Source organism: Condylura cristata, unplaced genomic scaffold (genome assembly GCF_000260355.1).
Source record: "Condylura cristata isolate star-nosed mole 26May11 unplaced genomic scaffold, ConCri1.0 scaffold00013, whole genome shotgun sequence".
Lineage (NCBI taxonomy): Eukaryota > Metazoa > Chordata > Mammalia > Eulipotyphla > Talpidae > Condylura > Condylura cristata.
Genome location: NW_004567114.1, coordinates 45,850,137 through 45,915,031, shown reverse-complemented (window position 1 = coordinate 45,915,031; position 64,895 = coordinate 45,850,137). Strand labels below are relative to the sequence as shown.

The 64,895-nt window shown below is 36.5% G+C and overlaps 1 protein-coding gene across 1 annotated transcript; it reads left to right on the top strand.

The window, feature by feature from the left end:
- Positions 1-11,992: 11,992 nt before the first annotated feature.
- Positions 11,993-40,161, top strand: LOC101620464 (tetratricopeptide repeat protein 6-like). The gene is made up of 13 exons (XM_012724406.1): positions 11,993-12,002; positions 12,377-12,537; positions 13,756-13,890; positions 14,958-15,107; positions 16,415-16,555; positions 18,070-18,183; positions 21,070-21,189; positions 22,153-22,226; positions 27,663-27,873; positions 31,095-31,247; positions 32,040-32,210; positions 39,359-39,584; positions 40,022-40,161. Exons 1-13 carry the CDS (start codon positions 11,993-11,995, stop codon positions 40,159-40,161), a joined length of 1,806 nt encoding a protein of 601 aa, XP_012579860.1.
- The last annotated feature ends 24,734 nt before the right edge of the window (positions 40,162-64,895 follow it).

The window sequence follows — 64,895 nt, the reverse complement described above, 5'->3', positions numbered from 1 at the left end:
TGATAATATTAAAACAAATACTAAGTTTTTGTCAGACATTTTGTTAGATTTTTTTTTTAAGATTTATTTATCTGTGCATACAGAATTGGGGTACAGGCCAGAGGCTCAGGGGTGGTGAGAGGCTTCTCCAGAGACAAAGTGGGGAGCAGAACAGGCAGATTGAAGAAGTACACTGCTGAGGGGAGCAGCGGGCGGGTCAGGAGAGGTCCTCCGGGGCAGGCGGGAATTGAACTCATGCTGAAGTGGCTTTAGCTTCTTAGTGCTGTGCTTTAACCCACTGTGCCACCAGGGAGGGCCTGGCTTAAGCCTTCTTTAAAAGGATTTTTCTTTAGCAATTGTCAGTATTTTGTTGCTGAAGTGTGGGCTTGTACTGTGTGGATTATCGACAGCAACAATACGTTCTTCAAGGTTGCCCTCATGTAAAATGGGTGTATTATTTGTGTCCTGGTACACTTATACTACTGGTGATGGACCTGAAACATTTTCTTTTATTGTTCATTTTAAAACTTTGTTTTAGCCACTTAAAGAAAATCTGCTTATGGCACAATGTGGTTCAAATCCATTACAAGTTGTATTTTTCTTTTCCAATAAAAAAATTACAATTTATCCTCTAAAAGTATTGTCCTCTATATGTTAATTTCTCTTTTATGCTCTTTGTATTCATTGAGTACAAAGATTGTTCATGTATATTTTTGTAAATCTTATTGTAACTTGGATATTAAACTTTGTTCTTCCAACATTCTTGTGCCTAATGCAGTTCTCATTTTATTGCTTTTCTTTTAGTCTAAGTTTTGTTTTTAAGAGGTTTGAAAAATGTATGCCATTATGCTTGCTTATCTTTGACTCCCAATTTTTAGTATTAAAAATTTTATAGTATAATAAAGCATGCATCCAGAAAAGTGCTTGAAATTCAAAATTAAAAGCTTATTATTTAAATTTTATTGATGTAGCTTTAGTTTATATCATTACATAGCTTTCAGTTTTATAATAATGTAAATCAACAGTATACATTCTAGTTCCCATCATTTGCCATACAATTGACCCATTTTACCTAATTTACCCACCATCCCTTCCTTCCTTGGTCTCCAGGTCATTCCTATTTTGACCTTGTAATCTCAGAGTTGGTTTTGTTTCATTCCTTCATTTCTTTCACCTGTCGCACATGAATGAAATGATATGGTGTTTGTCTTTTTCTGCCTGATTTGTTTCATTAAGCATTACATCCTTTAGTTCTATCCATGTTTTGCAAATTGGCAGGATTAATTTTTTTTTTTTGTGTGACCAGCTGAGTGTAGCTGAGTGTAGAACTTCACTCTGTATATGTACTACGTCTTTATCCACGTATCTGTTGAAGGGCACCTTGGGTTTCTAAAGTTTGCCTTCTGTGAATAGTAGCACAATGAACATGGAGATGCATCTATGTGTTTAAATTCATGTTTTTGTTTTTGTATTCTTTTGATAAGTGCCTGCCAGCGAGTTAGCTGGATGATATTTCTATTCTTAATTTTTGAAGAATCTCCATACTGTTTTTCATATTTCCAACTTACACCACCACCATTGTATATGAAGTTTCCCTTTTCTCTGCATCCTCATCAACCCTTGTTTCTTGTCTTTTGGATGACAGCTATTCTCATAAGTGATCTTGATTGTCATTTCCCTAATAGAGACAATATGTTTTCACTTGCCTACTGGTTATCTGAATACTTTCTTTGTGAATGTGTCCATTTGGATCCTCTGCCTGTTTTTTAAAATCATTTTGTTGTTGAATTTTATGAGTTCTTTAAATTCTGAATAATAACCCCTTGTCGGATTTATGATTTGAAATTTCTTTACATTCAATAGGCTGCCTTTTTGCTTTAAAAGTGGTTTCTTTCATTAGTTTTCTAATTTGATGTAGCCCATTTTTCATTTTTTTGCTTTTATTTCCTTTGGAGACATATCCATGATGTCATTACTAAGACTGATAATGAGGAGCTTGCCACTACGTTTTCTTCTACATATTTATGCTTACATGTCCTGTATTCAAATCCTCAGTCTATTTTTAATTTTTGTGTGTGGCATAAGATAGTTCAGTTTCATTCTTTTGCACTTGATTTCCCAGTTTCCCCATCATTTTTGGAATAAACTTTCCTTGCTCTGTCTTATGCTCATACTTCCATTATTCCATATTTGGATTTGTTTCTATGCACTTAATCTGTGTATCTTCTTTTATTCTAGTACCATGCTGTTTGACTGCTGGTAATTAATAGTATAGTTTGTAGTTAGAAAGTGATAGCTTCATCTTTTTCTCAGGATTGTTTTGGGTGTTTTGGTGTTCTTTTTAGTTCCAAAATGATTTTTGCTTATATTTCTGTGAAGAATATTATTTCTTGAATAATTGTTTCACCAGTGATTTATATGCCAGTTTCTCATTAACTGCATAAATTATGATGACATATTTTATCTTTTTCATTGTTCCATTTCCCTTTTCTTATAGATAATTTAAAAGATTATTTAAGGGTATGCTCTTTCATTACTTCTTTTCTTGCCTACCTTTTTATTTCTTTTGGGCAAATTTTAGAATCACTTTTTAAAAAAGATTTAAAATGTTTAAAGCATTTCAAACAAATATTTATAAATGTACAATAAACTTCAGTAGTGTCCACCTCCCACACACACACACTTAGGGCCTGTACACTTCAGGAATACTTAGTTTTTGAATTTTTTTTCTCTTATGAATAGGAGATATTTTTCATGGCATTTAAAAAGGATTTATTATTAGAAATTAGAAGAGTAACTTTTTTTCTTGAATATTGAGTTATTTACAGTTGACCATATTAGCAATTCCTGTATCAGTGTTGAAATATTTCCTTCTGATACTGGTAGATTTTTTTTATGTGGGCAAGCCTATTATATTTGAGTAATTTAATTTTGTTTTTGAAATTTCAAAAATATTTTTTGATAAAATTAATCCAAATGAATGGGTGTTGGATTATATCATATGTTCGTTATGCATCTAGGTATAGGATATTTTATCTCCCCAAAGGAGACATCCTACCAGTAACTCCCTTTCCCCAGCTCCCAGCAATACTAATCTCTCGTCAGTTTCTATAGATTTGTATATTACAGATATTTCATATGGTAGAATCATGTGTGATTTTTATATCTCATTTCTTTTATTTAGCACTATCTAAGAGTTTCACTCATGCTGCAGTATGTATCAGTATTTTTAATGTCTGCATAATATTCCATTATTAAATTATACAGAATTCTCTTTGTTTTTGATTTCTTTAAGATTTTTTCATCTAGATTCACAGTAAATTTTGCTTTAGTCTCCTTTAGGATTGAATAATTTCTGTTGTTGGAAAATTTTAATTAAGTCAGTTCTAAAAATTTTCCCTGCATACTGCCATTTGAAGGGAGAAGGGATTTTCTTGAAACTCTTTTAAGTCTTCTCGACCATTTATTTATCCTCACTGATTTAACTTTTCAGAGCAGGCAACCCACTACCTTCTTCAGTCTGTTTTTCCTTAATTATCTTTTTTGTTTCCAAAAGCTGATTTGCTTTACATTATTAACCAATAGGAGATTTTCAGGAATTGATAAGTCAATGGAAATTTAAAAACTGAAGAAGTTAACGATGATAAAACCTAATTCATACAACTGACAGTATTTTTTTTAAACACACTAAATCAGTGTCCTGCCCTCTCCCCTTTCTAAATTGTATCTTCAGTGCCAGGGAAAACTCCAATAACAACTCTGCTCACTGGGGTGCAGTTCCTTTAAAATGGGTTGTTCTGTTTAGGGGACAACCTTGAATTTTAGATTTATGATAGAGCTTAACATTTTGGATAATTGACAAATAATAAAAATCTCACTTATTAATGACACTCCGCTGATAAATGCAAGACATGTAGTAAAATTAGAAAGTATATAACCAATAAGCATTTAATTTTATGTACTCTAAAAAGTACATTTGATTTATTTATAAAATGTTTACGTCCTCTTTGCTTTAACACCATGACTAAGTTTACTTGGGGGTGTAAGCAGAAATAATCACAATTGCTCTTCAGATATAAGACTAATGGTATAGGTTTTCTAAAGAAATAATATATTTTGCAATGCATGTTAAAATGATTTTTTTTTTCTTTTTCTAGGACATACCGAGGGAGAGCATATTTTAAACGGCGCTTTTATAAACTAGCAGCTCAAGATTTTTCGTTGGCAATTCACTTAGATCCTAATAACTGGTTAGCATTGTATTATAGAGGCTGCTTGTTTAGAAAGACTAGCCCTTTGAGAGCGTTACAGGATTATAGTGTTTCAGGTATTTTTCCTTCAACTGCACGTTTGGCAATTTGGTCTGAATTTCTTGAGCATCTTACTTTCATGGAGTGAAACACGAATGTGAGATAAATTGTGTAATATGTATGTCATTATATGGTAATTAGATCAATATCTTTAGTATATATGCTCATAAACTTATAAGAAACAATGGTTTAGTTAAGGTATTTTACCATTCCCTTTTAGGATGTGTGTGTGTAATTTTACACGTATGTGTAACTATGGCAATGGGAGAATATCACATTAAAGAAACATTTTTCTGTATATTGGGTTCTGAGGATTTTTTTGAAATCCAGCTCTACTTCCTAGTGAGCTTTCTAAAATAATAGTAAATTGTCCTGTGGACCCAGCATGCGGATTAATCAAGTTCAGTTTTTTAGAGTTTGTTTCTAGATAAATTGTTTTTCCCCGTGCATTATTGTTAATCTTTCAAAAGTATTTAATTTCTCCTCTCAGGTGTAGTTCCTGTAGTTCTCCCTTCACCATAGCACACTTGATCCATCAACACAGTCCCTTGTGCTCTTCCCTTCCCTATTTTGACCCCTCCCCTGACCCTCTCTTGCTGTGTGCCTTAGATTTATGGTCAGTTTGCAAGTTTTGTCTTTTTTCTGACCCTTTGTTTGATTTCTCTTTATTTTGACTATAAGTGGAATCACTTAATGTTTATCTTTTTTTCCTTCTGACTTATTTTGGTTAGCATGACCCATTTCAGCTTTAACCATGTTGAGTTTATATGTTTTGATTGCTGAATAGTAATTCATTTTGTATCTATACTACACCTTCTTGATCCACTCATCTCTTCTGGGGCATTTAGTTGTTTTCATATCTTGACTATTGTAAATTCAAGAGTTCTTTGACCCTTAAACTAAAGATATAATTTGAGAATAATCAGCAAAGAATGGCCAGCCCTAAACTTGGTCAATCCTACCTTAAATGGTATTAGCATGTTCTTGGCATATGAGTAAATGGGACTTGGTAAACAATTCCCAGCTGAATGTTAGCCCTTCCTTACTGCAAAAACCAGACAGAGCTCAACTCTCCAATCATGGCTTGTGTTCACTTTGGTATAAAGTCCTGGAATTTCATCCTCCCAGATGAGGCTGTACCTAGAGACTGAGAGAAAACTGGAGTCTTAAAAAGACAATGCATAGCTCCTTAAGATAACAAAGGACATCTAAGATTATTATTGCTTGCTGTTAAAGGTGAAACATCCTCTTAGAATGGACATGAAAAACCCAGAAGACCAGCGTCAAATAACATGGAAACCCCATCTAATTTGTTAGTATGCATTTGAAAGTGAAGGGGAATCCGTGAGGAGTATAAGATGACCTCTAGCTTGGTTTCTGTTATTGGGACATGCATAGTCAGTTACCTGTCCTAACTCTTAGTTTGACTTGCCTTGGAGAAGCCTCTTTGAGCTGTTCTTCCCAATTTGTGTGTGTAAACCTGACCTCCACTGTCTGACCCATCCTGGATTTTACCAGAACCTGACTGTTTTTGGGGCAGTAGTGATGCATTCATCTCATCAGTGGTGGTGGTGCTCTTTGACTACAATTCCAAGTTAGGTCCAGGCCCACCTTTGACATTGACCTGCTTCCTGACCATGGTCAGTGCACCTAGACCCCTCTTCATCTGTAAAGTGAGTGGACCATCCTAGATTACCAGTAGGGTTTTGTCCAGCTTCAGTGAATTTGCGAAGCATGATGACTGCATTGTTACTGTTTAGCAAATATGTTTTTATGTGAAATTTGATTTCTTATTCACCAAATAAGTGCAGTAATTGCAGATATGTTTTAGTTTGTGTAATTAAAAAGAACAAGCAATAAGTAGTATATAAACTAAAATGCAACGCAGACATATTTATTTGGGACTCAGATATATACATGTATTTTTTTTATTTTTAAGTTCTCTTAAATGATGGTTATGAGAATTTTGCTGCTTTTCTACATCGGGGCATATTATATACAGATTTAAAACATTGGATGCTAGCAATTTGCGACTTTGAAACTGTTATTTCTCTAGAAAGGTATGTTTACTTTTTCCAACTTACTAATTTCAGTTTTGTATAAATTAAGAAAGTCAAAATGAAAGAAAAATTCTTTCCCACCCATTATTAATAATCTTGTAGGAAATAAAATAATTGTAACCTCATTCAAAGTTAGAATTCTACTTCTACAAATAAGACTACTTCTAAAATAAGAACTGTTGTCAACACCTGTTTGTTTCAGATGCTCTGTAAATTTTAGAGCATCTGAATTTTTCTGTAAATTTTTAAAAAGAGTTAAATCCAATGTTAGCAAAATCCACAAGCTTTTTTTTTTTTTTAAAGATTTATTTATTTGTGCATACAGAACTGGGGTACAGGCCATAGGTGCAGGAGCAGTGAGGGGATTCACAAGAAACAGAGTGGGGAGCAGAACAAGCAGATGTGCTGAAATACACTGCTGAGGGGAGCAGCGGGCAGGTCAGGAGAGGTCTGCCACGCCATGTGGATCTCCTCCGGAACAGGTGGGAATTGAACTCATGCGGAAGTGGCTTAAGCTTCTCAGTGCAGTGCTTTAACCCACTACGCCACCAGGGAGGGCCCAAATCCACAAGCTTTTAAGTGCCTAGAATGTTCAGATTAGAGCTTTATGGGGTTAACTTCATGAAAAACTATCAGTATTAAAACGATGACAAATATTCTGTTTGATATATCATTATGATGTATAACATCATAATGAGTTATGTAACATATAACTCAACAGGAGGAAACTTTCTAGAACTATTTAGTAAGGCAAAAGAATAAAGCCAATACCATTTGGAACATATTCCCAGGAAAAGCACAAATTGAAAGTTACATACATTATTCAGAAAGCCTAGCTGTAAAAAGAATTTAATTAGACAATTCTCCTTCATTCCAATGAAGCATTCATTAAAATGGATAGTGTCAGAAAGAATGACAAATTGTGCCAATTCCACGCCAAATAGCAGGCTGTTTGCTTAGCTTAGCCAAGGTAAACCTTGCCTCAGGAATTCATTGGAGCATTGCTCCACCATGATTACAGTGGTTTGCTTCAGGAAAATTTTGAGCCAGAAAGGGAAAGAAAAGAGTTTCAGTTGTTATAAATAGACAAAAAATGGACAGTAGGAATTTTTATTTCTTTGTGGCAAAGGATAAATTGTTCTATGGAATAAGGCTGTAGGATCTGTAGTTTATTTTGAAATAAAGGCATTGACCAAGGTAATTTCTAAGGTAACTTCTGTATGAAAAATTGTTGGATTCTCAGAGAAACACATTTACTTTGCTTTGGTGAGACATTAAAAAACAGTATATACTGATATATGTATTTCATTAATAATTGGTGAACACTTGAAATAATTACAATTCTTACAAGGCTTTATTTTCTCCTATTTTTAGAACAATTATTTTGGCTTATATCAATATTGGCCTCATAAATATGTTATACCTGGATAACTATGTTGAAGCCATTTGTCAGTTTTCTGAAGCTATTAGACTTGATCCTTTATATATTCAGAGCTACATTTGTCGAGCAGAAACCTATTATAAGGTATAAAGTTTTGAAAACTTTGATTTTTTAAAAAAATATTTTTTAGGTACTTGCTAGCTATAATTTAAAATATACTAACATATTTATAATGTTGGTTACAGAGGCTAGAGTATTTATAAACAATATTTAAGTATCTATAACTAACTATATATACACACTTAATAATTTTCCTTTTTAAAGAAAATATCTGTTCTTTCCCTATTACAATAGGAAATATATAGTTGTTGCATGTTATATGTATGTAAGGATAACTTTAAAAACCACCCACAATTTCATATTCTAGAGGTAACTGTTATTAGCATTTAGAGTCTTTTGGGTTTTTTTTTTGTGTGTGTGTATGCATGTATATGTGCTTGTCAGTGAGTGAGTGGGTTTGCAGGATGACTTCTATGCATAGAATGGGAGTCTACTATTTTTTGGGGAGTCATATTTTTTCTTAAATTTTCCAAAAATTGTTTAAATTAAAAAAAAACAGTCTATCCTTAGTGTGACAAACTCCAACAACGCACAAACAGCAGAAGTAGCCCCTGAGTGTTAGCACATGTTACTTTCCAAACCACAGCTGGCTTTGCAAAGATAAACACTATTAACTTGTCTCTGTCTTTCAAAGAGATAGCTCTTTCCACTAATCCATTACTGACTAGCCTGTCTGAGACACTGTCATTTCTCACTAGGATTTTTCAGTAGCCTCCTGGTCTTGCTTTCTTGTCCTTTACCTCCTTTTGTTGGATTTTCAACACAACAGTCTTAGTAATTCTGTCAAAACATAAGTCAGATTATATTGCTTCTTTGCTACAAGCTTTCAGTACCTTCCCTTTACCACCAAAATAAAAACCAAGTCCTGGAAAAACCAAAGGCCTACAAAAGCTTATATGAATTAGCTCCTCATTAACTTTCTGCCTGCATTACCTGTAAACCCTTTAATCACATTGGTTTCATTAGGATAAGATAGGTTAGACAGTCGAAAACAATGAACAAAACTTTAAAATCATGATAGTTAAAGGTTTATTTCTTGCGCACACTGCATGTTCACTGAGCATTGGCTAGCAATTCTGTTCTCCACTGTCTGCAACTAAGGACCCAGTGTCACTACTTTCTCATTCAATCCTTACCTTGCTGCTGATGAAGGTTGAGGACTAAGGCAGGCTTAGGACTGTTCCTGGGCCTTGGTTGGTGAAAGGAGGAACAAATTTGTGTATGTGGGCTTTTTGGCTATTTCCCTGTTGATGGAGCTGAGGCCTTCTGGAGGTAGGAATGTCCTCAGCATACTTAGAAGCCAAAATACCAGTATAATATCAGGGTATAAGACCATATATTTAACGACTTATTTTTCTGGAAGACAAAAATTTCAACACAGTAATGACTGAATAAATTGTGTTATTATTATTTTTTTAAAGATTTATTTACTTGTGCATACAGAACTGGGGTACAGGCCAGAGGCTCAGGGGCGGTGAGAGGCTTCACCAGAGACAGAGTGGCGAACAGAACAGGCAGATCGACGAAGTACACTGCTGAGGGGAGCAGCGGGCGGGTCAGGAGAGGTCTGCCACACCATGTGGTCACCTCCGGGGCAGGCGGGAATTGAACTCATGCGGAAGCAGCTTTAGATTCTCAGTGCTGTGCTTTAACCCGCTGCGCCACCAGGGAGGGCCAAAATTGTGTTATTTTTACACCACATAATATTACATAGAATAGTTATAGTAGATGACTGGAAAATATTTCCATGAGATATTGTTGTGCAAGAAAGGAGGAGAGGGAACAGGATCAAAAGTGGGGTGGAAAGAGCACACGGGACTATGGTGATGGCATATGGGTGAAGTGGTGGTGGGAAGTTCACAGGGATTACAACTGAGATGAAAACCTACGAAATGAAGAAAGATGTAAAAATTATACATAAGATAAAAAGAAAGAAAGAAGATATGCTATATATACATGATAGAAAAAAGGGGCAAGTTTCAGAAGAGCATCAAATGTTTTCATTAAGATCCCATGTAAATAATACAATTACAACACAAACACTATGTACATATTTCTGTGTGTTATGTATGGGGTGTGAAGAAAAAGGCACCCAACTCTGTGTGGAATCAGGCTCCAGGGGACTCCAGTACAAGGGTGCCTGCAGAAGCTTACCCTCACATCTGCTTGTGAAGATCTGCAAGTGAGCCTACACCTTTTCCAACCAAGTCTTCCTCAGTGCAGTGATGTGCGTGGCTAGGACAGGTGGAGCAGGGCAGACATAGGACTTGACAGCTCATTGATGGTACCAACCTGAGGAGCAGCAGGCTGGAGAGGCAACAGGCTGGAAGTTCTACAGAAATTCTCAAGTTTACTTAAACTCTCCTTAAAAGTTCTCCTTTTGATTCCTCCTCATTTCTACCTCAAATTGTATTACTTGTCAGTCATTTACATAATGACAATTTTGAGTGGACATCTTCCCACCAATTTCATACATTTCATTACATTGTCACACTGTCTTGCTAAGAGGAGTGTTTGATTGTCCCAAGTTCATTTTGCTGGGGTCTTGGTGTTGTCCTCCTTTTCTGCTATCCCAGTGATCATAGGTTTTTGTTCCCAAATTTATCCAAATCTGGATTGTGCTCCTGTGGCCAGTGTTAAGGAAAGATTAAATGTATGATTTATAATATATGTTTATTTTAAACAGATACTTGCATCATTCTTGAATTTTGTTTCATTACTTCATTTACCTGTCAATTTAAAATTGTTTTAAAACTTGTTTTTTCCCCTTATTTTGAAGTAAAATTGACTTACTGTTTATTTTACCTTCCTTTGCATGTTAGTTTATTAACATTGGTAAAGTTGGGTGAAAAATTTCTCAGAGTTGAGTTAACAAAAAAGGAGAATAAATGACAGTGCCTATATTTGTGGGTAAAATTAAAGATAAATGTTTTTTATCTTTTATCCAAACCACAAAGATTTGGAATCAGAAGCTTTTTAAAAAGTTTTTCTATATCCCAGTTGCATTGATTATTCTCCGACACAGCATGTATATTAGGAGATGTGTTGAAGGGTGGGAAGGGAGAAACATCAGAAAAAAACCAATTGGGATTCCTATGAATTAAGTTTCTGTTTATTACTCCACAGTTACATAGGCTAAAAAAGTCAGTAAGGGAGTTATGTCGGGCCATCCACCTGCAACCAGATGGAATCCAGTTATATATACTAAGGTAAGAGCCTAGAAATAGAATTCTTCTTGGGCTAACTTGACATCTGAGCTAGCTGTCGGGCTCTTTCGTGCTCTCTTGCTCATTCCAGCCTTCACTTTTTACATTTAATTTCCCAACAATGGACATCTTCAAACCAGTAAGTCATTCAATTGTTGTTAAAGTTTAAGATGGCTTATAACATAACTAGATTTTCCCCTTTTCTCTAACTTCACATCAAAGCACAATTGTATAGTAATTGCATTATTTGAAGGTTCTCTATGTTCCAAGATTTATATTATCACGTATGTGATAAAAGTAAGAACAACTGTTTGATTGTGTCCACAGAGGTACCAAACATAGTCTCAATAATTAGTTAAAAAAAAGATACATTTTGGGGGAAACTTTTTCAAATTTAGTAGAACTGACAATTAACCACCCCATTCTAAATTATGAATTATCACTACCAAAAATGTCATAATATCTAAAATGGGAAAAGAACTTAGAGATAAGAAAAATGGGCTGGAATAATGCTTTTGATAAAGGTTTTATCTTTTGACTCTTGAGCCACGTTTCAGTAATTTATGTAAATATTCCTCCCTTTCATGTCCCTTAAACTCTCTTTGAACAATCAGGAACAGAGTACATAATTTCAGTTACGAAAAAAGTTTCAATACTTTCAGGTTTACAATTTGTAAATCCCATATCTCATCACATATCCATACTAATTTGTCTATTAAACTACATAACATAGGTCTGTTTTCCACATTACTTGTATCATATATATGTAAGTACACATGAACATAGCATAATTGTAAAGTTTTAAGTAATTGCCTATCAGGAACTTAATTTTTAACTGCTTAGACTCAATGAGGTATTATTTCTTCCAGGGGACAATATCTTCTTATGATGAAAAGTTATGATCTTGCAAGGTTCACTATTCATCAAGTAGCAGCAATGAACAAAGGTAAATGTAATTAATAAAAAATTATAATAGTCTCCACTTAAAAAGAAACCTCTTTAGAATTTGTATACTCCTTGTAATAGCTATGTAGAGAGAGCATGAGGGTTCACTTGAAAGTCCATTTGATTTTGAAACAGTGCTTCAGTTTTGTATATTCATAATCAATTAGTAGCATACTTTTTAAAATATCAAATGTATACTTTATTTTTTTGCTTGTAATTAGAATGTCTTTTTGATTATTGATAGTAAATAGATTATAGTATCAGACTGATTAAATTCATATTAAAATGTTATTGAATTGTTTGACTTCCTGAGAATGGTCATACTCTAATTCCTGGATACTTGACAAAGATACGATAAACTTTCCTTTTCTTTAGGTTCCATTGAGTTAAGTCCTATACAGCAATCACTCATTTATTCATTTTGTGAAAACCATGACAAAGCCATTCAGGTCTTGGAGGGGGTGACTTCGCAAAAGCCGGAGATAACCACGTATACTCTTTTAGCAAAAGCCCAAATGAAGGCCAAGAAAAACAAGGTGAAAAGTATTGAGTAATGTTTGCTAACCCCATTAATGGAATTTTCATGTTGTACTTAGAATGGCGGCTTACATGTTCTTTTCACAGAAACTTAATCATATCATTTATTTATTGATTCTTCTGTTAATTAACATTTGGGTGGTTTCTTTTTTATTTTTATTTCCTCTTTAATGTAGGGTTGTTATAAGTAGTCTTTTAATGCCTTCTGTTGATATGGGAGGAGATTTCCAGGATATATTCCTAGAGTGGAATTGGTGGCACATGAATGTTTAACTTCCAAGAAAATGACACATTGGGTTCTGCCAATTTTTTCTTCCTCCCACAGTGTATGTATGATCCTGCTTTTTCTACTTTATTTTATCATTGGTGGATAAAAACTAATGTCCCAATGTAGTCTTAATTTACACTTCTAGTTTGAGCACAGGTTAAGCATCTCTGCATATATTTGTTGAGCCACGTGTGCTTCTTGTTCTGTCAGTCTCTTGTATACATTCATAGTTAGTAGGTCTTACTCATCAGTTTCAGACAATTAAAAAAATTTATACATTAATCTTTGGTTGGTTATATGTATGCCACCTATCATCTTGTTATTTGTAACTGGCCTTGTAATTTATTTTATTGTCTTTTAATGAACAGAGGCTCTTAATTTTAGTGAAGTTGAAAACATTTATTTTCATTTTTTTTCTTGTTTAAGAAGTCATTCCCTATTCTGCTCTCAAAGGTTATTTTCTACAGTTTGTCCTTGGTTTCTCTATGTTCTAGATGTAAGCTATGCCACCCAGTTTATGTTGTTCTTTCTGACTTATTTCACTTAACGTTATCCTTTCCAGCTCCATCCATGATACTTTAAATAGTATATGTTTATCCTTTTGAGATCACTGACTAGTATTCCATTGTGTATATCTACCACATTTTTTTGATTGGTCTTTGAGTCCATTTTTGCTTCAATTCTGTTTGTCTTTTTTATATCACACACCTGAGTAAAATCATAAGGTTGTCTTTCTCTGTCTACACTTACTGAAATTAGACAGATAGAAAATAACCTTTAGAATTTAGAAATTATACTTCTAGAGACCTCCATCCTTAAATTGCATTAGCAAGATCTGTGACTTCACTGAGCCTGGTAAAGTCTTTTTAGCATTTAAGGTTGTTTTGTTAAGTAAGTATTAAAAAAGAACATTCCCTGTGCCCTTTACATTTACGTTTTATCATTATAGGAAGCTGTGAAAACATTTAAAAAGGCTTTGGAAATATTCTCTCGTTCCGATAAAGGGCCAAGTGTCATGGCAGCGTCTGCAGACTGTTTGTATTACTTGGGTCTTTGTTACCTGGAGGACGGCAACATTCAACTGGTATTTTATGTAGCTGGGACTAGGTCATCTGTATTTTAGAAATGACAGCTTGTATTCTGTTCTATTTCTGAACGCTATCTACCCAGTGAAGGATTAAGCCAAAACTTCCCATCAAGCTTAGCTTATTACATTAAGTCTCTACTGCCATCTGCACCACATGGCTTTATTTGATCAACACATTTTCATGTGATGCTCATTAGCTTGCAAAGACTAAAGACTAATTTGTACTTCTGATCAAAACTATACATTTTTAACTGTAACAACTTATTGGAACATAACTTCATCATGTTACTATGAATTTATTTGCTGAATTGCAAGTATTTAAAGTGCACTTCAGTGTAAGAAGATTAAATGGGAAATGATTAGGATACTCTTGCATTGCTTATTAGTGAATGAAAAATTCAATCAGATTGAAACTGAATATTAAGATAGCCAGATTCGTTGAACATCAGTTGATTCAATTGTCAAAAGTCCATCCAGTCTTTCACTATTTTATTGAATTCTCCATTCAAAATTATTAATGATATGAGGAATATGTATAGAATAATTAATATTTCCCCATGACTAACATGAGCTGTTCTATATCTCCTTCTTTACACACACACACACACACACACACACACACCATTCTAGCCCTTATATTCATAGAGGTAGATGATGTCCAAAACTTGTATCAAATTTAAATAAGAGTTGTACTTGATTAGTTGTTCTATTAAGAAGTTTCAATAAGGCTATGATTAATTATAAACCTTTCCTATATTTTCAGTCCTGTTCAAGAAACAGAGCAAACCTAGCTTTACTTTCCAGTGTTGACAAGTTTGGAGTTCCCTACTGAAATTTCATTACAGGCATAAGGGGACTAATAAATAATACTACTCTGATTTGCTCAAAAATGTTATCTTTGCTTGTTACACATTTTAATACATTCATTGGGAGAAATGTATTCAAAATACCAAAATAGTAGGGTGAATAACCCCTCAACAATTGCATACTGTGATTTATTAACATTTAAAATTAATATATTCTACTCACTAAACAATTTGCTTTTTATTAATATGCTTTTGCAGGCTTTTGATTCTTTTACACAAGCTGTGAAAGCAAATCCTGAGTTTGCCGAAGGCTTTTATCAACGTGGGATTTGTAAAATAAAACTCCAGAGGGATAACTCAATCCTGGATTTTAATCGTGCACTTACCATTGATCCAAATCATTACCAGGTAATTTTTAATTTACTTATTTTAAGGTTTTTAAAAATTTTTTATGCATTCAAGAACTGAGGTTCAGGCCAGAGGTGTTGGGAGTGAGGATTCATGAGAGACATAATGGGGAACAGAACAGGCAGATCAAGTGCTGAGGGGAGCAGCGGAAAGCTCAGCAAAGGTCTGAGTATGTGGGTAGCTCCCTGGCCGGGGATGGAGCTCATGTGGATAGCCTCGTAGTCTTGTGCTTCAACCCATTGTGCCACCAGCAAGGCCCAGCAGGTAATTTTTTAAGGTAAAGGTTCTGATTCAGTTGGTCTTGGAAGAGCACGAGGAGTTGGATTCTGGATTTCAGTAAGTTCCCCAGTGATGCCAGTACCACACTTTGAGAATCACAAGTTCAGACCCAGCTCTCACATCTTGGGCACAAATCAAGTCCTTAGAATGAAGCTGCACTCCTCTCCAGACCAGACCAACATTACCAGGTATTTAAATGCACAATTTGTAATTTGAAGATTGTGTTAATTTGTGAAAACTATTAAATCCTGAGCATGTCATTATTATTATTAACAATTGGTTGCTTGTGCTTTTTAGCTGGATTTTAAAATCCATATGTCTGTATAGGCCCTTGAATCAAAATATTCCTTCTAACAGGGAAATTACATATATTCACACACACACATATATTCATATGCTTTTTGAATTGTTGCTAAGATAAATATTGCTCATAGTTTAATGGACTTGTTAATAATTATGATTTTATATATTATATTGTTATTAATTTTATTATTTACTTTTTGTTTTGTTATGACATTGACTTCTCCCTTTGAGAGAATATAGAGATAACACATGATTCACTGAGACTTGATTGTAATCTGATTTTAAAAGCCTATGAAATTTGAATATAAGCTAAATATTAGATGATTTTAAATAAGTAATCTTAAGTTTCCTAAGTATATAGTGAGAGTGAAGTTATGTTGGAGAATGTCTTTCATAGGAGATGACTACTGGAAGATTTGGGGTGGAGCACTTTGATGTCTACAACTTACTTTCAATAATTCAGTAAAAAAGAAATAACAAATATTGTGAAATGTTAATAAATATTGAAATTTATTGGTACTGAAGGTAAATTGATGTTATTTATACTATTTTTTCAATTGCTTTATATGTTTGAAATGTTTTCAAACAAAAAGAGTAGGGGAAAAAACCCTATCGTTTATCATCTTTAGGTTGCACGGATTTATTCAAATATAGTCCACATAGTGGTAGAATTGATGCTTTTACCAGAACATTCATTTCTGCACCCCTCCTCTTTTTCTGAAAAGGCGTATTTAAGTCGAGTAGCCTTCTATGGTTTGCAAGGCAGATACTCCAAAGCAATCTTGAATTGTAACGAGGCCATCAAAATTTATCCCCGGAGTGTGCGTGCCTTTATCTACAGAGGAGTTCTGAAGTACTACAACAAGGTAGGGAGATTTCCTGCTGTTTTTACTGCAACTTTAGAGTAGGTGGCTGCTACCTGCCACGTAGGGATTCATTTCCTTATTTCCTTGCTGAGAATTTCCATGGCATGAAGGATAGAAACACACAGAACACTTATATTTTCACAACATATCAAATGGGATATTAATGCATAATTTGTTACAAAGTAGTGATTTTTTTGACATTTAAATAGCCCCTATTTATTAATTCTCTGTAGATATTTTGTAAAATACAAAGGTGAATAAAGGAGATTAAAATCACCCATAGTGTCACCATCAAATGATAATTCCTGAGCATACTTTTGTGTTTAATTTTGTTTTCCTTGATAATTTCTGATATATACATTTTCCGGAATTGGAATGTTACTTATATTAACTGCTATGCCCTGCTGCTTATATTAACTCTTTGAAGGTACCGTTTTTGATGACTACATGATACTTTATTTACTTAAAGATTTATTTTTCATTTATGCTTATAGAACTGGGGTATAGGATAGAGGTGTGGTGGGTGAGAGGATTCACTAGAGACAGGGTGGGGAGCAGAACAGGCAAACTGACAAAGTCCACAGCTGAGGGGAACAGCGGATGGGTCAGGAGAGATTTGCCAGGCCATGTGGGTCAGCTCTCTGGCCGGGAATTAAAACTTTGCTGCAGTGGCTTCGGAGAGCTTCATAATGTGGTGCTTTAACCCATTGCACCACCAGGGAGAACCTCTATTTTAGTTTATTTTAAATCACTTTATTGTTAGACATTTGGGGTACACAATTTTTTTACTATTTGAAGTACTACAGTTAGAATTACTGAGAACCCCATCACTGTTTGTGTTGGTGACTGGTTCCTTAACAGAAAGGATTCAAGAGTGAGCATCATGAATATCTGATGCTTCATGGAATACTTGGTTTCTCTACTTTTTATCTCCCTACTTTTCTTTTCTGACCTTTCTTTGTAGCTGTTTCATATGAAATATTTTGCAAATAATACTTTAAAGCAAGGTAAGACCTTGTATTATATGTTAATTCCATGAAAATTGCTGTCTATGGAAATGGATGATGTTGGTATCAGAGAAGCATCAAAAAGGGAGCAAAAGAGAATGTGGGTGGCAAACATGGCAGTTAGGTGCTGCGACATTGTGTGTGACAGAAGCAGGCCTCCGCTGGTGAATGTCTGACAGATGAATGTGGCTTTTTTCTCTTTTACGAATCAGAAGTATAATTTTCTCCTTGCTGTAGAGCAACATTGGCACTAAGATAATCATCTAAATTAGTGTTATTTATATACTGGATTTTATTTGCAGGTGAGAAGAGCTATAATAATATTTCCTACCCAGGGATCTTAATTAACTTTATAGAAAATTAGCTAGATTGTCTTAATTTCACGGATGATACACAAAATGGTTAAGCAAGTATTCCAAAAACTGCTTGAATCAAGAATTTATTTTACAATTAAATTTCAGTCCATTATGATTAGCCCTTCTCACTTAATTATTTTTTTCTTTGTAGACTTATAAGCTGGCAATTATAGATTTAACTACAGCTGTCAACATGGACAAGAACAATTATATAGCATATTATAACAGAGCATTATGTTATACCAAGATAAATGAAATTCAATTGGTAAGATGACCATTTTAGTAAACAACACGTTCAAGTATTGGTAAACACATTAAATGCATGCATATTTTCTTACTATCTCTGTTATCACTTTGAAAAATAATTTACATGGAAACATCCCTACAAAGCAGGAAAATTCAAAGAACCATTTCAAAGAATGTTTAATGTCTTTGTTACTGTTTACCAAATTTTCATATATAAAATCTGTGATATCGAATGAAAAATTAATTTTACAAATATTTCAACACGTCAGTTAAAATACGTTGCCAGATTCTCATTTGAGCAAATGTTTTTATTGATAAAGTGCAGTGCAGAATTGTTAAGCAGTGATCACTAGCAGTGTTATTGCTTCAAAAATCTCAGTATTAGCTAGAACATGGAATTTTTGATACAGTTCAGACCACAGGTGCAGTAGGCAGTTGAAGGACTGTTCCTAACTCCTGGGGCTAGCAATGCATAGGCTTGCCTTCAGGTATGGAAAGTCACAGCACGTTCTAGACTTGTTCTCATTCAGCTTCTACCTGTGGAAGCCCACGTTCATATTTTCTGATCTTGCTCCTTACTTTTCTCCCCTTGGTCTCACCTTATCCCTAAGTCCTTCCTCTTGTCCATTGATCCTTTCCAGTCAAGATTCCTCCCTGGGGAGCAGAACAACTAGTGTTCTTTGTCATCCTCCTGCTTCCCTTTCTGCTCATCCATGTTTTCCCACCCTCCTTTTCTCCCTACTTTCACGGTCAATGAAGCATCCCTTTAAAAGACATCACATTCCTGCTGTTCCACACGGGCAGAGCGCCCCCCACCACCATCTCCTTGTAACTTGGACAATTAAATCTGTTGAAAACATTTAGAAATGTTTAAATTTATCTGCTCCAGAAGGGAGAGTTGAGAGATATTATTTCCTGGTAGCCAGATCATCAGTTTCCTCCTGATAAATTGACAAATGAATAATTTTCAGCAAAGAAGTTGTTAAGATTCTGGGAGATAATTAAAGGATCGTTTATCAACCTAACTTGCACAGCAGGTGTCTTGGAGGATTCCCTCTCCACCCCCCCTTTCCTGCCTTCTCTAGGCAGCACTTAAACTGAAAACAATGAGCTGGGTGGGGGCAGGGAGTTGCCATTTTGTTGGGTCTGATATGTGACTGATGAAAGATGAAAAACTACCTGAACAGAGAGAGCCAATTAATAACAACATATTGACTGTCTTAGAGTGGCCACGTAGCCAACATGTTTCTTGCAATAGGCTCTTTTACAGATGAGGAAATAGAAGTAAGGAGAGGTTAGCCATGCATCCAAGTCACACAGGGAGAGAGAGGAGAGCTGTGCTGGTGGCAGAGGTGTGTTTGCATCTGGTTAACAGCCTTCAGGTGGCTTTGTCAAAGGTCTGACTGAAGTCCAGCGTGTGAACCGGATGTCATTTAACAGCGTCACCGCCTCCCTTTTTGTTCACCTCTACCTGTTTCACAGCATTTCTGCTATGACTAGACTGAGGAAACCCAAGGATTTTCCACAGAAAGGGCATTTTAGCATTCTTCTAAAAAATGGTTTCATGAAAACTAAGCAAAAATGAATTCTGACTCCCACTACTCTATATTTATAAAAACCTTAGCAGTTACTGTTACTTAGGATTTATTGTATGATAGGCACTGGACTAAATGTTTTACCAACAGTCAGTCAACATATTTTTAACTGGACCTTTATAGCAATATGATGAGGAAAATGAGGCTTAAGTAACTTTTCCAACACTGGTTGTAGCAGAGGCATAGCACAAAATCCTGCACTGTGACCTTTGTGAAATCTCAGCTGCTTAGTGGGTCTCTAAGGCATCTGATGAATTTTACATTCTGTGATCTAAAAAAGGAAACTTACCAGTTTTTTTTTAAATAAGAATTATGAATTATTTTTATAGGTTTTTTACAATGCTTATTTGTAATGATCCCACAATGTACATATACAATCTTTAATTGTACAACTCTTTTAAACACTTAACAGCACAATTATGAAACACTAGATGAGGACCAAAGAGCAAAGAGTAAAATACTGTTTATTTGCCTTTTCAGTTCGCTGTAGAAATACACGATTTTGCCATTTCTGGTCAAATCACATGGCTCTTTTGGACAACAGGTTCAGTAGAAATGAGTGAAGAGATTCAATTCCACCCCAACTTTGAGACACTTGTAGAACCTGGTGATGAGTAGAAACTTGCTTATTCAGTAAATGAAAAACAAATGGAGAAAGGTCTTCTGAGTGGATTAATTTTCAGCTTAAACGAATATCCTTCAGTTTAAGCTAACTCCTCCTCCCAAGTATGCCTATCAATTTTTGAAGTATTTTTCCAATAAGTGCCTATTTTTTGGTTAGTTTTATAAAGAACCACTTTCTTTGACTTGTGATTTATTCAGGGAACGAAAATTTATGGACTGCCTGTATGTGCAGCCACAGTGCTAGTGCTGGATTTCCGTTAGTGAGCAAAATGGGTAAGCTCTGCCTTCACCCTAGACCTCAGTGAGGAAAACCAACCCACCAACTAACCAACCCACCAACCAACCAACCAACCAAAACACTAAAAGACGTTAAATCTCAAGAGGTAACAAAGGCCTTGCTTTAATAACAAAAGTTATTTGGGGAAATGACTGAGTGGGACAAAGGAGATATCACCTTCCTTCATAACAGCATCTTACCTGCAAGCGCATTTTTAAAAACAGCTATCGACATAATATTCATCTAAGAGGACCATTTAAAACTAAAATATGATCACTTGAGGCCATAAATTATAAGACAAATTAAAGGACTTTTAGGTCCTAGATTGGGGATAAACTTACCTGTCTATTGCCAATGCGTATGATTCTAAAGACCTGAATCTAGGATTTAAGTGATTATTTTATTTTAGGCATTAAAAGATTATGGAATCGTGCTACTGCTTAATGCTGGAGAAACTGTGACACTAAACACCTTCATTAATCGTGGGCTCATCTATGTGGAACTAGAGCAGTACGGCTTTGCATTAGAGGTAAATCTTTGTTGATTGTAAAAATAAATCCACTTGATTTTGCATGTTCACTTTTGAAAACGAATAAATAAGTTTTTTTCTTGATGCTAAATGGTAATATTAATGAGCAACAATTCAACTTTTGCAGAAGTTATATTGAAATGCTTTGACCAAGTAATAGAATCTGCAAAAAAAATGTGCACTTACCTGTTTTGATTACAGAATAGCCAAGATGTTTAAAAATATTTATTTCTGATTTGATGAAATAGCTTACCAAATGATCAGTTCCTAAAGGGAGTTTTTTGAATATACAAAATTCAAATATTTGGCAAATAAAATGATCTGTGAATCAAGTCTCCTACTGTCCATGTCCTCATTTCCTGTCCTTGACCTTTATGGGAGGAGAATGCATTTCCTGCTAATACTGGGGTGAAAGAGGGTGTAAATGTGTCAAATGCTGCACTCTGAGGCCTTAGTGGATGAGGTAGAAGGCACTACCTGCAGGCCAGCCTATGAACCCCAATACCTCACACAGCTTCCTGGAGCGCCCTTCAATACTAAATTGAACTATTTGGAAGGAAACAAATGTATTGTCTAACTAAATATCTAGCTTGATCAAATATGATAGCTGACAACTCCCTTAAGATGCCCTTTTTATTTATTTATTTTTGTTAAATGTAGGGATGCACTGTGGAGGAAATGAGATAAACTCATTAGCTCATTTCACATAGCAGGTAAAACCATAAGAAATGTGCCCACCTTGGAAGTGCAGCCAGTAGCACCAGATTTTCAGGCATGTGTTTCTGCTGCTCTAGTGGACCTCACTAGATATAACACTCAGAGGAAAACTTGAGTTTTAGGAAGATGTCTATTTAGATGCTGGTGTTAAGTATATTCTTGGAAGAATCAGTGATGAGGTGGTAAAACATAAGAAGACAAAGATGATGGTTGTAAAATTAACAGAAACTTATAAAACCGTTTCAGGATTTTAAACAAGCTACACTGATACAGAAGACTAGTGTGAGTCTCTGCCAAGCTACCGCCATGTGCCATCACAGGTATGGAGCACGGCATGCGTGGAAGTGAAAGCAAGTGAGACTGTGACATCGGGCATTATGACAGGAGAGTAGAAAATGTGGAGGAAAAGGCTGGGGAAGAGACAGTAAAAAATTGGGCCACTAGCATCCCTAGGCAGAGGTGGGGGGATGTCAAGGATGTTACGAGGTCCCTCTACCTTTTTTTTTAAATTTAACTAATTAATTAATTAATTATGTTAAAATATATTTTTGCACCATTCTTCATTTTTGCTTAATGTATGCTTTTTTATCTCTTTAACCCCCGTAGACTTCCCACCATCAATTCACCTGTGTTCCATCACCATAGTCCCTTGTACTATTTGTGTTCCTCTCACCCATGTTTTGATCCTACCCACCACTTCCCTTGTGTAGATGTCTCTGGTTTATAGTTGTTTCTTGATTTTATTTTTTATTTTAGTACAATTACTGTTTTTGCACTCCTTCTGTGAGTGAAACCATCTGGTATTTTTCTTTTTTATTTTGGCTTGTTTCACTAAGGATGATCCCTTCAGGCTCCATCCATGTTGCCACAAATGGTCTGAGTTTATCTTTTTGATTGCTGTGTAATATTCCGTTGTGTATATGTTTCATATACCATATCTCTGATTCAGTCATCTAGTTTTGGGCATTTGGGTTGATTCCACATCTGCCTTCGAATAAGCTGTAGTCCAGTGAGCCAGCAAACCCCTACCTTGGGATGTTGGGAGCAGCCGTCTGTGTAAGCCCATTCATTTCCTAGGAAAGGATCCTAGTGAGACAGGATAAAATCACAGTAACTTAAGTTATCTAGAATAAAATCAAGTAAATAATTTTGTTCATGAAAATAAAACTAACTTTCTAGAGAAAGAGAAGGTGGTTTAAAATAACATTTTCAAGAAAAAATTATATTTTGAAAGTTTAATTCTCAATCAAAAAACTAATTAAAACAATGCCAGTAAGTGTCACCAAAGTACAATAGAATTGAAAAATAAACCTATCACTTAAAATATTATTGCCAATTTCTGGAATGGTTGTAAAAACAATATAGGAGAAGAGAAAAGAATGGTTACATGAGACTAAATGTAGAAGTTGACCAGTTTAAAATTTACCCTGAGATAGCATAGTGTTGTATTAATTATCCTCACTTTTCTACAAATACATTTGACTTATAAGAGGTCATTTTGCTTTTAAAAACATAGAAATTCAATACATAATGATCTTCACATGATGTAAGATGTTTTTGGGCTATATAATATCTTAAAGCTTTATTTTTCATGAGAGAAGAAATAGCAATTAATTGTAAGAGGAAACTGGGATAGTAGAGTAGGCTACGTAAGTATTCTGCTTAGAGAATAGAACATAGTTTGAATTATTTGGAAAATTCCCCCTTGCCTCCTTTTGGGACATAAATAGGACAGCATCTTTTCCCTAAGAGAGAATAAAACAATTTTTTCCCCCTGAGCTTAATAACTAGAACTTTTGAAGTTGTCTTTGGGTTAAAAGGCCTAACCTGGTCTTTGACCTTTAATTTTATGCAGCTACCCAAAACTAGTCACACTGTTTATTTTAATCCAGCCGCCATTGTACAATCCATTTCTTTAAGTAATTGTTATTCTCAAAAAGTAATGGAATAATGATGACTGATGTGTTTGTTTTGTGGGGTGTGTTTGCCTAGACCAAAAATGTCTGAGGTCATTCCAATTCTCTTAGAACTAAAAACAGAATCCGAAATGTCTCTCAATCTCTGTCCTATGTTTAGAACCTATAGAGTCAGTAACCTCCTCCATGTGTCAGTCCCAGATCTCTTTATAAAATGTAATCACTAGGTATATGTGATGGAACTCCCTTACAACAGACTCTGTAATTCTAAATCACCAGCTCCCATCCCCTGACTAGGGTCTCTCTTGTCCTTTCATAAAAGTAGAATTTAAGTCAACAGTAAAAGCCCTTAACTCATAGTCCCTATTCCATGTGTTTGGGATTTTAACAATTTTGTTGATCTTAAAAATAAGAAATGTTTAGTGACTGGTTATATTTATTTCAAGAAAAATAGTTTTGTTTTTCAAGCTAAGCTATAACATACGTACACCATAACAAATGTGGTTTGTAAATATTGATTTTTGACTATGGTCATCTTATGGTGAGAAAATGACATTTCTCCCAGTTGGAAAATTTAAAATAAGGAATAAATCTTCAATTTTAGGGCTTTGATCTTTGAACTCGTGGGGTTGTAGACTTTTGAAGTGTGCTTTTGTATATTTCCCACCCCACTCCCCCTTACTCTTGTAGTTGCTAGGAGACAACATTCCTTAGGCTGAATATCCTAAGTGTTGCCCAATTTGGTCTCTGTGAGTGTTAAGGTAGAGTTAATTTTTAGACTTCTTTCAGAAAGTTACCTTTAGATTTAGTTATAGACTCCACACCCTTTTACTTCAGAAACTTTATTTTGTCTTTTATATTTGCATAGTTTTCATTTGAACCTTTTAACTTGGCAAGTCACATTCTTCAGTTTGGGGAGGTATTTATGACTTATTTGAATAACTCAGTAGAGCACATCTGGTCGTGAATGTGATTCTTTGGGGAATGCGGTGGTGGCCTTGGTGTTCGTGGCCAGGTTCAAGCACCGAGCTAATGGACACTGTGAGGAGAATCACACACCTTCAGTCAGTGAGCACAGAATTTTAGATCTATATGACTATATTTTTGCAAAACCTATTTACTCTACTTTTATACCTGCACTAACTGGTGCTTTACAATTTATGTCTTGGTGAACAGGTTTCCTGAAAATACCTTGCCACGTCTTTCCTTGTGAATATTTAACAAAATTTCCATCTACAGGACACTTTGTGATAAACACATCAACAGAAAAAGTAAATTGCTCTGTTTCTTTTATTCTTTCCTGTCTGCTGGTACATGGGTTTGGGGGTTCTCTGACTTTAGGTCTGTCACCTACTCTGCACTTGACTTTTTGTTATCATCAGCCCTGAAGAACTTACTTAGTACCTTTAAGTTTCAACGATTATTTACTTTGAAAAAAAACCTAGCTGTTCATTAAATATAGTGTTGATAATAAGATAAGGAAGGAAAAATAACCTATGGCTCCATTTTTTTTAATTGGTTAGTCTATTTAAAAAAGGTGAGCCTATATTTTATAAAACTTACATTGGCATATATATACTCCCAAAGGATCTTAATCTCTTTCTGGATCAAGGGGGTGGTGTATATAATGCTATTTGGATGTCTCTATAGTAAGAGCATTCACTGTTTTCTGGGGAAAATGTGGAAGAGTTTTGCTTTGCCGATTTTCAGTTTGCATAGTTACATAGGTAAATATCATAAACAAATAGTCTACCTACAGATAGAACTGCTGAGCATAGTGAAACCTATACTTTCATGCAAGATTAAAATTATCCTATAATTTTGTACAAAACCATTTCTGCTTTTTTTTTTTGATAAAGAATTTGTTATGCATGCTTATAATTATTTCTGTAATGGAGTGAGAAGGCAGGTCCTGGTATTTTTGAGCCCAATATTCAGTGAACGTTTGCTTCCTAAATAGTGCCAGAATCAAGAAAGAGGAGCATAATTTCACTGTAAACTGCTGGAGGGAAGAAACAGTGTTTTCTTAGTAACCAGCCACAGAGTTTACTCAGAAGATTCCAACTGGTTCGCATATGGGAATGTTAACCTTCTCCTGTCTGTAACAGCAGAACCAAGCTTTCCAGTTATTCTTGTGTTATTTCTTAACAGAATATTTGATGCACCACTTTTGGGTAGGAGTCGTCAAAACATGGAGCAACTATCTTGAGCACCTGAATTATTTTTTCAAGGTGTAGTCAAAGATTTAACAACAACAAAAAATGAATCATATTGCGAGAAACTGAACCACTTTTTATTTTCAGTCTAAATTCTTTTACAAATCTTCTGAAGCCATCAAGAAAGAAAGGATCAGCAGGGAGCTGTTCATTGACATCTTTCTGCCACTTCATTAATGGGTGATGTTGTACTCAGGTTTTGGTTTTCTGCAGATTACAGTATATAGCTCCAATATTTGTTTTCATGCTTACCTTCTGTTAATGGAAGAGATTGTGGATTTTTATTTATGATACTGAAAGTAAGTCATCTTTTAAAATAGATTTAGTTAAATAAATTGTCATTTGACTTAAAATACTCAATATGTGACTCAGTAGGTGGAAGAGGGTGACTTCCACAAAGAAGTGACTGAAGTTTGGGAACACTGTGGTAAGATCTATTAAATATCTAGGGGGTGATTATTTCTAGAATAGTTACATTCCCCACAGGCATTTCCATGTGAAATTGACATAGTAGTGATGCATCTTGTTTAATATTGAAGTCTCAAAAGTAATGAAGAGAATGGAAGGTAGGTGATTATCTGGTGAGTGCCTCTGTGCTAAGTGTTTTTCACTTGCTCTCGCTTGAGTCTTATAGCAAATTTGAAAAATTAGTACATGCACAAGCTTAAGTCTGAACTCCAAGCCTTCTAATTATGCTATTGTGATATCAGCTCACTGACTTTCTTGTGTCAACTACAAGTACATTCAAGGTGAAAGATGTGTGGGAGAGGGGGAGAGATAACTGGAGAAAGCACAGATTTGCAGTATGGTTTACTCAAGTTTGAATTCCAGATAAATATTCTATGTCACCTTAGTTGGTATTTACTATGTCATTTACAATGTACAAGCTTTTCTGAGCCATGGTTTTCTTTTCATCTATAAAATGTAGGAAATTATAACTAGTTTACTATAACAGTTTTGGAAGGAGTAAGTGAAGTAGAGGTGTGAATTTGAATTCTCCACATTATACAGCTTTGTAAATAAATGGCAGAGCAAAGAACATTGATGAAAAAGAGGAGTAGCATGTGTATTTAGCATAGTGGCTGGTAAGTAGTTACTTAATGTTAGCTGTCATCTTATTAAAAAATACAGACTTTTTCTTAATTGAGATGAACTGCTGTTAATCAGATGCAGTGGATTGGAAAGTCAACTTTATCTGCCAATGCCAAATTTTTAATCCCATCAGCAGCCCTTACTCCACCTCAAGAAAGAGTTTGGGACAATTGAGAGATAGTGTCATTATGTAGTCATATTACTTACAAGTTAATAAAGAAAATGCATCTTACATCTTTTCTTCTTTCCTCTCCTGGTGATCACAAGGCAATGGGCTACTTTCACAAGCTATCTGAAATAAGGATTTCTGTGTGATTAAAATTTGGTTCCTTTCATTGTATCAGGGAACACTAAATATATGCAGATAAATTTATTCTAATATTATTCAAATAGTGCATTTCATCAATAATGATGGATAATGAAAATTAAAGTTTTTTTAAATAAGGATCAATGCAAATCCTTATGAAAAAGTTATATACAGGAAAGCACTTAGATAACACCAGGAAGTATCAATACTTTCATTTATTTTCAGAATTAAAGAGTTTGAAGATGCTGTTAATTTCTTCACCTCAGTTCTTAAAATTGACCCCTGTTTTCTGGATGCTTATGTTGGACGGGGAAATTCTTACATGAAATATGGTCACAGCGAAGCCACCAAGCAAGCACAGAAGGACTTTCTGAAAGCATTGCATTTTAATCCGATATACACAAAAGCCAGAATTAGTTTAGCCTATAATCTGCAGGTAATTTTATATAACAATACCTGAAACACTTTTGGGCAAAAATAGAATATATTTGGCTCTTTGCTGATGATAGAGATAATATGTCATTTCTTTGTTTAAGAACATTTTTCCCTCCATTAGTTTTAGTATCCAGCAAAACAGTGGGACAGAGGCTAAGTTAGCTTCTGTGTCTGCACCCTACTGCTGCAGACCCACACTTATAAATTAATTTAAACTTTGCCTGACTAGTTTCACATGTTAAAAACTTTGCTCACATTTGTTAAGTAGCGTATACATGGTGTTGTCTTGGTTTTGTACTATTGAATTTGTGAAACTTTAAAGGGAATAAACAACATATGAGTGTTTTTGCAATGAACTTCAGTCAGTCATGGGGGAAAAAAAACATCATATGGGAATTTCTGAATCCAGATCTTTATCCAAATGGCATAGACTATAGGGTAGAGTGGAAGGGGTAAGTCAAGACAACAGGCATTTCTCCCCCCAGCAGGATGTGAGACTGCTATTCTGGGTTTTGCCAGAAGCTCAGAGTGGTTTCTGGGTCTCTCTAACCTGAGCCAGACATTTCCAAAGGTACTTACACCGATTTGCACTGATAAAAGACATACTGACACTCGTGGGGTAAAGTGCTTACTGTGTTATGTTTTCTATGAAAAGAAACGGAATGGTCTTAAATCTTTTCATTCCTTTAATATTCAAAATTTTTAACAATTGGCAAAAAGTGTGTTCAAATTATTGTAATTTGCCAGAATTTCTGTTAATAACCTGCTGTTAAAATCTTTTTTTTTTTCACTAAAAAGTGAGTGAGTTTTGCTGATCTAAGGTTGTTCATAAGAAAAGTAGGTGTTGGGGTTGGTTGTTATAGTGAGATATGCCCACGAATTTATTAAAAAGGGAAATAAAATTGATTTCAAAGGGTTAAGCATATAATTAGCCCCTTTTTTGATCGCAAGAGAAATGTGCAAAATCAATTTTAAAAGACAGAATTCTGAAAGGAGCTAGAGCTGATGATAACCTAACGGAATGCATCACCCTGCTCACTATTGCATTCAGCTGGCATTTAGTGAGCACCTAATATAGAGCAGGAACTGTTCTAGGTTACAGCATCCAGAAAATATACATAGGGCTTCTCATCGAGTTTGCCACCTCATGAAAAGATGAGTCTTGTGCAGTCATATAAATATTTCATCATACTCATAATAAATACAGTGAGAGAATTAAGTTAAGACAACTTACAAGGGAACCCAGCTTTGTTTAAGGAGTACAGGAAGATTAACAATTTCTGAGAGGAAGAGAATCTTATACTTCCAAAATATCCGCAACAGTGGAACCTCAATTAAAAAATTATTAAGGCAAGAAAGATTAGCAATTGGGATAATGACTGGGGCTAAGGCACAGAATTCTGGAGCACAAGTCTTACGAGGAAGAGACAGACAGCTGAGGTGGAGTAGTGTCATGGACAAGGCATGGTGGCGAGAAGCTGGAGTTGAACAACTCCTGGAGGTGGTGATGCCAGGTTGTGTTCTGGGAAGATCTCACTGGGGCTTTATCAACATGGAAGAGAACTGAAACACGTATCAGCATGAGAAAGGACGGGATTGGGAAAGGAGGGCCTGGAAGAGGAGAGTTGGCGGGGCCATCCAAGTCCTATTCAGGGAAAGAGAGACCATTTATACCACAAAAACTTAGAGATTCTCCCACTCCCTGCCTAGCACTAGGGATGAATAAAGGCGAAGTAACCAGATGTTGTTTGAAACAGATGGCAGGCATACTCATTTCGCCCCTTTGTAGTTTAATAGCCAAATATGCTAATCTCAATTTGCCTGTTTCTTTGTTCATGGAACAAACTTGTGATGACAATTTTGCTTTATGCATTCTTTACCCAGGGATAGATGATTTGCTGGCCCACAATATCTAGTTATCTTGGTGAATCTGAGTTCTGAGATTCTGGCAAGTTGGATTTTTGAGGCCATGAGAATGGAAAGAGACCAAGGAACATGCTGAATGTATCAACTCACTGCCTTCCTGCAATGTGGCACTTAGTTGCTAACTAGTCTTTTTTTTTTTTTTAGATTTATTTATTCATATAGAGCTGGGGTACATACAGGCCAGAGATGCGGAGGGTGAGAGGATTCACCAGAGACAGAGCAGGGAGCAGAACAGGCAGATCGACGAAGTACACTGCTGAGGGGAGCAGTGGGCGGGTCAGGAGAGGTCTGCACGCCATGTGGATCTCCTCCGGGGCAGGCGGGGATCGAACTCATGTGGAAGTGGCTTAAGCTTCTTGGTGCAGCGCTTTAACCCGCTGCGCCACCAGGGAGGGCCCGCTAACTAGTCTTTTGAGGAAATACCATGACATATTTCTATTAGCAGTGCCCCTCTCCCAACCTTTTGTTTTCAGTTGATCCCAAGCTTGGTCTAATCAGACATGTAGTAGATTTGCATGCATTTTCTATGGACTATATATTGTGATTCTAAATGTCCAGGTGCTGGTACAGTTTATAAAAGTAGGTCTTACACAATCAGTTTATTCATTTATTTATGTCACCTGTATGTATAGGATTGTGTGTATTATATATAACTGGAAATTCAATGCTAAGCATCTAAATGCAATCCTTGCCCATGTTGAGTGGAGCTCAGTATAAACTTTGTTAATTATTTATTAGAAACATTGGCATTTCACATGGAGACATGATTTTATGGTGTCCAAATTGGTGTCAGGAATGATTCTGGAAATTAGCATTATTTTTCAAAACATTTATGCCTACAAGAACTGGGGTGTAAGCTAGAGATGCAGGAGGTGAGAGGACTCGCCAGAGACAGGATGGAGTAGAACAGATGGATATACTGAAATACACTCCTGAGGGGAGCAGCAGGTGAGACAGAGGTTTGTGATGCCAAGTAGATAATTCCCTCCCTGGGGCTCAAACTCATGCTGCACTGGCTGGCAATAGCTTGATAGCTTAATAGCACTGGAACTTTATCCTCTGTGCCACCAGGGATGCCCCCTATTAGAGTTCTTTTAAAATTAAAATGTCAATCTCCCTACTCAGAGGTATTTATTCAATTGAAGGTACTCACAGTACAGACTGCTTCTTCATTTAAAATATCTAGATTTAGCTCAATATTCCTGTAATAAAGGTTTTATTTGAATGTATTAGAGTCATATACATTTGTCATGTTATGCGCTATCTCCTAGTTTATAAAATGGAAAATTATTTTAGGCTCAAGGAAAATTCCAGAAGGCTTGGAACCACTTTACCATTGCCATAGAAGTTGATCCAAAGAGTTACCTAGCCTATGAAGGAAGAGCTGTGGTCTGCCTCCAGATGCAGGATTATTTTGCTGCAATTCAGGATATAAATGCAGCCATAAAGGTAAAAACTTCTCATATAACCATTATGAATTAACACCATATTGAATAAGGTCAACATAAGTTTTCTATTTCTTTTTGAAAGTGACTTGCATAGGAAATATTTGCATATTTATTCTAAGTCATTCCCAGGATGAGGAATTATTATGACTTGACCAGTTCAGAAAACAATCCCTGACAAATGTTGACTTCCCCCATTAAATATAGTTTATAGTTGAATGGGAACATCAGTATAGTTTTGTCATGAAAGCTAGTGTAAAACAAAATAACAGTCTAGTTTGAATGAAGTAAAGAAAGAACAATGTAAATCTCCAGATTCTTCTTTGGTGAAATGGCAAATAAAAATCTCAGATTTTGGATTCAGTGACAGAAAATCTTTTATGTCTATATTGTTTAAATGCTTTATTTGTAGATATTTGGTGGATATTACAATCTCAGATGCAAGAAATGCTGAAAGATAATTGCCTGTACACAGGATAAATAAACATGTTAACTATTTACTATCTTCTCCAACTTAATATAGCTAGGAAGATTTATCCCTTGTCTGTTCTTTGGAAAGGAACTGAGTAAAGTACTAAGATTGTTTGTTTTATTGCAACCAAATCAACAAAGTGTTGACATTGAACCGACTTCATACTAAGTTCTTTTTCAAAATATTTGCTCAAATGGGGTTTTTCCTGTACTATACAATTACTAGTTTCCCGCAAGTAGATTTCATAACCTTCATTTTTGCAGACATGAAACTGGAGATAAATACTATTCCCAGATGCTGAATACTCACACTATTATATTGCAGATCAATACTACAGCAGAATTCTTAACAAATCGCGGTGTGATTCATGAGTTTATGGGTCAACAACAGAATGCAATGAGAGACTATCAAGGGGCAATTTCTTTAAACCCCACATACTCGCTGGCTTACTTTAATGCAGGAAATATCTACTTTCACCACAGGCAGTTTTCCCAGGTAATGTGAGTTTTCCTTAACATTTTCTTTTAGACACTAAATGCTTTCTTTGTTCTATATAATTTCAAAATGCAATCCTTACATGTCAGATTAATCACTCATTAGCTCTTTTTCGAAAAATGTTCTCATCCACCAGAATGTTTATAATTATTTATTAAATTTATTTACAACTATAGTGGATTTATTCTCCTTATTACCATTAAATGGCAATAACGCTTGTCCAGTAAATTTTTTTTCGACTTCCCCAAGTACCTGCAATTGCTTTCCACTGTCACCAGCTCTCCAGCTGGAATCTTCTGTTGGGTCTCACTTAATTAAATCTCAGACTTTCTTTAAGACCCTCTTTCATGATGTGATTATCTATCTCATCTTAATTTCTCCCTTTTCTAAATTACAGTCACTTACTGAGAATAAGGAGATCTGGATGTGAATTCTGGTTTTATGATTTTTAATCTTTTTGGACTTCACTTCATAATGTCTGAAACAGAAGTGGTGGGCTATGAGATGACATTTCTTAATATGCAGTATTTCTTTTTCTTGTTCTTTGTTTTTTTTTTTATTTGGAAATTAAATTCACTTATAATTATCCATTTGTTTCTATTGTGAGGTATATTATTAGTAATTTTATGTCTTTCCCTGAGTATTGCATTTTGCTTTATCCCATGTATTTGGATCTGTACTGCTTTTATTTTTGTTTCTCCCAAATCTTGTACCTGCAATTCTACTTTCATTCTAGAATAAGTTAATAGGGTATTTAAAAAATCCAGGTCAAAAAGCTTTTATATTTTCTAATTTTGAAATGTATTGAGTTTTAACTGATGATTTATGACATTTTCCCCCTAATTCCAGGGGACTTTCTAAAGGTGTGTTTCTATTAACAGGACATAGATGTATAAGATCTACCTTATAATTGTTTCTAGGCTATAGTCACTTCTTCTTCTTCTTTTTTTTTTTTTTACTAGTTTCTCCCGAACAGAGAAAGATTTATTTAACAATCCTACAATTATTGTGGTCCTCTTTAGTTTTCTTTCTATCTTTTGTAAGTTCTACTTTATGAAAATTTTTGCTGCATTATAGCTGTCAGTATTACATTTACCCTTTGCTTTTTTGTTTTTTTTTTTAAGACTCTTTGGAGTAAATTCTACTTTATCTGACATCTACTTCATAACCTTTGATTTTATTAGGTTCACTTCTGCCTGATATTCCTTTGTCCTTTTATTTTCAACATTTAGATGTATTATTTTTACATAGCATAAAGTTGTATTTTGTTTTATGAATTTGAAAAAAAATGTGCTTGAGCTCATTGGGCCAGCTCTCCACTCTCTCACTCTGTTCTCCCATTTTGTTGTGAGTTTTGTTATTCTTACACTGTCAGATGACTAAATGCTTGCAGATGATCTCTTACAATTATTTCAAATTTTAGTCTTAGTTGTTCAATTAAGTATATTCAGTCCTCATGAGCAGATAGTTTGCAGGTCCCCTTCTAAGCAATCCTTCAATGGTTGTCTGAATTAGTCCTGTAGTGGATTCCCCGGAAAGGATTCATCAAAACAATATTCCTTAATTATTTTCCTTTCCATAGCTGGTTGCTTGTCATTTTTATCTCTTAAGGCAGCCTATCTGGGTTTGAATCCCTAATTCTCTTATTTTCTTGAGTGTCTTGTAAATGTTGTTTTTGTTTTGGGATATTATAATTTGATATCGAGAAATCTGATGTGGGTCTGATTTTCATTCTTTTATCTGTGAGTTTTTTCTGCAATGATAATGGAAGATTTTTGCAATAAAAAGTTTTGCCCCAAGACATGGGGTCACATTTATCAGGTATACAGTGTGTGTTTTCAATAGCAGATTTCAGGAAAGTTTTGTTGAGTTCACTGTAAATTTTTTAATTTGATTTACTTCATTAGGAATACAAATTATATATAAACTTGGTCTGTATATACGTGCCCACACATATATACAGATTATATATGATGTCTTTTGACTTTCAAATAGAATTGTTTTCAAAAATTTCTATTTCAATTTATTTGTCATTTTCTTTGCTTTCCTCACATCTCTCTTTTTTTTTTTTTTTTTTAAAGATTTATTTATTTGTGCATACAGAACTGGGGTACAGGCCAGAGGCTCAGGGGCGGCGAGAGGCTTCACCAGAGACAGAGTGGGGAACAGAACAGGCAGATCTATGAAGTACACTGCTGAGGGGAGCAGCCGGCAGGTCAGGAGAGGTCTGCCACGCCATGTGGTCACCTCCGGGGCAGGCGAGAATTGAACTCATGCGGAAGCGGCTTTAGATTCTCAGTGCTGTGCTTCAATCCGCTGCGCCACCAGGGAGGGCCACATCTCTCTTTTACAACTTTACTGTGCTTTCTCATATAGCTGTTATTATTTTGTGGATCTTCTAATTCAGGTTTCTTTGAGGTTATTTTCCTTTTTCCATTCCATTTCCATGTCATATCTTTTCTGATTCGTTTATTTCTGAATTTTTTTCTTAACTGCAGTTGCTTCCTTGGCAGTTTTTTCCTTGTTCATTTTGAATTGTTATTTTAACTGCATTGCAGCAATTTTTCTTGATGCATAAATATTACAAAACTTGAGCTTTCTTTTCACCCTTGTTTTACAAAGAAGGCAGAAAAATTACTTTCTGCTATTCACATTTGAATGAGAGAAATTAATTTTTTTGAATAAGAGATTCTTGTGGGGGATTGGGGCATGGACCATAGTCATTTTTCAAGTTGGGGTCACTCTGACGCTGTTATAGCAAAGGACTTGACACCATGTCCTCTCTTCCCTAGTCTGGTCAGGGAAGGTTTCCCTACAAGCTTGGTGTTTCTCAGAACTTTTCACAGCCTTTTCTGTGTAAGATGCTATATTCATTTTACAAAGTTGTCTTTATTGCTTGTATTTTCTGGGGCTTTTAACCTCTGTATTTCCTGCCACCCACTACTGTTATCATACTCATTAATCACATGATCTTTGGTGTACATAAATATGTTAAGAAGTTATGATTCTTACCTGTATTTTGCTGGTGAAGTTTTTAGCAAGTAGTCCTGATTCTGTTTAGCTCTTTATTCTTTCTTTAAAGGTTTATTTATTTATGCATACAGAACTGGGCTACAGGACAGAGGTGTAGAGGTGGTGAGAGGGTTCACCAGAGACAGAGTGAGGAGCAGAACAGGCAGATGGATGAAGTATACTACCGAGGGGAGCAGCAGATGAGGCAGGAGAGGCATAGATGGACAGAGAGTATATGGGCTTGCTGAAGTGGCTTTAGCTTCATAGTGCTGGGCTAAAACCCACTGTGCCACGAGGGTTTTTTCTAAATAAAGGCAATGATTTACATTAGTGCTTGTGTTTTGGAAGTGTAGTCTACTCTTCTCCCTCTTATCTCCTCACCGTGTGCTGGTCCCACAGCACTCCTGCCACTAAAGCACCCAGAGTCCACTGTGCTCTCCCCTGCCACTGCTTCCCCTCTGAATGTCTCTGCTCTACAGTGTACTTTCAAAGGCTTGTTTTGAGCTTGGTTTTACTCGACCCTTTGTTTGGTTTCTCTATATTCCATATAGATGGGACATTCTCTAGTATTTGTCTTTTTCCTTCAGGCTTATTTGCTTAGCATAATCCCTTCCAGCTCTATCCATGTTACAGCAAATGGCATGAGTTTCTCTTTTTGATCACTGAATAGTATCCATTGTATATATATACCACATCTTCTTCATCCATTCTTATTTTGGAGCACTATGTTGTTTAGTGCATAGTTTTGCTGTTGTAAATAGAGCTGCAGTGAACATGGGAGTTCAAATTTCCCTTTGATTTAGTACATTTGTTTTCTTCAGGTAGATATCTGGGAGAGGAATTGCTAGGTCCTATCATAGAAGGCTCATGGGGAATTTGATGGGGTTAGAGTTCTAGACTATAGATGTGGCTGTTGATGGGAGTGGGATACATAATCTATGAAGTCATGAGGGAAGGAGAAGAGTTGAGGGACATTTTAATGTAGAGAGATAAATTTTGATAGCAGATATTTCCAAGTATTGGTGATATTTTCTCCATGGAATACATAAATTTGGTACCAGTTAAGAGAGAGGGAAGATGGTTAATAAGAGGAGCAAAGAGCTAGAAGTTTTGAGGAGGAAACAGAAAATGTGTTATAATTGTTTTTGAAAGTGACAGGACTAACATAATAAGAAATTTTAGTAGAATTGCCATAAAACATTGTTTTCATTTTAGGTTTGTTGTCATGAGTTTGTTCTTTGAGTGTTGAGCTCATATATGGAGCACATTTATTTAAAAAAAAAACACAAAACCCTTTTTTTGTGCAGTTATAAAGTGTGGTCTCAATTTTGTCACTGAAACTCAACTCCATAGGTGTACAGCTATATTGATCTCTTATCTTATTAGACTAGGTTATAAGATGTTTTGGGCCAGAAATAATCTACTTTCTTCTCTGTACATTTTCTTATTCAGAAAACCTACTACCAAGTCTAGCTCTTTACAAAAATCTTCTTGAAGATGTCGTCTTCCATAAAATCATCTAGATGAAAACATAATAGTCAACTACAACTTTGTTTTTCTTGTCTTCTTTATCCAGTCAGTCACTAATCTTGTCAGTTTTGTTTCTTAACTTTGTCTCTACTACTCACTCTCTCTTTGACATCAATGACCATTGCCTTAGTTTGGCTGAGTTTATTCTGTCCCAAATTAGATCATGATGTTAACCCTGTTATGACTCTTGTAATGAGCCTCGTTGACCTCAATAGTGAAGCTAGATGCCTGCAGAAAGCCTCGAAGGTATAATTCAGTAAGGCATAAACCAGACTGCAGTAACTGTGACCTAGATAGGCAGCTCAGAGATGATGGCCTTCCCAGGCTGACAAGCCAGGTCCAAATACCTTAAACTCAAATCTCAGAACACTAGGTACCAGCAACTTTATATCTACATTGTAAAATTAAGTAATTCAATTAAGACTAATAAAATGGGTTGTTTTCTGTTTCCCTACATGTTCAAGAATCACATGCAAGGGACATGATACTTTTTAAACTTACTGATCTATAACAACTCCGTGGACATAATAGATGAATCTATTTGATTAGATTTAAAATATTCAATATTTGACCTTTTATTTATTTCTACTTTTGTACCATGACTATTCCTCCCTGCCTCCTGCCCCAGTTCTTCAATTGGGGGATTTCATCTAAAATGGAATGCATTTTAGGGAATATTTTCCAACTTTGTCCTTAGTGGACTTTTGATGTTTGTGAAATGGTGGGCAGGGACCCAACCAGAGCCAGAAGTTGAGGTTCACATCCTGGCTCTTCCATTTATTATGTAACTAAAGCTGTCTTTGCCTCATTTTCTTCACCTATAAAGGAAGGTAACTAATAAAACTTCTTCAAGTAGAGTTGCATAAAAAAGTATTCATGGGGCTCTCCCTGATGGCGCAATGGGTTAAAACACCAAATTATGAAGCTCTCCAAAGCCACTGCAGCATGAGTTTGATCCCTGGCCAGGGAGCTGACCCACTGGCGTGGCAGACCTCTCATGACCTGCCTGTTTTGCTCCCTACTCTGTCTCTGGTGAATCCTCTCATCACCCCTGCACCTCTGGCCTGCATCCCAGTTCTGTAAGCATAAATAAATAAATCTTAAAAAAAAAAAAAGAAGTGTTCATAATAAATGGATAAGTGGTGGAGCTGGGATTTGTACCTGGCTCTGGTTGGGTCTCTGCCTACCATGCATCAATGGAAGTCAACTAAGGACAGCTGCATGGGAACCAAAGGGAAAGAATTCAGTGGAGGCCATTGAGGAGATTATCAGAGAAATAGAACAAAAACCAGGGAGACACCCTGTTGATAGGACAGAGAGTTTTTTTTTTTTTTTAAAGATTTATTTATTTGTACATAGAGAACTGGGGTACAGGCCAGAGGCTCAGGGGCGGTGAGAGGCTTCACCAGAGACAGAGTGGAGAGCAGAACAGGCAGAGCAAAGAAGTACACTGCTGAGGGGAGCAGCGCGTGGGTCAGGAGAGGTCTGCAGCACCATGTGGTCTCCTTCCAGACAGGCGGGAATCGAACTCATGCGGAAGTGGCTTAAGCTTCTCAGTGCAGTGCTTTAACCCGCTGCACCACCAGGGAGGGCCAGGACAGAGAGTTTTAAGAAGAGAGGAGAGAGTATATATGTGTCTGTGTGATAGAAATGTTGTGAAAGAAGAACCAGGAATGGTCCAGTGGGCTTGAGGCCATTTTCAATCTTAATTGAAGAACGCATGGCCCAGGAAGCAGTAGATGGGATAGATTGTGCTTTATTTTGGAAAAATTGAAATGGAAGAGAACAGCTGTTTTTTTTTTTTTTTTTTTAAATGGCTTCCTTTAGGGCCCTCCCTGGTGGCACAGTGGGTTAAAGCACTGCACTAAGAAGCTTAAGCCACTTCCGCATGAGTTCGATTCCCGCCTGCCCCGGAGGTGACCACATGGTGTGGCAGACCTTTCCTGACCCGCCCGCTGCTCCCCTCAGCAGTGTACTTCGTTGATCTGCCTGTTCTGCTCCCCACTCTGTCCCTGGTGAAAGCTCTCATCCTCCGCATCTCTGGCCTATACCCCAGTTCTATATGAATAAATAAAAAAAAATTAAAAAAATGGCTTCCTTTAAAAATGTTTAAGGTAGAAGTAAAATTTTAAGGAATCATGTAGTTAAAGAAGAGCTTCCTACTTTAGCATTAAAATGTCTAAACAGTATTTTAAGCTATTTGTGGGTTTGAGCCAGTTTTTATTCAATTTTCTAGTTTACATTTTTTCTTCTTATTGTGCTCTTCTAATTTTTATGTATATTTTTCCTTGTGCTGTATGGGATATGGTATATGTGTGTGTGAGGGGAGGGGAGTGGAGCATTTTGTCTTAGCAGTGGTATTTTCTCACTTCCATTGTTTAGAATTGCTCACACATGGTGATAATGAAAAAAAGACTAACTTTTGGTCAGTTTTATTGGTTTTTACCTTCTTGACCAATAATGCACCTCCTTACCACCTGGGATGAAATACTTCCTCTATCTCCTTGTGCTGTCCCTGACCTTAATTTTATACTGAAAGTGCTTCAATGACTATATAGCTACCGATTAAATTATATTCAAATTAACATTATCTTCATATTTTATAGGCCAGCAACTACTTCTCAAGGGCTTTAAAGTTTGATCCAGAAAATGAATACATAACCATGAATCGAGCTATTGCAAATACAGTATTAAAGAAATATGAAGAAGCAAAAGAAGATTTTGCTCGTGTCATCGAAATCTGTCCCTTTTGGTCTGCAGCATATTTTAACAGAGCACAGTTCTACTGTTGCTTAAAGCAATATGCACTAGCTGAAGAAGACCTTAACAAAGGTATTTTTGTGAACTTTTCTGGGGTAAGATTATAATAATTAATGTGTTTTTAGATGCAAAAGAAGAAAGTCATCTAATCTACTTATCTAGTTAAAAGTTCATAAGAATATTCTATCTTCAATGTAATTAATATAGATTCCTCTCATGCAATATCTTAAAACTTTGGTTAGCTGAGATAGGGAAAATTATTAGGTAATCACACACAACCAATGCAAATCTCTTAAAAAAGAAAAAACAACACATACTGTACCACATTTTTGAAAGTTAATTTTCTCAGCAAGATATAATATTGTTAATTTAGCTTAGGTACATTTTAAGAAAAATATTTTCAAGTAAGTAAACCTTAAAATTCTTATGTTATAAAGTGCTTGTTTATAAAATGAGACTTTTTTTGAGTGCTAGCATAAAACATATCTTGAAATAATCTTCTTTTACAGCCCTGTCTTTGAAACCCAATGATGCTCTAGTATATAATCTCAGAGCAGAAGTTCATGGTAAACTAGGTCTGATCGAAGAAGCCGTAACTGACTATAATCAAGCACTTGACCTTCAAGAATTTGCCTCTTATGGACTGTAGTTTCCATGGTGGTTTATACACCTTCCAGAAATTAAAATGTGGTGTTGTTTAAAGCTTGCACTATCTTCATTGTTGTGTTCATGATGTTTCATCTTTAATGCAGTTTAACAACATATTTGAGTTATATATTAGTTATAAAACTTTTAGATCATTTTCTGCTTATTTGAAATAATTAATGTTTGCATTTCTTTAATGGGATGCTGATTCAATGGGAATATTTCCTAAAGTATATTAAGACAGAATGTGTTCTTTAAAGTAAAATGATACCATTTGAAATGATGCTGCTGTTAATTGCAGAAAATGTCACTGACTTTTTATCAATACCTACACACTATGTATGCACAGTATCCAGATTTCAGACAATAAATATAGAGCTGATGGCTTTAAAGAAATTTAAGTCCAGTAAATTTTCTGTCTTTTTAAAACCATACATATACAAGTTTGTCTCTTCCTGGTGTTTATAGTCTTCCAGCATGAAATACATTTCTCTTTTATATGTTGCGTTCTTTCCAGGACAGAATCCATAAGATTAGTGCATCCCATTTGGTAGATGCCTTTTGGCCATGGATAGCAGATAATTAAATTTGAAACTTATAACTACAATAATCATGATTGTTTCATTTAAATTAAGCAAGATATATTGTTGCATGCTTCATAGACTTTGTCTGCTTTCTCAACATCTTGGTGAGGTAGGAAGTATTACTAGATGAGGAAACAAAGATCGGGAAAAAACTGAGTTACATGATGAAGGTCTCACAGCTAGTAAACAGGAGGTTAGTGGTAACCTCTATTCACATTTCAAAGCCTCTGCTTTTCCTGATCCGTTTTACCTAGAAATAAAACCAGAAAAACTTAGTCTATCAAATAATCTTTATTATGTTAAAGTGCTGGATTTGCCTAGTGATCAACAACACAGAGAAAGGATCTCTAATCGTTGACATTTTCTTTTGTTTAAAAAAAATAAGTTTTCAGTGAGGTAACATTTGTTTACATTATGTGACTTTTTTTGGCAGGCAACATTACAATTCATTATGGTTCAGTTCCTATCTCCCATCTCCATCTTAGCAGCTTGCGTCCTTCACCCTTTACCCTCTCCCAACTCCCTTCCCTCCTGGTAACTATTAATCTGTCTTTGTATCTAAGACTTGGATTTTGTTTTGTTTGCTTACTTTTTTTTTTATATTCCACATATGAATGAATTCATACTATGTTTTTTTTTCTGACTTATTTCACTTAGCATAACAACTTCTAGTTTCACTCATGTTACTGTAAATGGCAAAGTATCATTTGTATTGATTTTTTAAATAGTTGAGTAGCATTTCATTGTGTGTTGGTGTGTGTGTGTTTGTATGTACTGTATGTATATACACATCTTATCTGTTCATCTGTTGATAAACTCTTAGGTCATTTCCATATTTGGTTATTGTAAATAGTGCTGCAATGAACATAGGGATACATATCTTTTTGAATTAGTGTTTTTCAGATAAATCCTGGAAGTGGAATAGCTGGATCATATGACATTTGTAATAATTTTTAAAGAAAATTCATACTGTTTTCTAGTAATGGCTGTCCAATTTATAGTCCTGCCAACATTATAACATGTATTTTTGTACTGGTATGTATCTGTGTGTATGTCTGTATCTGTCTATGTATCTATCCATCCATCCATCATCCTTAACTGAGTTAAAAGCATAATAATACCTGGAACGTTTAATTTGAAATAAAATGTGTGATATCTTATGTTTTATTTTTAGTAATAAAGACCAAGTAGAAATTTACAGTAGAAAATTCAACCTATAAGCAAAAAGAAAGGGGAGAAAAAGTAAATTATCACTTGTTAAAACTCAGTTAATCCTTAAGGATATTTTCATTTCACCATTATTAGTGAACCAGTTTTTATTATTTTAATTTGCAGAAGCAAAGCTTGAGGGACAGAAGGTTAAATAACCAGTTTAAAGCACAGTTAGTATAATGATGTTACCCAAAATATGTTTCACTGATATTAAATCAATATATTTCACTAAATTGACTATTATTAATTAAATTTATTTTAAAATGAAGGCACTTACAAATTCACAACTATTAAAAATGTGTCCTTGTTCTACATAAAATATCTATTTTTATGCCAGCCTTACTGAAAGAGCATTTTGGGGAACATCCTGAAAGTATTATTATTTGATTGGTACAGCAGGAAAGGCAATCAGAGAAATGATGGTAATAGTTACATTCTTTTGCTTGTGGCTGTCCCCACACCATTTGCTGAAGGGACTATCCTTTCTCCAGTGAATAATCTTGATTACTTTGTTCATAGGTTAATTGTCAATGTAAGTGTGAGTTTATCTCTGGGCTCTTGATTCTATTCCATTCCATTGGTCAGTTTCGATTTTTATTTCAAATGCCATACTGTTTTGATTAGTATAGTGTTGCAGTACAGTTTGAAATCTGAGAGAGTGATCTTCACTTTTTTCTCTTTTGTCAAAATCGCTTTGGCTATATATATATATAATTCTATGTAACTTTCAGTAATGTTTGTTCTATTTATTTGAAGAGTGCCATTGAATCTTTGATATGGATTGTGTTGAATCTATATATTGCTTTGGGCAAAATGGCCATTTTAACTATGTGTTTTGATATTATACTACAGGGGATTCCAACAAATTTTTAGTTATTGTCCTTTCTTAAGTAAGTTTGCATGAATGAAGGGTCAATCTTGAATGGGGGGAGGTAGCAGTCAAAGTGTAGACACATGTTTCTGGCTCTGTCTGCTGAAACAGGTGCCTAAATAGTAGACAGGAATACTTTTATTAGTTGATAAATTCCACTAGAGTAAATGGGACATACCATTGTGTTAGTTTAATCTATTAAGTATTAAGACACTTAAATTTCTTCTTTTTCTGACTACATTCTAGCCAAGAACACTTCTGGTGAAATTTGGATTTCTATGTGAGTATGTAGAATGATAAAGTATAATTCCATTTTATTATAAAACACAAGAACACATATTCAGAATACACCTATTATATTTTTATCAAAAGTCTTAAATGATTTTTATACACCAGCCTTTAATAGTGAGTACCCGAAATATAGTATTGCTGGTATGAAGGGTATTTTGTTAGATGGTGTGTGGTATGTGAGAGGGTTAAAAAAATCCAATTTGATTTTTTTACTTGTCTCATTTTCCTGACTTATTTTCGATTATTGAACATGTTTTGGTTTTGAAATAAGAAAACTATAAAATTACCTCCTCACTCCCTGAATTAAATAATTTGAGGCAATATTTCAGTCTATAAAAGACTGCCTTTTTCTTGGGGGCCCACAGTAGACTCTGAATGTGAACTGACAAGCAGGGCCCTTTAGAATTCTGACTGGTTTGGGCAGATCCTTCCCACAAAATATTGTAAGTTTATGTCTCCCCCATAACTATTTCTTTGGAAAACATATCCTTAAAACATATTTTTCTAAAATTATCATAATCACTTAAGTTTCCAGGTAAAATTTAAAATCATTTATAAAACCTGTAAGTCAGTTGTGATATTTTGTCTTCCCAGCAAGTACAGTTTTAGCTTATGTGCCAAAGGAGATTTTATCTTGCATGTAGTCACATGCTGATTTCAACTTTACTTTAGAGTTCTTTGAAAGTATAAATGTTTCCATAGTTTCTGGTGAAAAGGAAAAAGTTCATCACTGAAAACTTTGTCTTAACGTAGATACAATTTCATCACACAAATTTTAAGGGAGAAAGGAATCTTAGAAGACTGATTTATGCTGAAGACACTTGTAATTTTATAACCATTACTTGAAAGAAACAAATCATTAAGTGGAAAAGTATCACTTACATTCCAAATATAAAATGCTCCTAATCTTCAGTTGGTTAGTAGGTTAGATAATTCAATGTGATTGTAATTCATGAAGCTCTGAGACCTAAGGAATAGATCACTAATTGTTGTAGGAAGCATTAATTTTTCTGTGATTTCCCATAGGCAACCTATGTAAGTCTATAAATCAAAATAGCTAATATTTATTTTACTATTTAAAAAAGTTATCTAGCTATATTTGTTAGTGGGAGATTATCAGCTACCATGAAGTTAAAGTTTTAAATGGGTGCTAATATGCTTCTGTACTTAGAACTGTGTGTCAGGGTATTCCAAATACTTTGTATTGATTAATTTATGAAAATTATGTTATACACTCACAGAGTACAATCAGATGGAAAGGATAAGTAGGAAATCGTTCGAATATTTCTACCAACAAATTCCAGCTTTAGAAGAAATCATGACTATGTATAACCTGACTTGTGTTTAAAGACAGAAAAATAACTGGGATTTTAACTAAATATTTTGTGGTGAGTTTTTTTTTAAATGTGTTTTAGGGCACACTTTTCTGAATTCATTAGACTGGAAGACCACCATTTAGGTATATTTGCTATATTAGTGAGGAACAAATCTTTTTTTTTTTTTTTTGACTTTGAAGACCAAAATAAGGATCTTAGTGTTAGTTAGTGTTAAAGTGTTTTATTACTCAAAAACTAAAGATGAGTTTTTTCCTTAAATATATTTTTTTAAAAAAAGATTTATTTATTTGTGCATACAGAACTGGGATACAGGCCAGAGGTGCAGGGGCAGTGAGAGGATTCCCCAGAGACAGAGTGGGGAGAAGGACAGGCTGACTGACAAAGTACACTACTGAAGGGAGCAGTCGGCGGGTCAGGAGAGGTCTGCCACGCCATGTGGGTCATCTCCCTGGCCGGAAATTGAACTCATGCTGAAGTGACTTTAGCTTCTTAGTGCTGTGCTTTAACCTGCTGCACCACAAGGGAGGGCCCTAAAATTTTTTTACATAGGAAATATAGCTATTGGATGGACTAGAATTCCATTCATTCATCTGAATCTTCATGGCAAAATGCAAGAATTCAGAGGGATTTCTCCCTTTGGGTTATACTCTGAGATGTGCCACAAACTTCAGCATTCACACTCTTCAGTTGCCAGGGATCCCAGAAGGCAACGGCCTCCATGACCACAACAACAATCCTTAGGGGCTCCCTCCACAGCAGGTGATCATAAGCCCATTTTACGTGTGGGGAGACCTGAGTTCAGAGGTTGGAGAACCTATCAAGTCCAGCATTTATGAGAGGAGCCACAATATTTACTGAACCAGGCAACCAGGGAAAATTGAGAAATGCTATTTCAAGAATACTTTACAATGAAAAACTAATAAATCAGGATAAAAAGGTTGATTTTGATTCTGATGACCTATGGGACAGCTGATTGATTCTGATCTAATTCATTCTTGACTAGATGTAGAATAATTCATTTATCGAAGTACTTCCAACAATGCGTGAGCTTTTATTGAATATTTTAGGTGTTATCATCATGGCTACTCAGATCCATTCTGCTGTACAAAATAGGTGGGCTAACAACAAACATTTAAGTACCAAGTGTCAAGACCTTTTCTAAATGCTTTCTATGTATTATCTCTTTAATCACTGCAACCAACTCATAGAGCTGTTATGAGCAACATGCCCATTTATAGATGAGAAAACTAAAATAGAGGTTTGGTGATTTGAAAAATGTCACACATCAATTAAGGAGTGGAGCAATCATATTTCAGGACCTTTGCTCTTCATACAGACACCAAGAACTTGTCCTGTACATTTACCTGTGAGCAGACTTCAGATGGTGGGGAGATCTGTGTCCTCGAAACTCTATCTCCTGGAGCCCCAGAAATTATATGTCTCCTTGAGAACTTTAGGAACTTTGCTTTATCCTCTGTTTGGCATTACCTAGACCCAAAGTGGGCAATTCAATTTTGATTTAAGACAAGGAAGATTAGAGTATATAAAATTGAACCTTAAAACCTAGTAATTAACCTCACTAAGCTGTAGGGTTGTAACTTCTACTGTGCCAGAACTTTATTTTCTAGATACTTAGACTCTCTGAGATTTATCCCTGTAAGTTTATAAGAAAAAGAAAGGAACTTCTGAGAGGAAATGGATAATGCTGACCTAGCTCTCTAAACAGGGGAAGGCTTAAGAGTAATTTCTGCCATTAAGCTCTCCTGTGACCCACAAGCAATAAATGACAGTCTTTTAAAAATGACAATGGCTTATCAAATTCTTGGGCATCAAGTAGCAAAGAACTTGTGAGATTTCTCTACACTTGTAATGTCAAGAGGAGTCATACGCAGAGACCTCTGTTATAAAAGAGGAATTGTTCATGGCTATTGACAAATCCTCACAGCACTGTCCATCAAAGTTTATGAAATGTGTGAGTTACTTAGGTATCAGCTTTCTGGATCTAATTTTCTTTCCAGAGCATTCAGAATCAAACCCTTATTGTCTGGTTGCATACTAATAAACTTAGCGCTATTTTATTTTTCTTCCTTTCCTACTTGTTTTTCTTGACTTGATTCATATCCTTTAATATTGTTCTATTCCCTATTCTGACACAATGCCTTAGCCCAGTGTTTTCCTAAATGTATGAGAATAGGCTGGGATGCTTATCAAAATGCATACTTAGGTTTTATCTGATGCTGAATTAAATCAGAGACTTTGGGGTCGATGTGAGGGCCCTGCATTGCAGCGAGTTCCCTGGGGGACCCCTATCCACACTGAAGCAGAGTCCAGTGATTTCCCAACTTAACTGTGCAAGGCTCGTTACAACATGTTCTAGGCCTTGGTCCAGAGTTTCTAATTCAATAGGTCTTGGGCGGGGACTGAGAACTTGCATTTCTATGGAGTTCATTCTGTTGGTTTGAAAACTCCGCTTTGAGAACTCCAAAGCTTGGAGAAGCTCTGAGCCCAATTTTTGAGCCCTGAAAAACCTTACAAGGAAATATGCCCCAGCATGTTAAAAGTTAAACATTTTGATAGCAGAAATAAAAATGTTAACAAAAACACCTACACTTCCATCTGGACCTCTGTGTGGACCCAGGCCTCCTTCAACGGTGACTCCTTTTTTGGGGGAGAGACACAGAATGAGTTAAGTCTCTCCTCAGTCCCTTTCTCCAGCTTTCCACCAGTTCCAGGGCACTGGCCCCTCTTTACATGAAAGGGCAGTGGTTTGTGTTGCGGAGAGGAGATTTCACATTTCCATACTGTACCATACAGCCAGTTCCTTAAAGATGGGGGGGGGGGGATCCTTTATTATTATGTCTTGCCTGACAGTGACACTCAGTTGATGTTCAAAAGATATTCAGTTAAGGCTAGAAATTTCCATGGAAGATGGATAAATTGAATTCCTTTCTATCAGGGCTACTGTTAATGCTTGGTCTCTTCCTTAGGAAGGATCTGTCTTCACAGCACAGACAGTCACTCTAAGTTAGCTGAAGGGGCTGGCTCTGAGAGCATGTTAGAAACAGAATTTTGGGCTCTACCCCAGAATCAGAACCAGGATCTGTAGGTGCTTTGTCCATATTTCAAGTTTAAGAGGAACTGCTTTTCTCAGAAGAGTATACTTTTGACTGAAAAGAGTACTTAAAAATAGTGACAAGTCAGTGCTGGAAGTGGTGCTATTTGTGATTATAAGTTTGTTAAGATAGATTTTTTTTTTAAAAAAACCAGATACTCTTGTGGTAACTGGAAGTTCTACTGGGGGTTTATAACTGTCATCAAAGGTTCTTATTGAATGGGCATCCTATTGTTCTAGGCACTATGAAAGAAGAGAAATGAATCTGAGCCTTACCACAAAACCAGATGTTATTGATGTGGGTTAGCACATATTAAGACATAATTAAACATGAAGCATATAGATGTAACATAAATTCAACATGAGTGGATTTGTTTTGGAAAGTATTTTTATTATTATTCATCCCCTCTAATCCATTTTCTTTGATTTGAGAGTTTTCAAAACAAAGTAGTTTTATCTGTGTAGCTACAGAAATTGGGTAGCTGGAAAGGTTTTATAAAGACTGATTTCATAGGTTTCCAATCTATCTCAATTTGAATAAAGAAGAATAAATATCCTTTGATATGGAAAATTAGCTAAGCTACATGGTACCTAAATAAAAGCATCTTCTCCTTGACTTTCATTTATAATATATCATACACATCAAAGGCATAATTAGCAGTTTTAGAAAATAGTCGAAAATAAGGGAAAGTGTTTATGTGCTTTGTAGTAAAATGCTTACTCATAATTAGGATTCAAAGTGTGTCATTATCATCCAAATGTAAAAACATTCATTTAAGCTTCTTTGGGATTATTGTATTTAAGATATTGATTTTCCTGCTCCTTAGTGAATTAGATTATGCAATATATAATGTGTAAGGCTTATGTGGGATATGAACTTTTTTGGCTAATAAGTCCTGTTTCCTTTTATGACCATTGTGATTGGCAGAAGATACTAGAAAGGTGAGGATGACTGCTTTGAAAGCATACTCGAGAATAAATGAGTGGATTGGGATGGCCACCGAGGAGCTGGGAACTTTATTTGTCTTCTTGATTACTGTGTTCTTTTTCATTTCTCTGGGAGGTTTTATGTGACATAATTTAACCAAAGAAGAACAGCATCATTAAAAAGCTATTTAGGATATGGATAGCAATGCCAGTTGTAAACATTCTGCTCTCCTAGACCCAAGACTTTTAGAACAAGGGACTAAAGTAGTTAATTATAGGAACATCCTTTTTCCACATTACATAATATTACAGTATTTGGGTGAATGATTTCTTTACTGTTCAAAAAATTCTTACCTTTACTGTCTAGTTACTAGTTCTATTATTGCTATTAAACTTCCAAAATAAAATAGTTAACATATTATTCATAAAAATTTTACTTCATAAATGTTATCTTATTTGAGACTGTGGGATTGAGAACAAAGAATGCTATCATTGCAAAATACAATAAAATGACTATGTTCATTATAAGCAGAAATAAAATAAGACCCATCACTACTTCATGGGAATATTAAAACCTATCCAAATTTGATATTCACTTTTCTATATTACAAGAAGTTTAACATTGTAAACAGTCAAATCTCTTATAAGCTTTATTCCCCTAGGGAGAATTTCATCTTCTTTCTCTTCTTCTAAAAAATAAAAGTAATGGATTGCACCAAACACGTGGGCATTTGGTAAATGTTTATGGAAATAAGTAAACTTAATATTTGGGGGGGGGGATTTTAATCTTTCAAAAAAGAAAGGATTCAAAATATAAATTTGAATTGTAGCAATTCATAACAAAAACTCAGTGTTGGCTGCCAGGACATAAAATGTAGTCCTGTAATGATTTATGTGGATAATAATCCATTGACATACATTTCAGTCTTATATTAATGTGCTTTAATGTTTATGATAATTTCTACATAAATGCATATAAGTTCCTTGATCTGACTAATGTCAGTTTTCTTGAATAGAAGCAAATTTATAGTAAAATAAGGCTGTTCCCGGAGAAGAAATAGTTCAAATGACTAGGGCATTTTTTTTTTTTTCTAAAGTGCATATCTGGACTTAGGTTTAGAATTGCATGTCTGGAAAAACTATTCATAATCTGCTTTACTCCCCTTTTCTTTTATTTTTGTACGTATTTATTTTGGCCAGCTGGCGAGACAGATCTTTTTCAGGGGCTCAGCCTTCCAGTCTGAGTGTGGTTCTCCAAAACCAATCTTTGGATCAAATTCCTGTCTTACTCGCTTTGGTGTCTGAACAGCGTTGATGTCACAGGGGCACGGTGACCCAGTTGTCTGTCCCAAGTGCCTGGTGGCTTGCCAAGTAAAGAGCTTAGCTAGGCAGTCACACACTCTCCTGCCTCCAGGTGAAGGAGGCTGTGGTGCCGTCCTTGGGTTACCTGTGTCATCTTTGCCGCTCCCATGTCAGCTGTTCAATAGGAAGACAGAGAGTGAATGACCCCACATTCTCTACCTCACTTGGCTCTCGCCTAGGCTGCTGTTACCATTACATCTATGAACTTGGACAAGGGTTAGTCCAAGGAAGCAGTTGCTGAATGGTTATCCTTGCTTTGAAATTATTTCACGAATTTGATTCTGGTGAAAACCGTCAACTTAGTAGAATGCAACCGCCCATCCTAGTAGAATTTGGATGAAGTCTGGGCCCCATGCTTCACACTCAGTCCTAGCAATGACCTTTCTAGGCATTCTAAAACTAGGCATTCCCTGCAAAATTCAGATGGTATGCCTTGACTGGGACCAAGTTCCCTTGGAGTTAGAGAGGCTGAAGGGGAGAATTTATACCGCCTGCTCTCATAATCTAGAAGGTCGGGGTGGGGGCTCAGTTGATGTGGTCATAAAACGGACATTTCACTATTAAACCGCCAAGAACCTCTGTCTTTCCCTGTGGTCATCTGTGACTAAATGACCACTTTCAGCTTCCCCTCCTTGAAATAGGGAGACACCCGCTGTGGTAGGAAGGTGAACTGTGTGAATGTAAGAACTGGGTTTTCTAGCTCCACCTCCACCAATTGTGTGATTTTACTGCTCTGAACCTGTTTTCTTATCTGCAGAATAGGTCTTCAAGTCCCTTCTAGCCTTAAGATCTATGGATTTGGTGGGAATAATATTACCTGCTTAGCCTACCCGACGGGGTTGTTGGTGGGAATTAAAGGAGATCATATTTATGAAACTACTTTGTAAATCCTCTACAAAAGATTAAGGAATGTGATACTATTAATTCCCTCTGAAGAATCAAAATAGCTTGCAATTTACTTTTAATCTTCAAGACTGTGTATATATCTATTGTATTTAGGTCTTTAATGATGTATACCATAATGCAAGACAAATGAACAGACTAATCTCTCTCTCACTAGATGTTACTCCAAGTGTCATTCTAAAGCATTGCACTGGAGGGAGGAACTATTTTTTTTTTCTTTTTTGAAAACTGAGGTAAAATTAATCCCAGGTACACAGGGTTCTGGACTTTTTTTCTACTCCTTTCAAAGTTCTGAGAAGCAGTTAGTCTACTGTTTCACATCAGAGATTGCTTAAACAGAGACTCACCAGAATACTTCTTGGGGGAGAAAGTGTCCAGAAAACCCACGATGGTGGTGGTGGTGGGGCAGTGAGTGGTGGTTGTTGGAGGGTCACAGTCAGATCTAGGGGAAAGATGGCAATCTTTGTGCTTGGCTGCCTTTCTGAGACTGTTGAGACAGAGCTGTATTAAATTAATTTCTCTATCTAGTTGTGGTAGAGGTGGATGATGAGAGGAAAAGGAGGAGCCTTGAGTTAGGAACCACCATTCTTATAAGGAGAGGGGAAGGTGTCTACCTTTTCCTGTGTTCTCCAGTTCTGAACTTATGGTCAAAGCTAAAAGACTAAGCACCATCCTTACAACTGTGAAGCTTTGTAATGCATTGCAAGATGGTGCAAAGTACCTTGGGGAAGGGGTCCTCAAAGTTATTGCCCATTCTTCCATGTAATGAATTCTAGATCACCTCGAGATTATCAGTCTGTTAGAAGGAGACATTGAAAATGACTTTTTTAAGAAAAATAGAGCTTCTGGAGAGTAGGCCTGATCAAATGAAGGGGACCAGCAATGTGTATAATGGTACTGAATTTAATTTCAATGCTGACCTTTTATTTGACATTTTAGATAATGCTATGGATGTGCTCAGTTATTTGTTCTTAACATATTTTCCATCTTTTGGGGGGCACTAATCTACTTAAAGTCAAAGTCAATAAGTGAATAAAGTGAATTTTTGGCTTTAAAAAATCACCCTTTAAAAAAAAGAATTCTTTCACAATAGCAACAAAATATGCAATGCATATGAATTAACTTAAACGATGTTTAAGACTGAAGGATGCAAAGCTTTACATAGAGGCAGAACAATATTGGAAAGAAAATGTTCTGAAATAAGAAGGGTTCCATATGTGTGTGTGTGTGTGTGCATGTGTATATGCAATAAAAATGCAGAACTAGAGCTATATATATATATATATTAATATATATATTAATTCTCCAAGTAAGTATATACCATTAAAAATTCTATTAAAAATCTCAATGAATTATATTTCTTTAGAACTTGGCAAAATATTCCCAAAGTTTATCTGAAGGAACAGAGTCTAAAAGTTTGAAAAACTAACTCTGGTGAGGCCTGGAGTGATGAAAACTTTAGACACTGCTGGTAGCAAGGGCAGTACACAGACAGCACTCTGGAAGCAACAGGACGTGCTCTAGTATAAAGCCGAGGAGGTGTGTCCCTCACAACTCAGCAACTCCTAGGAATATTTCCTCAAGATAGTCCTGAGTCAACTATAGAAATAGAAACAAGACAGAGGCAAGAATGTTCACAGCGGGAGACACCCTATAAAATTTCATTTATAACACAACAGGTGATTTAAATGATGCATTGCCTTCATACTATGGTATGATATTATGAAGCAATGAAAATGCAGGATGAGAGCTACATACAAATATCAATTGCACAAACTTCACAAGCATGATATTGAACACCATTAATACTTGGCAGGTGTTTTTAATGACGTATATAAGTATATAAATAAACTCAAAGAGCCTTAACATGCATAGTGCTACAAAGGAATTCACGTGATTATTCTATAGACCTTTTGAAGTGGTTGAAAATTTTCATGAATTATTAAAAAATGTTAAAGTGTAAGTGGGTGATACATACAATTTCTATTTGGAAAACCAGTCACAAGGACCTCACCATACCACAACAGGCATTACAAGGTGACATAAAGCCAAAATAAATTGAATGAGGAATGGAATCCTGACTACAAGAAAAATTGAATAACTTCACACTGGTCTATTCACTTACAAAAATTTGGTGTGTAATTAAATGGGGAAAACAAGGAAAAAGGGGGAGTTGCCCAAATATTGGGACAGCTGGATAGTAATTGTAAAACATACTGGGACAAACCACTACTTTGCCACCACATATCCAAATAAGCTTCAAATGGATCAATTTTTTTTAACATGTCCAAAATTTTAAAGAATAGTATGGAAAATTTTGATAAAATTTAATGTTGAATGCGCTGGGGTTTATAAATCTCACACAAATCCAGAAAATATAAAAAGGAAAGGTGGAGAGATTTTGTTGAAACTGTATTAAAAATAGTACAAAAATGTAAAATGAAACAAGAATTAAATATATTTGCAATATGTATGTATGCATATATGTACACACGTGCATACACACATACACATAAATACATATAAAGGACCTTTAAACACAAAGATGAAAAAAAAAAGCCCAAGTATATAAATTATAAATTGAGCAAAGGGCATAATTCTAAAAGGAAGAAATCATTTCAGTATTATGCATTGTATTCAAATAAGCACTTAATGAAATGTAAGCAAAATATTCTTTTTACTTTTCAATGAAAAGACCACTTTCACTCATTGCAGGTGGAAAATGAAATTGGTCTAATATTTTTGCAAGGTTTGTTAAACTCACCAAGACCCTTTAAAGTCTCCTTGTCTATTTGTCCTAAGAGTTAGAACCCTGTAAATTTGTCCTAACTACAAAGTAATTGCAAATGTAAGCAAAGATTTAAATATCATGTTCATAAAAGCACTGCCTTTAAAATGAAAATAAAATAGAAACAATCTACATATACATTTTTGTATACACTCCTATATACAAAAGTATGTAGATTGAATAAATTATGTTTATACAATGAAATGCTATCTCTCTAGTACAAAGAAGTTTATCAGAATGAATATTTCTTCCATAGAAAAATTATTCATTATATAGCTACCAAATGCTATGAAGGCATGCTCATGTTATGTATTTATACACATGATATTGTATTATAAATATGATATTGTATAAATGTTCATTATCTTTGAGTGAAAGAAAAGGATTAAAGGTTTTTCTTTATAGGTTTTTCTAAGTTTGCTAAAACAAAGATGTATATTCTATATTCTCAAAAAGATTAATACATTTAATTTTTAAAGTATTTTTTATTTTTAAATTGTGAAGAAATTCTGAAGCTGAAAGCAAATATCCATGAAATTCGGTAGTCATGGAAGAACCCTCCATAATTCTGATGATCACATGTGAGTACCAGTAACAGGTGCTGCTCAGTTTTACAGAGTGAAACTTTGTTCCCAGTTCTTAAAATGTGTGAAGTAGAACCCATACAAATAATATTTAATGTCTCAAAATAAGTCTCACAATGTCTCTGTACTATTACTAACGACTGTGTAATGGACACATTAGCTCTTTCTAATTCGTGCAAAAATCTACTTGGATATTGTATTAATGACATTGTAAATAAGAATGTCTGAAAGGTCCCCCAAATCACTCTGAGGAGCCAGAAAACTTCCTGAAGCCTGTGCCCCTTGGTGGTAAGCATGGGTAAGAATTATGTTTTAGGTAATAATTAGTTGGTCGGAGTTTTCTGCCTTGCACCTCCCTCCACTGGCAGGACTTCCTAATTATGGTTGGGAGAGCTTAACTCACATGATTTCTTACTCTCTGAGCACACTGGAAAGTTGGTTGGCCAAGAGAATATACAGGGCAGTAGGAAAACATAAAAACATAAAAAAAAATATTCAAAATCCTGACTATTCTAATAACAGGCGTTATTGCAGACTCTGAACCTGGTCCTATATACAAGATTTTATTGGCCATTAAACGGAGATCGATCTTCCTTAAGAAATCATCTTGTCAAGTCACTATTCTGCTAACGAATCTATAATGACTCCCCATTACATTGCAAACCAAAAATCAGATTCCCGGAACTAACCTTTCCATTATGTGTCTCTCTCCTTTCCTTTCCTGTGCACCACTGCTCAGTAGAGTGGAATCATCTGCCCTTAATTTTAAGCACATTCAGTCTTTTCCTCTTCAACACTGTCACTACCACACTACCTTTGCCAGCATTCATTTGATTCCAGGCCTTAACTCTACATAAAATCCTTCCAAATTCTTCCAATACAGAGATCACTGTATTTCTCCGCCACTTAATACATTTTTTTCTGTGACTATATAAAGACCCACTTCTAACTTGTATAATAAATATTTGTGTACTTAGTACAGGTGGCAAGACCTGTGTTTCATTATTTTTGCTTTTCAAAACCTTAAAACAGTGTCTTGAAAATAACATGTACTGAATGAACACGAGAATGATGAACTGCCTGGTCACACACTGGCTGCCAAATTTCCCAGCTCATCTATTTCTAGTTTGTGTTCCTGGGCCACCCCAGTTGAGGTAACTTCCAGTGGTCTGCTAACGTGGTCTGTATGTTTGGCTCTTGCCTCCAACGGAGAACCCCTCTGAGTCTCACAGCAAGTTCTGGGTTCCGCCGGGCTCCTGCGTAGGGCTGCAGGAGCAAACCCCAGGAGCTATGTCAGCCTCTGCCATTTGGTGCACGAAAGCTCTTCTTTGTTTTGCAACCATCTTGAACTTGGGCTGTTGTTGCCAATGCTAAACCTTGTTACCAATCTCCGTCTTGCGTCTAGCCACGAGCCTGACTGACTCCATGGGTAAAGGGGTCATGGCGCTGCGGAAGCCAGGATAGAGAACCCAGGGGTGCATCAACACAGCACCCCGCCTGCGGGCTCCGTTCCTTTGTCCTTTTATTCTCTACCAATTTTTGCTGTGAGATATTTCTGCTCACAGTGAAGAGTCTTTCAAACAGAAACCGTTTTGGTGTTATCCAATTAAGTAATCCCTACAGCATTTTAGAAGGGTTTTGGTAAGAAGCAGTCTCGTTTAAAAACCTCCCAGGAGGTGGCCCTCCCTGGTGGCGCAGCGGGTTAAAGCACAGCACTAAGAAGCTAAAGCCACTTTCGCATGAGTTCGATTCCCGCCTGCCCTAGAGGTGACCACATGGCGTGGCAGACCTCTCCTGACCGGCCCGCTGCTCCCCTCAGCAGTGTACTTCCTTGATCTGCCTGTTCTGCTCCCCACTCTGTCTCTGGTGAAGCCTCTCGCTGCCCCTGAACTTCTGGTCTGTACCCCAGTTCTGTATGCACAAAAAAATAAATCTTTAAAAAAAAAAAATACCTCCCAGGAGGGAAGTTACTACACACTGCACAGAGGTTCTCTCCTCAAACAAAAACACCAGCAGCCTCACACCCAACTCCTTTGCTGTTGTGTTTCTCTTGTGTCTTCCCTGCAAGGTGAAGGCCACCCTTTGGCATATTTGGAAATATTAACTTTAAGGGCAGCCCCCCACAACTTCACTGCGGGCATATAAAATGTGTCCCTCACGCTTCCCAGTTGAAAAAATGAAATATCACTGCTCGTGGAGGAGCCCCCTTCTGGGAGGGTGGGAACCTGAAATGGAATCGGCTTCTGCAGGCAGGTGAGCACAGAGAAGTCTTGCTCTCAAGCAAAGAGTGGTTGTCTTCCCACGCTGCACTTCATTTCCTCTGAGCTGCTCCCCTCTCTCCTCCACTGGCAAGTGCATGAGTTTGGCAGGAGATTGGCAAGCATTTCACAAGACAGTAAAGGTTAAGGTACGGTAGAAGTTGTTTAGTGCAGTATTGTAAATATTTGTTAAAAGGTTTGTGGGGCTGCTTCTTTTGATACCTCTAATCCACCGAGACAGAAATAACTTCAAAGCCATGCTTAGTCTGACTTGGTCCTCAACCAAAGGGAAAGAGCAGCTACCGCTAAAATATGTTTTCACTCACAGCCAGGCAGCCTGCCTTAGCAGGCGTCCTGGGCTATGAATCATAATTTAATTGTCTTTGGGCACTTGCACATTTGCTTAGGAATGTCAATGGGGCAGGAGCTGAGCTGCATGAATAAATGTGAAGGAGCCTTTAGTTTACACCGTTCCGTGCTGTCAACAGCGGAACGAGGAGTGAGGTTTGTGTCTGTTCAAAGGATGGGCTGAGCCTGCTGTTCTGCACCGAGCACAGGGAGGAGTCTCCACCATGAGGCTTGGCATGGCTGGAGGCGCAGTCTTACCCTTTGGGCTTCTTTAGGATTGCGGGGCCATGATCGTTCCATGAGCTCTGGGGTGGAAGAGAGGAGAGGAAATTGGAAATTATTTTACAATTGCTGCTGGGCTTTAGGAATTCTGGTAATTATTTTTCATATTTTAAATTTCTGTGAACACTTTTCAATCACTTTTGAATCCAGTTTCTTAATTTTCTTTCATCTCCAAATATACTATTTTCATCACAGAGTGTCTCATTTGTTCTTCAGCAAAGAACAGAGAGAGTGAATAATAGCACAAGTGTTGCCTTCTGTAGGCAGAAACCAAGTTCTATGTATTGAACTGTGTCTGACTAGTAAACAGTAGGACAGTGGTCAGAACCTGCGCTCTCTCGCCACTACGGACTGTGTCCCTGAAGGACGCTGCTCTGAAGCACGAAGGGGCAGTGCCCACCTGGGAAAAGGAGGGAGGCCCCTGAAACTTTCACTGCTGCAGAACAGAAGAGTCAGAGACAAAGAAGCCCTGGTTTTTCATGGCCAGTGGTTATTGATGCTTCTACTCAGAGTGAGCAGGATTGTTTCGGGTGATTTTAAGCCATCAAAAGCTGGGATGTTGAAAGTTTGGATCCACTATAAGGAGCCCTGAGCTAGGTTAAGGTGGCTCACACGTAGAGAGCTCTGGATGATAACTCTGGACGTGGACGATAACCTAGGATCTACAAGGAAGCCACCTTTTCACAACTTTATTCCATTTGCCTTCTTTCCTGCTCTGCCTCCAGAGTAGAGTATGCATTTAACTTTGTCTGAGTAATAAGCAGTATGACAGTGGACAGAGCCCCCACTTTGAAGCGTCTTTAGAAACACTGGAAGATCTCTGAGGTTGGCTTCTTTGCCAGCCGATGCTTCCTGGCTTTGAGGCTGAGGTCTGAGGTCTGACCACAGCTTCTCAGCCACATTCAACCACAAAAAGCTTGTGTGCATTTTCAAGCAAACAAGAGCTGATTACCCTATTTTACAGTGAAGCTTGGTTGCATGGTGCAACTCTAAGGGCAGCAGATAATGAAGACATCTCTGAGGATGGTGTCATTTGATGAAATAACTGGAAACTTCACCTGGGAGGAGTGGCAGGACCTGGATGATGCCCAGTGGACCTTGTACAAGGATGGGTGCTGGAGACTTTCAGTCACCTGGGGTCACTGGGCACAGTATCACCGACCTGAAGTGATTATCAGGTTAGAGTAAGCAGAACCATAGACTGTAGAGGAAACTCAAAAGCATACCCTCGTAGCAAAGAAGGTAGCTGTGGCTGATGTGACTGATCTGGAATACCAGGGGCAAGTTGGACCACTACCCTGCAAGGGAGACCTCTAGCTGACCCAGTGAATAATTGAAATGGCCTTGCAGGGTCCCTGGCCACTTATCAACATGCACATTTACATGAGGTTCTTTCTAGACTCTCATTTCATTAATACTACAAGTTTTTCTTTTTTCACTGTAGCTTTGCAAAATGTTTCTGTGTCCTGCAGAGAAGTCGTCCCACTTCGTTCACTCTCAACAGTGTGTTGCCTCTGCTGAGACCATTAGAATCCATTTTAGAATCAGCTTGTGCATTTACTTAAAATACACACACATTTATATTTGGAAATGGTGGTAGATTCCTGTATCTCTGTGGGTAGAAATGACATTTTTACAACACAGAGTTTCCAATTCATAAGAAAGAAAAGTGAATAGAGATGCTTTTGATGTTTTCTGCTCTTCCCACCTACTGCCTTATGTATTTAATTCCTACTAAGGCAATTATTTCCATGGTCAACACGATTCACTTTTTACTATGGATCACTGACAACAATTATAAATTTGATTCCATGACATTATGTTTTATATCTAAATTGTTGACATCATACAATTTGAAGTGTCCTTAGAAACACTGGAAGATCTCTGAGGTTGGCTTCTTTGCTAGCCGATGCTTCCTGGCTTTGAGGCTGAGGTCTGAGGTCTGACCACAGCTTCTCAGCCATCTTCAACCACAAAAAACTTGTGTGCATTTATCCTGTTTAAAATGAAGCTTGGTTGTATCTGGGCATGTGGCTCATTCTCTGACAGATGACAGGCATCACCAAGTGGCACTGAGACTCCTGCAGCAGTGGAGCAAGACTGCCTATACTTTAGATCACTGAAGGATTTGAAAAGCTCCCATATCTATGCCCAACCCCAGAACTCTGTTCTATTGCTCTGGGATGGATAACAGGTGGTAAATCATCTGGTAGGCTCTCAGGTGATTCTAATGTGCACAAAGGGTTGAAGAACTTTATTCTGTGACTCGTGGCCAGCAGAGCAGAGGGATAAAGGAATTGTGTACAACTTCTTCATATTTTCTGATCTGTTTTTTGTTTTGGCTAAGTCAGTCGAGGAAAGGACAATGTACCATGACCTTTGGTTTTAGACTTCATATTTTCAAAAACAAACAAACAAAAAAAATCACTGCTATGCTCATCACCATGGAAATATAAAAAAAATGCAGAAATGGGCTCTCTAAAGAACTTATAAGGAAGAAGTGCCTATGAATGAAATAAGATAGGATGCATTTAGAGCCTGCATTGAGAGTTTGGCTCTTAAGCTTGAAAAGATTGTGACACTGGACAGGGAATTCAACTGTTCTCTAAACCTTGTTTTTGTCACAAATGGATAAGGATGTGCACTTTTTAGGATTATTGTTAGAGTTAAAATGATTATACATATAGCACCAGCACCAATGAACTCAATAAATAAATGATTTATTTAATATGGTTGACATAGCAATGAAAAATATTGTGAAAAATACAGTAGATCTATTTAAGACATGAATTTCAGGGCCTCCATGGTGGTACAAGTTGTTAAATGTTAGCACTATGAAACAGTCAGCAGCCACTGCCACATGAGTTCAATCCTTGACCAGGAAATCTGGCACACGTGGTGCAGCAGACCTCTCCTGGCTCACCTGATGCTCTCCTCGGCAGTATATTTCAGTAGAATCACCTGCTCTGCTCCCCACTGTGTCTCTGGTGAATATTCTCACCCAGCCACCTCTGGCCTACACTCCAGCTCTTGCATGCATACATAAATAAATCTAAAAGAATAAAACAGAAAGAAATTTCAAAGCCCAGCAATAATCCAGTCACTCAGTAATTGAGTCACAAAATATTTTTGAGTATAATGTGCAAGCAAATGTGTTGGAGATATGAGATAAACAAGATAGTACTGATGGGCTTATAGCCGAATGCCTAAGTTAGAATAGAGAAAGTAAAGTATATCAAGGCTTTTCTCTATCGAGACTGGCTTCTTTTCTCTGGCCAAGAAACAAGCATTCCTAGAAAACTTATTTTAGGGCAACCTGAACAGTTAGATATTCCAGTTATATTAGTCCAGGTGACAAGTGCTGGGTGACAAACTGTCCCCAAACTGGTTTATAACAAAAATTATGGTTACTCATTCCAGGTCTAAGAGTTTATGGGGCTAAGTTGGGTGGTTCTCACTCAGGCTCTTATGCACTTGCAGTCATATGGAGGCTGATGTCATCTGAAAGTTGGTCTGTGCTCACTGATCTGCAAATTTTTTTTTGCTGATGGGGGATACAGCTGGACCTGTCAACCCAAGTGTCTATGATTGACATAGTTATGAATCTTGGAGTTCTCAAGACATGACAGTATAGCTTCTGGAGGGAGCCTTATAAAAATGCATGTTTCGGGCCCTTCCTGGTGGTGCAGCGGGTTAAAGCACTGCACTAAGAAACTAAAGCCACTTCCACATGAGTTCGATTCCCGCCTGTCCCAGAGGCGACCACATGGTGAGGCAGACCTCTCCTGACCCGCCCGCTGCTCCCCTCAGCAGTGTATTTCGTCGATCTGCCTGTTCTGTTCCCCACTCTGTCTCTGGTGAATCCTCTCACCCTCCGCATCTCTGGCCTGTACCCCAGTTCTGTACGAATAAATAAATAATTAAAAAAAAAAAAGCATGTTTCCAGAAGCCAGGTGGAAGCAACATGAACCCCGTGGCCCCCTTAGGAAGCCACAGAAATCCTGAATCATTTCTAGCACCTAAAAAAACCAATCTGGTCCAGATGAATGTGGGAAGAGACTCTACAGTGTGTGCATTTTAAAAGATGCAGTTCTCTCGTTTTTGCATGGCTGAGTAAGAGGATGTGGACCCATGAGATCTTAAGAAGATACACATCTTTTGGCAGTTGGTGTCTTTTGTAGATTTGGGTGCCTGGGGACGACCTGAGCAAGACTGGTATCTGGGAATGACCTCTCTCAGTAGGTGCTGGGAATTGGGCAGTGTCTGTGTTCATATGAAGTGAGCAGGTGCAGAATTCTCATCTACACATACAGAGGCATCCAGAGAGCCACAGAAGCACCTGGTTGGGGTGAGGGGAGGATCCTGCAGGTGGGGACAATGGATGCGCAAGCTTTGAATTTTTGCTGTACATGTAATGGTTTGTCTCCAAAGTTTGGTGAGCCCTGGGGACATTTTGGGTCCCGCTGGGACCCATGCTGAGGATATTAATGTATAATTTAATGAGGAGATACCATCCATGCACGAGATAGGATCATTTAGGGATTGAGACCTGAACAACAAAAATGAGCTTATTCTATACAAGTGTAACTTAATCCACACCCTTTGTAAGCTTCTCATTGTGCCTTGTTACTTGATGGAACTTGGCCTGGCAGCGTCCTTGATGTTTCAGAGGTTATATTTTCAGAAAATAGAGATTTTTTTTTTACTTGAATGTTTCAAAATGCTTTCATGGTATGCGAAGAAAGCCACTTGATTAAAGCATTTGCAGTTCACCTTAAATCCTTTTCTTCTTTCCAAAGAATTCAAGGTTCTGGCACACACTAAAAGGGTTAAACTACACCTGGCATGTTCATTGTGTCATTCCACAAGCAGTGAATATTGTGAGTAAAGTCCAAAATAGGAGTCTTCCTGTGAGTATTTGGAAATATTTAGCCCCTCTCACACCGCGGGGAGTATCTTACTCATTCTTCAAGTACTGCATGGTGATGAAGTGAATTAGTTGTTGGGTCACCCTCCATTAGAAAGAGGACGAAAACCCGTAGAAACTAAACTTTTGCTCACTAATCTGTTCGCTGTATCATTTCTGTTTTTACAGAACTCACTAACTAGAAGTCACCTGCTAATGATTCTGCCTGTGTCTGCTTCTCCCTGTTTGGGATGCAAATGGAAAGGGCTGGCTATTTACACACAAGAAACCCCTGTACATTGAGTTAAGGCTAGCGGAGCTGGCACTAAGCCTCACGCTATTCTTTCCCTTGCTTTGGGCTTCATGATCGCGGGCTTCTGCCTGGTTCTGGCCTTGCTGCACGCTGCCCCGATTCCTGGCATCTTGGCCCGCAAAGCAGCCCAGCTTATTTGGGAAGATGGCTCCATCAAAGCAAGACTACAGACGGAAAAACAGACTGCCGAACTTCTGTAAACACCAGCGAGAGAAAGACAGTGCCATTCCTGAGCTCCACCTGACTCTGCACATTGTTTTGTAGTTTGAACTGGAGGACGAAGGCTCGGAGCATGGTGTTGCCACACTGGTTTCTGGCTCTCGGTTCTGGTTCAGGGTGTGGTGATTCCCTACTCAAAAGCAAGGGAACCAATGTTATTTTTAGGCAAGAATGCAAAGCAAACGGAAATACAGTAGGAAACAGGTTGGAGAGATTGTTACCCAGGACTGATTCAACAATGGCCTAATAATTTATTTGTTCCCTTTTTGTCTTCTACATGGTGTGCTTTCCAGCAAAGTTAGCACACAAATAATTAATACATTTATCAAGTGTTTGTTGAGTGCCTCCAATGTGCCAGGCACTGTAGCAGACAGTGTGAATCTGGCATTGAATTAAACAGACATAAATCTTTGACTTTTATCTGATGGGAAAAGTAGGGAGGAGAAAGCACATTAGCTGAAAACAATGCAGTTAAACATAAAATGCCATAGGTTTTTGCATATTTCCCATGAATATTTTAAAATAACTAGTGATGGTTTATCATTTTATAGTTTACGAATAATCTTTCAAGTGTAGGATTAACTCACAGCAGTTTTAACTTGTCATATGTATCACCTGATCTACCTTGTCAGTAACTCTGTGGAAATTATTTTTTATCTTATTTATATATACCCACACCCAGGTACTCTGAACTCAGAACAGACAGCAACACCAAAAAACATGGATTCATTGAGTCACAAATCTTTGAAATAATATTGGCATGAACTTACACACTGAAGGTTGACAATTGCTCTGTTTAATTTTTATGTGAATGGAGTTGCGTAAATCACACTGATCAATTCCCCTGAGTCCTTTCAGACTTCGGCTCTTAAAGGCACATTCAGGAAACTTCAGGAGTGGATTTTGGCCTTAGTGGTGTGAAACCACCATCTTCTGTGCCATGGGATGTGGCAGAGAGTCCAGGGCCTGGCTGAGTGTGAGATCTGTGACTTTTACTGGCTATAATTAGTGGGACAGTAGTCTAGGATTTAACTCTAGAAATTAAAAACCCAAAGCTCCCTTCAGAAGTAAATTTCTGCACCAAGAAGAAATTTCTGTGAGTAGAATCCAAGTTAAGAACAGAAATAATAATGACAAAGAAATGAGATGTCCCCCCAAAGGTGGGCAGGGAGCAGAGCAAGCACCACCACAGGAAGCCAAGGACACATATCGGTTCTTGAAAACCAACCCTAAACCCTAAACAAACGAAGCACAAACCCTAGAAATCTAATGTAAAATTGAGGCCACCGGTGGGAGGGAGAGAAGAGAGAAGGGGAAGGACAGCGGATTGCCATGGAGGACTCCGAGCTCCTTGGCTCTGGGTGTGTGACGTGATAATGCATCTGAAAAGGTAGTATTTTATAGTTCTGAATCACACAAGTGTTACCTTAATAAAAATAATTTAAAAGACAAAAATTAAACTCCTGGTAAGTTCTGATTTGTTGCTAGGACATGAGGTGAAAAGTTCTAGTACCATTCACTACTATCAAATTAACCCCCTCTACCAGTTCCTCTCATTCCACTTCCAGGAACGCATGCTTAAAGTAATAAAAGCAGAAACAAACAAAACAAAACGAACAAACAAGCAAACAAAAAAACCCAACCCCAAACAATAGAGGTGCAAGCTCTCAAGCTATGAAACTAGAAAAGTTGTCCATTCACCCCTTCTTTCTAAAAGTACAACAGCCTCCTTTGTCTGATAAATGAGCAATAAAAAGATTATGAATCAACACAAAGTTATTTTAAAAAGGAGAAATGAAAGTAGAATAATGTTCCTGTTCAGTGAAAGGTTCCAGAAAAATATACTGTGAAAATAGATGACAATTGAAACTGATATTTCACAGCAAGCTAAAAGTGATTTTAGAAATTGTGAAAGAACAACAAAAAACAGAATTTGAAGAACTTACAAATGAAATAATTGGAGAAAGGGAAGACTTATATGAGAACTATCAGAAATCAAAAAGGAGTAAAAATAAAGTTTCAGAAATTATATATTAACCGAAAACAAAAGCAAGTAAACATTGCCTTAGAGAAGTAACTATAAAAAGGAAAATCTAAAAATCTCAAATAGGATTTGAGAAAAAGTGAGATATGAGGATAATTACAGAAAAACAAATAGCAAAAACTATTTTAATTAGCAAAAGTCAATAAAATAAGAGTCCTCAAAGAAAATGGAATACAAAAAATGCTAAAATTTATAATTCAAGAAAAGTTCACTGAAGTTAATGATGCTCTAAAGCCCCAGACTAAAAAGGAAACTACTTGGGGAAAGTGACCCCAAAAAGGACAACACTGAGACACCAGAATCATCTGAAAGAAAGGTGGGAACAAAAAAATCCTTTGGTGATCCAAAGTAAAAGGCAATCTATATGTTACAGAAAGGAAACTGAGTTTCATCAGCT

Bases quoted from the DNA above. Each gene is read 5' to 3' on its own strand.
- LOC101620464 (XM_012724406.1), top strand. The intron at 16,556-18,069 runs GTAGGGAGATTT...TTTTCTTTGTAG, and splicing joins TTCTGAAGTACTACAACAAG to ACTTATAAGCTGGCAATTAT. The intron at 22,227-27,662 runs GTATGGAGCACG...ATTTATTTTCAG, and splicing joins ACCGCCATGTGCCATCACAG to AATTAAAGAGTTTGAAGATG.